The following is a 72,089-nucleotide window of genomic DNA, read 5'->3' on the forward strand; positions in this document are numbered from 1 at the left end:
TTCTCCCTTCCTTACAATTCCGCAATACATCTTTAAATTCGTCATCATGCATATATTGAACTTTGATGGTCTCCAAACCAAATATTTTAAATTCAATTTGTGAAAGCATAGTATAACGACGAGACAAAGAATCAGCAATAACATTTTCTTTACACTTCTTGTGTTTAATGACATAAGGGAAAGTCTGAATGAATTCAACCCATTTAGCATGTCTACCATTCAGTTTTGCTTGACTTTTAATGTGTTTCAAAGATTCATGATCAGAATGTATAACAAATTCCTTGGGCCATAAATAATGTTGCCATGTTTCTAAGGTCCGAACAAGAGCATATAATTCTTTATCATAAGTAGAATAGTTCAGACTAGGCCCACTTAATTTTTTAGAAAAGTATGCAACAGGTTTACCATCTTGTAATAACACACCTCCTAATCCAATTCCACTAGCATCACATTCAAGCTCAAAAGTCTTATTGAAATTAGGAAGTTGGAGTAAAGGAGCATGTGTCAACTTATCTTTCAATACCATGAAAGCTTATTCCTATGCGGTACCCCAAACAAAAGGCACACCTTCTTTGTAAGCTCATTGAGAGGTGCAGCAATGGTGCTGAAATCTCTCACAAAACGCCTATAGAAACCAGCGAGGCCAAGGAAACTCCTCACTTGTGTGACCGTTTTGGGCTGCGGCCAATTCTCAATAGCTTCTATCTTGGCTTTATCAACTTCAATTCCCTCTGGAGTAACAACATAGCCAAGAAATTATACTCGGTCGGTGCAAAAGGTACACTTTCCAAGGTTACCAAACGAACGTGCATCACGTAGAGCAATAAAAACAGCACGTAAATGTTCCAAATGTTCCTCCAAAGATTTACTATAAATCAGTATATCATCAAAATATACTACCAAAAATCGTCCAATGAAAGCACATAAAACTTCGTTCATTAACCTCATGAAAGTACTAGGTGCATTAGTTAACCCAAAAGGCATGACTAACCACTCATATAATCCAAACTTAGTTTTAAATATTGTTTTCCATTCATCTCCCAATTTCATAATAATTTGATGGTATCCACTACGCAAATCAACTTTGGAGAATCTTGTAGAGCCACTCAATTCATCAAGCATGTCGTCTAGCCTAGGAATAGGATGACGACAACGAATATTAATATTATTAATGCCTCTACAATCAACACACATAGGCGACATACCATCCTTTTTCGGCACTAAAATGATAAGAACAACACAAGAACTAAGGGATTCACGTATATAACCTTTGTCGAGCAGCTCCTGTACTTGACACATAATCTCCTTCGTCTCCTCTGGATTGGTACGGTATGGTGCACGGTTGGGTAATGATGCACCGGGAATTAAGTCAATTTGATGCTCAATCCCTCGAATAGGTGGTAATCCCGGTGGCACATCTTGTGGAAAGACGTCAGCAAACTCCTGCAAAATGTTAGTGACAGCAGGAGGCAAAGAGGAAGGCACGTCCTCGAATGAAAATAATGCCTCTTTGCACACAAAAGCATAGCAAACATATTTGCTCAAATCTAGATCATCAATATCAGATTTGGTGGCAAGTAAACATGCACTTTTCAATTTAATTTCAGAAGCAACACTAGATGGTTTATTATTAGGCTTCATTTGTTTCTCAAATTCTTTCGCCGCAATCTTATTTTCACTCTTATGTTTATCCTCTTTTGCTTTATTAGCTCTATTAATATCATCTTTCAAAATGGAATCAGGAGTCATAGGAAGCAAAGTAATATTTTTATCTTTGTGAACAAGAGTATACTGATTGTTTCTACCATGGTGTATAGAATTTTTATCAAATTGCCATGGTCTACCAAGTAATAAGGAACATGCTTGCATAGGTACCACAACACAATCAACATAATCAGCATATGTAGAGATACTAAAATGCACACGAACAGTACGTGTTACCTTAACCTTGCCGCTCTTGTTGAACCATTGGATGTAGTAAGGATGTGGATGTGGTCCTGTGGTGAGAGATAGCTTCTCCACCATCTCCATGCTAGCCAAGTTATTGCAGCTCCCTCCATCTATTATGACGTGAACATAACGTTCCTTCACAACTCCCTTTGTATGGAACAAATTATGCCTCTGATTTTGCTCAGCTTGTGTAACCTGCACACTCAAAACACGTTGAGCAACTAAACATTCATACCTGTCAGCATCTTCAGCATCCATGTATTGCGTCTCATGATCAGAATCCTCTCCACCGTGTTCTTCATGTGTAATAAGAGCCAAAGTCTCCTCATCATAGTCACTAGCGGACTCATACCTAGCATTATCAGTAGCAATCATCACACGCTGAGATTGGCATTCTCTCGCAAAATGTCCTCTTCCCTTACAACGACGACAAATAATATCACTTTGTGTGCCTTGTTGATGCCATGGAAGAAGAAGTGCTCTACGCAGGTCCGGCAGGTGTGCTCTTGGCAGATAGTGGTGGTTGTGCCTGCTTTCTTGTATCACGGCTGGAGGTGGCACCTGATGGAGGTGCTGGTGGAGTGGAAGTAGAGGATGCACGTGGTGTCCATGATGAAGATCGACCTGCAGAAAAGTTAGTTCGCGCCAATGCCTATCGATCCTGCACTTCACGTTCAGCTTTACAAGCAAGATGGAATAAACGAGTGATATTAGTATACTCCTTATACTCTAGAATGGTCTGAATCTCTCTATTTAATCCACGCATAAAACGTGCAAGCATAGCTTCATTCTCCTCAACAATACCACATCTAATCATGCTAGTTTGTAATTCCTGATAATATTCTTCTACAGAATTTTTTCCTTGTCTTAAACGCTGCAATTTTTGAAGTAATTCACGTTGATAATATGGTGGAACCCAAAGACTACGCATAGCAGTTTTCAAAGCAGCCCAAGTAGCTGGAATAGGATATAATCTACAATGCTCAGACCACCAAACACATGCAAAACTAGTGAAAGCACAAATAGCAGCAGGAACACGTCTCTCCTCGGGATATTGTAAACATGTAAATTGTCGTTCAGTTTCTAACTCCCAAGTAAGATATATATCAGGAACATATCGACCCTCAAATGGTGGAATATTCAATTTCAGTTTAGGGAGATGGTCATGATCTCGTACCTGAGGGTGAGCCCTACCATTGCCATTATTTGCATGTGGATGACCTGGTGGTTGCGCTGCTGGTGGTTGCACATAGTTTTGAGTTTGATCAACCTCATCCTCGTAATCTCCCGCAAAATCACCCTCCTCCGCATCAGCAGAAGGAGCCACAGAAGTATCAACAGCAGCACGAACAATTTGGCCAGGTGCAAGAGGGAGACGGCTCTATAACGCCCTCGATGCGGCTATATCTCCCACGTGTCGAAGCAGGACTTAGAGGCATAACCGCATTGAAAGCAATGTCGCAAGTGAGGTAATCTTCACACAACCCATTTAATACATAAGGGAAAAGATACATAGTTGGCATACAATCGCCACTTCACACAATTACATGAATAAGACATTACATTCATCCAGATACACTCAAGGTCCGACTACGAAACCAAAATAAAAGAAGACTACCCCAAATGCTACACAGATCCCCGATCGACCCCAACTGGGCTCCACTACTGATCAACTGCAAACGAAAACGACATAACGAACATGATCTTCATTGTGCTCCTCCTTGAGCTCGGTTGCATCATTTGCACGGTTCAACGTCACCTGCAAGCTGGTTTTGGAAGTATCTGTGGGTCACGGGGACTCAGCAATCTCACACCCTTGCGATCAAGACTATTTAAGCTTATAGGTAGGGTAAAAGGTATGAAGTGGAGCTGCAGTAAGCGACTAGCATATTAGGTGGCTAACATACGCAAATGAGAGCAAGAAGAGAAGGCAAAAGCACGGTCGAACAAACTATGATCAAGAAATGATCCTAGAACAACCTATGCCAAACATAACTCCAACACCGTGCTCACTTCCCGGACCCTGCCGAGAAGAGACCGTCATGATAACACACGCGGTTGATGTATTTTAATTAAGATCAACTTGAGGTTTTCTACAACCGGACATTAACAAATTCCCATCTGCCCATAACCGCGGGCACGGCTTTCGAAAGTTCAAACCCTGCAGGGGTGTCGCAACTTAGCCCATCACAAGCTCTCACGGTCAACGAAGGATATTCCTTCTCCCAAGACAATCCGATCTGACTCGGCATCCCGGTTACAAGACATCCTCGACAATGGTAAAACAAGTCCAGCAACACAGCCCGAATGTGCCGACAAATCCCGATAGGAGCTGCACATATCTCGTTCTCAGGGCACACTCAGATGAGACATGCTACGAGTAAAACCAACCCTCAAGTTGCCTCGAGGTGGCCCCGCAGTCTACTCGGTCGGACCAACACTCAGAGGAGCACTGGCCCAGGGGGGTTTAAATAAAGATGACCCTTGAGTCTAGGTGGCGAATGGTAAAACCAATGTTGGGCATTGCTGGAGGACTTTTATTCAAGGCGAACTGTCAAGGGGTTCCCATTATAACCCAATCGTGTAAGGAACACAAAATCCGGGAACATAACACCGATTTGACGGAAACTAGGGCGGCAAGAGTGGAACAAAACACCAAGCATAAGGCCGAGCCTTCCACCCTTTACCAAGTATATAGATGCATTAATTAAATAAGAGATATTGTGATATCCCAACAAAATATCCATGTTCCAACAAGGAACAAACACCAAATCTTGTAACTCCGTTGTATACCATCACCAACAAGGAACAACAAGTATGATGCATGTCCAGTTTAAGTGGAGCTCAATATGCAACTCCATTGCATATTGACGAAACACCACATGACTTATTTAGTTCGATCTCGTTTATGTACTCAACAATATTAAATGTTGATTAACATGGCAAGAGGTGAGGCATAACAACACTACAACATCTAAACAATTTAAATGGGGCCGGATATAACAAACCACAAATCCGGTAAATCCCCATATGCATTAGCAATTTAAAGCAAACAACAATTTTAAACATTTTAGTTGTTGTTATCATGATGCGGATGACATGAGCAAGTTTTATGCAATATTTATGAAAATGTTGGCACGATAAGATACGGGGCATTTGTCATTGTGGCGGAAACGAAAGGGGTGCCATGGCAACGACAACGGAAATGGTGCTACGGCAACATTCCGGTTGCGTTAACTCGATTGAGATGCCGGTGCAAAAGGAAGTGTGACGGGGGCGTGTCATGCAAGATGATGGGGTGATCCCGGTTGCCGGGTTCCCACGGGTGGACGGCATGGCAACGAGGAGGAACATGCAAGCGACAATTTCAGACATGGTGCAAACGCGGGGTTCATCTCATTCAACACGCATGCATTCGGTCCACAGGCGGTCGTCTCGGGGTTATACCTTACAAGGGAGTATTCTCAGAGCGGTTCGAGTTTGTAGAGGAAGTAGTCGTTCACGGCCGTCATGGTAGTCGTGGTACATGTTCGGGAAGCGGTAGAGGTATGAGTCTTCGACAATGGTCGTCATACACGTTCCGAGGTCGTCGGTAGAGGTTCTCGCGATCCCGGCAATGGTAGTGGAAGTAGATGGTCACGACGACGGCGGTAGAAGTAGACGTCCTATCGTTCATCGGTGATCATCGGGATGGTAGTGGTACAAGGTCGTCGTGGGAAGTAGTCGTACTCGCGAACTTGTCGGATCCACGGCGACGGTAATTGACTTCACGAATCCGTGGTCTCCGGGCGTAATGGTACTTGAAGAAACCCGAAACGTCCTTGATGATTCAACATGGCACAAATGATATGTACATCCAAGGAGTCTTCCGACTTGGGTTCCGGGTACCGGATTTGACGAGCTCGGGGAGACGATGGAGAAAGAAAGCAGCGGAGCATCAATAGACACGAAGACCACGGACATGACTTGGGGCTCCCCGAACCCATGGAAACGGCCGGCAGCAGGAGGCTGCTAGTGGAGGCAGGGCCACGCCGAGGTCGATGGTGGCCGGGTGAGCTCGACGGAGGTCATCCGCTGTCATACGAAGCAGGAGCAGCAAGGCACAGCAGCGCACTCGAAGCTACAGGCTAGCACGATGGCATCCATGGCCGGCGTCCATGCAGGTCGCGCGAGGCAAGGCGGGCGAGCAAAATAGCGGTGGAGTGCCATGGTTGAGGGAGTAGAGGGGAAGGATTGGGTGCTGGGGGGAGTAGCAAGACGCGCCATGGTGGTGGCTGCGAGCTCCTGTGCAGGGGGAAGGAGAGGGCAGCCTGGTGGTGGTGCTGGAGGAACACGGCGCCGGCTTTGGGAGCTCCCTCGGGCGCGGCTGGAGGACGGAGATACCAGAGACGCATCCAGGGAGGCGGGTGCTGCACGGAGGCTCGACGAGGGCCGGATCGATGCTCGGGGATGGGCACGTCCCTGGGCGGCGTCCTGCTAGTGGTCGGCGGCGTGGCGCCATGGCCGAGGCCGAGGTCAGGGCCGCGGGAATCGGGCGTCGCCCCTGTAGGCGCTGGGTCGATCAGGCACGGGAGCGAGAGGTAGGGGTATCGAGCAGTGAGATGGGGATCAGGAAAGCGGCGGCAGAAGTGAACGAGGAGGAGGGGCTCGCTATGTTTACGGGGGGTGTGACTAGGCCTTGGGCCACTGGTGGGACGAGGCTGCTGGAGGCCCAACTGCCCGACTGGGATGCACTGGGGTTCTCCTCTCTCCCTCATTCTCTCGTACCATAGAAAGAAAAAAAGGAAAGAAAGAAAGGAAAGGAAAATAAAAAGGGAAGAGAAGGGACTTAGGCAAAGGGTATTTTCTCAGACTCACAAAACTGAGCTTGATCTAGGAAAATGAAAGTGGCATGATTGAAAGATCTAAATTCAAATACATTTGAATTTAATTCAAATGGTTTGAAAAAACTCAAGGTTTTTTAAGAGTCCAAAAATGTTGCGAAATCAGGAAGAGTCTCGATAAAAGGGAAAAGAATTGTTGGCAAAGTTTGGAGGTGAAACTTGAAGCATAAGAGACTTGAGAGTTTAAATTGCAAGTGTGTCTGCGGTTAATTCCAAACTAATGGAATATTTATAGTAGGTCCCTAAATGCTGGGATGATATGTTATAAAGAGAACTCACCATGTGAATTCCCTCAGTTTAAATGGATCGAAGATCCATACGGTTTATTTGGTTGAATTTTTAAAACGGGTTGCATGATGACATGATGCAATGCACATGATGCAAACATGAATGCAACAAGCAAAAATAGAACACACGACGAATCCCGGAAAACAAGGAAGGCATCTGAAGCTCTGGTCTTGGGGTGTCACAACACTCCACCACTACAAGAGGATCTCGTCCCGAGATCTAGGATGGCACCGGAGAGAAACGGAAGAGGAAGATAAGAGGTAATACTAAGTTGCTTCTTTGAAAAAAACGCGTGAAACCAAAGAACCTTGAAAGGTTAAACAACTTGAAAGAAAAAATACAACAAAGATGAACAAAGTTGAAAACACCCCGTTAGGAAAGAGGAACAAGGAAGAACAAATTCGGACAGCACTCCGGTTGAAAAGAGATGCAAGACTTGATGAGGCGAAAAGATGTTGAGGAAAGGGCACAACACTCCGGTTAAAAACAAGATAGAGAGGGAAAAGAATGGTATAATTTGGGAAATACTCCGACTGAAAATGGAAGGAACTGAACATGATCTTCACAAACAAGATGATGGGTTGAAAAGAGCAACATCACAATGCCTCCGGAACAAAAGTAAGAATGGAATCAAAAGAACGGAGTAGAAAAACAACATCTTCTACCTCAAAAGAGCTTGAAAAACATCTTTAGGAGAAGGGTCGAACGGAGTTGTTGGAAAACCAACAACAAAAAGAATAATCTTCATGTGGGCTTAAGGAAAACATCTCAAAACTGAGGTGAAATTCTGCCACTAACGAAAACAAAAGATTGGATTGATATGAACAAGGATACGAGAAACTTAATTCACTAGGAGGGTAACTGAAGAACTTGGGTCATTTATGAGCACCATAAATAGCAAAATCCTTAGGGAAAGCTTTAGGTGAAATATAACCCAAGATAACTCCAAAGAAGAGGTTGATTGGTTGGAAAGATGACTTGAGCGAAGAGAAAATGATGGATTTAAATACCTCACTCTTGAAAACATGTGAAACATGAAACACGAAGGGAAATTTTCAAGAGTGACATAACACCACCTCAAAATATAAGAAAGAAAGAATCACACTTTGGAATGCAAGATGAAGAATGCTTGAGCTGCTCTGAAAAGAATGTTGATGAACCCTTCGAGAAGGAATTAAATCCTTGATGAACCATCATGTAGACCCTCCATGAAGAACTCCGGTAACAAAATGATTGATCAAACGAAAGGAAAGAGAAGTTGAAAACACAAGGTGAATCCTTGTAACGATTTCGATGAATCTCCGTGGTGATATAACTGAAAGAGGTTGGAACTCTGGGAAAAAGAGAAGATGAGCAAATGACAACGAGAATTAGTCATTGTGAACAAACTCCGGAATAAAGGAATAACATATGGATGAAACAAGAATAAGAATTACATTATACCTATCCTTCACCAATTAAATTGATGACAAACAATGGATTGCATGCACTTATTCTTGTAGAAAGGATTAAGATAGATATAGTGCCAACTTGAGAAAGGTCTTCAACTAACCACCAGTAGAATTTGAAAGAACGAAAGAATTGATATGATACCAAGGAAGAGAGATCTTGAACGAACCACCGTAAGAATTGAAAATGAACGAAGAAAAGATAAAGAAACACCAGGAAGAATTAGCAAATGAACGAAGAAGCTTGAGGGGATTTAGATACATGAGAACGAAGAGATCAAGAACTGATTAGAGGATATTTGATCAATGCACCGGTAAGGTTTGGAGAACGAGAGCTGAAAGCTAGAATGAATAAATCTTCTGAAATGATGGGCTTCGTAGAAAACAAACTGAAATACTCTTGAAATGCTCCGGATGGGTGAAAATAATTCTCACAATCGAAACAATAATGAGAGGATAGCATTAAGCTAGAACCACGAATCTTCGAGAGAATGGACAAGTTTTGAGGAAAAACTCTTCTTCGGTCTTCAAAAATATGAGAATGACGATGAGAAACACCACCAAATTGTTGAGATACTCCGGGATGAAAAAATGGAAAGGTTGAGCCAACGATGAAAAGAATTTGAAAGATCTTGGAGAAACACATATGACCGATGATGAATCATTCTTATGTCAAAACTTCAAAAAGAAATTTGAGGATAGCTCCGGGAAAATAAGAGGAGTCAGGTAAGATCCTGGAAAAAGACCTGTGGGTTAGGGCCCACTGAAAAGATACACCATTGAACGATTTTAAAGGGAGATTGCACCGGTTGATTTAAAAGGCTTGAATGAGATAACATCCTTGAAAGAGTTTGAACAAAAGGAGAGTGGAAACACGAATCATCGAGATATCTTGAGCACTCCAGAACGTATGATTAGCGGGAAATGGATGATTGAGAGGTGCACTGGCAAGAGAAAGTATGGAAACAAGGAAAAGATATGATTGACAAGGCTTGACTAGAATCCACCGGAGAAGGAAAATAATGAAGAATGATGAACTTGTAGAGCATCTTCATGAGAATCACCGGGTAAGAATATTGACCGCACAGAATGGGGAGACTTCATGTCCATAAGATGGATGCTTGATTAAGACATCTGAGTCCTTGAGGAAAAAGGGTGGGCGGGCGGGAAAAAACAAAGGCAGCTTCGGATGGATGGAACGAACACCGTTGAGAAAGCTGAGATTGAATCTTGTGGATGTTGAGAATGAACGGATCCGCTTGAAGAGAAACACACCGGTTGAAAAGGATTGACATGACAATCTCGATTATCATGAAGGATTTGTATTCACATAGGAATATGAGAACACCGTTTGGGGAAGGTATGGAATCAACATTTGACTTCGAAGCAACCCGAATACCACAACTCAAAACAAAACAAAGGATTGGCTTGCAGAATAAGCCGGAACAAACATATGATAGAGATTTCGTCCGAAGTTTTCGTGGTGGGGCCTACACGGGCTCAATCGTACAGCACCATCATGTACAAGGCAGTGCACATGACATACGAAGCGTCCCCGAGTCAGCATAGCCAAGGACTCTTTAAGTCACAATGAGACCACTGTAAAAACCAACCGTGAATAGGCGGACCACTAGACGTCGAACCCCAATTTCATATCATACATCTGTCAGAAAGATATCCTAAGAGCTACTTGAATTCCCACTTATAAACTCCCCAAACTTTTCGGTTATGCAATCAGGTGTTGGGGATACAGGGAAAGCATAATATCTCACCCAAAACTAATAAATCCTACATCCAGTTATATCCATCCTTTAACACATAACCAAGAAACCTTCAGAAATCATTCACCTCAACCTTTGAAAAAAACATCCGTTATACGAGTTATGGCAATACTCCCGAACTCCCGCCCCAGTACTAGGTGGCGTCGAGGTTATCTCACCAACAACTGCATAAAAGAGATTTTTGATGTCGGCGAAACTCAGGTATTCCAGAACTGCAACGATAAAATTGTGACGACAACACCTCGGAGCTCAACTCCTCGGGACACTGCCACAACCCCTAAATGTCAGGAGGCACCAAGAACAATGTTCTCATCACAAAACCATTGGAACGATTCCAAGATACCCGCGTGATCCTAAATTTTTTTTAGTGAAATTTGTGAAGAGAAGAGTCAAAACTCTACGTCAGGATGCCTCACTAGAGCGACGAAGGGACTGAGGAGTAAAAAGAAATCCTACTCTCCCATATATATAATCTTAAATGACTCAAAACATTTTTCTAGACTCAACAACGCCAGCGATTCGATCAAGCAGGGGGCTCCTAAGTCGGGGAAGGCTCTGAATACCAACTTGTAACGCCCTCGATGCGGCTATATCTCCCACATGTCGAAGCACGACTTAGAGGCATAACCGCATTGAAAGCAATGTCGCAAGTGAGATAATCTTCACACAACCCATGTAATACATAAGGGAAAAGATACATAGTTGGCTTACAATCGCCACTTCACACAATTACATGAATAAGACATTACATTCATCAAAATACACTCAAGGTCCGACTACGGAACCAAAATAAAATAAGACTACCCAAATGCTACACAGATCAACGATCTACCCCAACTGGGCTCCACTACTGATCAATTGGAAACGGAAACGACATAACGAACACGATCTTCATTGAGTTCCTCCTTGAGCTCGGTTGCGTCATCTGCACGGTTCAGCGGCACCTGCAAGCTGGTTTTGGAAGTATCTGTGAGTCACGGGGACTCAGCAATCTCACACCCTCGCGATCAAGTCTATTTAAGCTTATAAGTAGGGTAAAAGGTATGAAGTGGAGCTGCAGCAAGCGACTAGCATATTAGGTGGCTAACATACGCAAATGAGAGCGAGAAGAGAAGGCAAAAGCACGGTCGAACAAACTATGATCAAGAAGTGATCCTAGAACAACCTACGCCAAACATAACTCCAACACCATGTTCACTTCCCGGACCCCGCCGAGAAGAGACCGTCACGGTAACACACACGGTTGATGTGTTTTAATTAAGATCAACTTCAGGTTTTCTACAACCGAACATTAACAAATTCACATTTGCCCATAACCGCGGGCACGGCTTTCGATAGTTCAAACCCTGCAGGGGTGTCCCAACTTAGCCCATCACAACCTCTCACGGTCAACGAGGGATATTCCTTCTCCCAAGGCAATCCGATCATACTCGGCATCCCGGTTACAAGACATCCTCGACAATGGTAAAACAAGTCCAGCAACACCGCCCGAATGTGCCGACAAATCCCGATAGGAGCTGCACATATCTCGTTCTCAGGGCACACTCAGATGAGACATCCTACGAATAAAACCAACCCTCAAGTTGCCCCGAGGTGGCCCCACAGTCTACTCGGTCGGACCGACACTTAGAGGAGCACTGGCCCAAGGGGGTTTAAATAAAGATGACTCTTGAGTCCGTGGAACCCAAGGGAAAAAGAGGCTAGATGGCGAATGGTAAAACCAATGTTGGTCATTGGTGGAGGAGTTTTATTCAAGGCGAACTGTCAAGGGGTTCCCATTATAACCAACCATGTAAGGAACGCAAAATGTTGGAACATAACACCGATATGACGGAAACTAGGGCGGTAAGAGTGGAACAAAACACCAGGCATAAGGCCGAGCCTTCCACCCTTTACCAAGTATATAGATGCATTAATTAAATAAGAGATATTGTGATATCCCAACAAAATATCCATGTTCCAACAAGGAACAAACTCCAAATCTTCACCTGCAACTATCAACGCTATAAGAGGAGCTGAGCAAAGCGGTAACATAGCCAAACAACGGTTTGCTAGGACAAGGTGGGTTAGAGGCTTGGCTTAACAATATGGGAGGCATGATAAGCAAGTGGTAGGTATCGCAGCATAGGCATAGCAAAAGAGCGAGCAACTAGCAAGCAAAGATAGAAGTGATTTCGAGGGTATGGTCAGCTTGCCTGAAATCCCGCAAGGAAGAAGAACGAGTCCATGAAAAAGACAAACGGACGTAGATGAACGGAGCCTCACAACTCTGGAATGAAACCGAAGCTAACGCGAGAGGTAACCCGGAAAGAAGCAAACAACATAGTAAACAACCATCACATAAACATGGCATGATGCACAACAAGTATGATGCATGTCCGGTTTAATGAGGCATGGCAAAGTGCACAAACAATCCTACAAATTAAGTGGAGCTCAATATGCAACTCCGTTGCATATTGACGAAACACCACATGACTTATTTAGTTCGATCTCGTTTATGTACTCAACAATATTAAATGTTGATTAACATGGCAAGAGGTGAGGCATAACAACACTACAACATCTAAACAATTTAAATGGTGCCGGATATAACAAACAACTAATCCGATAAATCCCCATATGCATTAGCAATTTAAAGCAAACAACAATTTTAAACATTTTAGTTGTTGTTATCATGATGCAGATGACATGAGCAAGTTTTATGCAATATTTATGAAAATGTTGGCACGATAAGATAAGAGGCATTTTTCATCGTGGCGGAAACGAAATGGGTGCCACGTCAAAGACAATGGAAATGGTGCCACGGCAACATTCCGGTTTCGGTAACTCGATTGAGATGCCGGTGCAAAAGGAAGTGTGACGGGAGCGTGTCATGCAAGATGATGGGGTGATCCCGGTTGCCGGGTTCCCACGGGTGGACGGCATGGCAACGAGGAGGAACATGCAAGCGACAATTTCAGACACGGTGCAAACGCGGGGTTCATCTCATTCAACACGCATGCATTCGGTCCACGGGCGGTCGTCTCTGGGTTATACCTTACAAGGGAGCATTCTCAGAGCAGTTCGAGTTCGTAGAGGAAGTAGTCATTCATGGCCGTCATGGTAGTCATGGTACATATTCGGGAAGCGGTAGAGGTACGAGTCTTCGACAACGGTCATCGTACACGTTCTGAGGTCGTCGGTAGAGGTTCTTGCGACCCCGGCGACGGTAGTGGAAGTAGATGTTCACGGCAACGGCGGTAGAAGTAGTCGTCCTATCGTTCATTGGCGATCATCGGGATGGTAGTGGTACAAGGTCGTCATGGGAAGTAGTCGTACTCGCGAACTTGTCAGATCCACGGAGACGGTAGTGGAACTTAACGAATCCGTGGTCTCCGGGCGTAATTGTACTTGAAGAAACCGGAAACGTCCTTGATGATCCAAATTGGCACAAATGAGATGTACATCCACGGAGTCTTCCGACATGGGCTCCGGGTACAGGAGTTGACGAGCTCGGGGAGACGATGGAGAAGGAAAACAACGGAGCATCAATAGACACGAAGACTACGGACATGACTTAGGGCTCCCCAAACCCATGGAAACGGCCGACAGCAGGAGGCTGCTAGTGGAGGCAGGGCCACGCCGAGGTCGAAGGTGGTCGGGCAAGCTTGACGGAGGTCATCCGCTGTCGTACGAAGCAGGAGCAGTAAGGCAGAGTAGCGCACTCGAAGCTGCAGGACAGCACGATGGCATCCATGGCTGGCGGCCATGCAGGTCGCGCGAGGCAAGGCGGGCGAGCAAAAGAGCGACGGAGTGCCATGGCTGAGGGAGTAGAGGGGAAGGATTGGGTGCTGGGGGAGTAGCAAGATGCACCATGGTGGTGGTTGCGAGCTCCTACGCAGGGGGAAGGAGAGGGTAGCCTGGTGGTGGTGCTGGAGGAACACGGCGCCGGCTTCAGGGAGCTCCCTCGGGCGTGGCTGGAGGACGGAGATACCAGAGACGCATCCAGGGAGGCGGGTGCTGCATGGAGGCTCGACAAGGGCCGGATCGATGCTCAGGGACGGGCGCGTCCCTGGGCGGCGTCCTGCTGGTGGTTGGCGGTGCGGCGCCATGGCCGAGGCTGAGGTCAGGGCCGCAGGAATCGGGCGTTGCCCTTGGAGGCGCTGGGTCGATCAGGCACGGGAGCGAGAGGTAGGGGTATCGAGCAGTGAGATGGGGATCTGGAAAGCGGCGGCGGAAGGGAACGAGGAGGAGGGGCTCGCTTGGTTTACGGGGGGCGTGACTGGACCTTGGGCCACTGGTGGGACGAGGCTGCTGGAGGCCCAACTGACCGACTGGGCTGCACTGGGGTTCTCCTCTCTCCCTCATTCTCTCGTACCAGAGAAAGAAAAAAAGGAAAGAAAGAAAGGAAATGAAAATATAAAGGGAACAGAAGGGACTTAGGCAAAGGGTATTTTCTCAGACTCACAAAACTGAGCTCGATCTAGGAAAATGAAAGTGGCATGATTGAAAGTTCTAAATTCAAATACATTTGAATTTAATTCAAATGGTTTGAATAAACTCAAGGTTTTTTAAGTGTCCAAAAATGTTGGGAATTTAGGAAGAGTCTCGATAGAAGGGAAAATAATTGTTGGCAATGTTTGGAGGTGAAACTTGAAGCAGAAGAGACTTGAGAGTTTAAATTGCAAGTGTGTTTGCGGTTAATTCCAAACTAATGGAATATTTATAGTAGGTCCCTAAATAATGGGATCATATGTTATAAAGAGAAATCACCATGTGAATTCCCTCGGTTTAAATGGATCGAAGATCCATATGGTTTATTTGGTTGAGTTTTTAAAACGGGTTGCATGATGACATGATGCAATGCACATGATGCAAACATGAATGCAACAAGCAAAAACAAAACACACGACGAATCCCAAAAAACAAGGAAGGCATCTGAAGCTCCGGTCTTGGGGCGTCACAGGCTTTCTCGGCGGAGGGCTGTTTCACGACGTGGAGTTAGGCATTGTTGTTGTTGTTGTTGTTGTTGTTGTAGAGGTGCGTTAGGTGCAGCCGGTGGTGGTGGTGGAAGACGTGCGAGCAATTCATTAAACCTGTTATCAAGCTTTGTTTCAAACGTCTTCTCCATGCCATCTATCTTCTCCATGGCCTCTTCAAATCTGTTTAGCACATCTTGCACCTGTCCACTCATCATTTGCTGAAATTTATCATGCAACTCCTTATTCGTCATGTTCTCCCAGTCAGTCTCGTCGGCTTCTGATCCTGCCATGGTTAGCAACAATAGAAACACACAAGAATATGATCCTACAGACTACTAACAAGAGGTGGTGGTGGGCGTCACAAATCCATCAAGCAAATCTCAAATTCTTACCAGTTCTTACCCAGCAGCAGGCGGTGATCGGCAACTGTCGTAGTCAAAACTCTCAAAGCTTGGATGGAGAGATTAACAGGGAGAGTCAAACGCATGACGGAGATGTATGTGGAGCTGGGAAGGCTTATAATATGGTAGCAAAAAGGGTCAACAATAATCAATTCAGAGATGCAAAGTTGAATAAACGCTCAACGACGGTACTGTGCTGGTCCTAGGCTAGACCGTGCTAGAGACGCGAGCCTAGAACACTAACAAAGTCACGACGCTGCACGTAAACAAGGGAGGAGCACCTCTGAATTTTTTTTCTTTTTTTTCACTTTTTTTGCACTTTGTTTCCTCTTTTTTTTTGCTCCGCAACATTTTTTTCGAAAAAGTCTACAAATGGTCCAAAAACTGCCGAGCCAGAATTTTCCAGACTTAGTTTTTTTTTGAGTTTGGAACCATTTTTCTTCTACGGGTAGCACGAAAGTTCAGGAGTCCTGCTCTATCACGACTCGGAGTATCGCGTGATCTGGAAATCCAAAACAGAAAATACTAGACTCGGACTGGTGGCAGAGATGAATCTGGTGGAACTCGGACTGGTGGCGGCGATGAATCTGGTGGAACTCGGACTGGTGGCGGATATATGTTGCAAGTATACTCGGATTAGCGTGATGGCGGTGGATATGTGGTATATGGCAGCGGCGATGATGATGGTGGTATATGGCAGCGGTGATGACGATGGTGGTATATGGCAGCGGTGACGATGATGGTGGTATATGGCAGCGGTGATGACGATGGTGGTATATGGCAGCGGTGACGATGATGGTGGTATATGGCAGCGGTGATGATGATGATGCGGCGGCGGCGTGACTACTTGTGAACAGAACTCGAAACTCTAAAGGACTAGACACTAAGACCAGTAACTAGACACGATGATGCAACCGCAAACTCAACAATGCAAAACCCTAAAAAGATTATGCAATGGCTCAGATTGGTTCGGATATGATGAACTAACCCTAATTTTTTGGTGGCTTTTTCGTGGACTATAGGTATGAAGAACAGACTCGATCTAAACTACGAAAAACTATAAAATCTCACCGAGCAACCGGAAAATCTGATACCACATGATAGAGGCGAGGGGCCCGATCTTTCGATGAGATGGTGGCTATCGTTTTGGTAGAAGTCGACTTTGACGATCCAACTACGAACGTGCGAGGACGTCGCGCCTTAGCAATTGCTAAACCAACTTTGAGAGGTTATTGACCACGCCGGAGCACGATCAACCTGACCAAGAGGGTTTATTTCCTGCAAGCAACGAAGAACAAGCAAGAAATTTAAATTGCAATCTAGATATTGCGAATATAAGAGGAAAGCTTTATTGATGAAGGTCGGGTTCTGTGACGTCTTGGTCTGGTCGTTGGACACAAATGAAGTACGCGAAGTTGCAGCTATGACAAACTTTTGATCTAAACAAAACCCAAAGTCTAAACGATGCCCTAAGGCCTCTATATATGGAGGAGAGAGGGGGGATTTCGTGGCCCTTGGTGGAGGGGTCCGAAACAAACCCTAACTCTTGTTTCCCCACACATATGAACTCTAAAAACAGCCTATACTTAAGTATTTCGAAAATACATGGGCCTGGCCCAATAATAAGGTGGCGTAGCACCTAGAATAGCCTCTGGACGAAATTTATGAAGTGGCATCGTGTATATTTCGTCCAAGGCTTCGTGCACTCATTATGGTGGCTTCAAAGTCCTGGAATCATCACTTTTAACTCCGTTCTTGTTCCCCTTGCGCATGCCATCATCTCCATGTTTGAACTTGCTCCAAGGTTCATCTTTCTTGTCCAAGCTAGGCCCTTCATTTGTAAGCAAAACAAATGTATCGAATTTAGGCAGCATCATATTCTCGTGAACATTAGAATCGTTACCAAGAAATCAAAGTACCTAATAATTCAATTGGCGTGCGCGAGCACTAGTAATTGGTCCAGTATGTATAACAACAGGGGCTGTGGGTGTAACAATGGTATTGATGTCCTCATCATTGTCGCTAGCAACAAACGAAGTACGCAAAGTTGCAGCTATGGCGAACTTTTAATCTAAACAAAACCCAAAGTCTAAATGACGCCCTAAGGGCTGTATATATGGAGGAAGAGGGGGGAATTTCGTGGCCCTTGGAGGAGGGGTCCGAAAACAACCCTAACTCTTGTTTCCCCATACATACGGACTCTGAAAACAGCCTATACTAAAGTATTTCGAAAATACATGGACCTGGCCCAATAATAAGGTGACGCAGCACCTAAAATAGCGTCTGGACGAAATTTATGAAGTGGCATCTTGTATATTTCGTCCAAGGTTCATGCACTCCTTATGGTGGTTTCAAAGTCCTGAAATCATCACTTGTAACTCCGTTCTTGATCCCCTTGCGCATGCCATCATGCACCTATTGATTTGTTGCCTCTTCCATCTTCGGAGAAGGTTAATTTTGATGCTAAAGAACGTGCTGATTTGACTTTAAAAATGCATGAGTTAACAAAGGAAATCATTGAGCGTATGAATGCTAAATATAAGCTTGCTGGAGATAAGGGTAGAAAACATGTTGTGTTTGCGCCTGGAGATCTTGTTTGGTTACATTTGCGTAACATAGATCTCCTAATTTGCGCAAATCAAAGCTAATGCCACGTGCTGATGGTCCTTTTAAGGTGTTAGAGAAAATAAATGATAATGCATATAAATTGAGCTGCCTGGAGATTTTGGGGTTAGTCCCACTTTTAGCATTGCAGATTTGAAGCCTTATTTGGGTGAGGATGATGAACTTTCGTCGAGGACGACTTCATTTCAAGAACGGGAGGATGATGAGGACATCAATACCATTGTTACACCCACAGCCCCTGCTGCTATACATACTGGACCAATTACTAGAGCTCGCACACGCCAATTTGAATTATTAGGTACTTCCGTTTCTTGGTAACGATTCTAATGTTCATGAGAATATGATGCTGCCTAAATTGGATACATTTGTTTTGCTTACAAATGAAGGGCCTAGCTTGGACAAGAAAGATGAACCTTGGAACAAGTTCAAGCATGGAGATGATGGCATGCGCAAGGGATAAAGAACGGAGTTACAAGTGATGATTTCAGGACTTTGAAGCCACCATAAGGAGTGCATGAATCCTTGGACGAAATATACAAGATGCCACTTCATAAATTTCGTTTAGAGGCTATTTTACGTGCCGCGTCACCTTATTATTGGGCCAGGCCCATGTATTTTCGAAATACTAAAGTATAGGCTGTTTTTAGAGTCTGTATGTGTGGGGAAACAAGAGTTTAGGGTTGGTTTCAGACCCCTCCTCCAAGGGCCACGAAATCCCCCCTCTTCCTCCATATATACAGCCCTTAGGGTGTCATTTAGACTTTAGATTTGTTTAGATTAAAAGTTCGCCATAGTTGCAACTTTGCGTACTTCGTTTGTGTCCAACGACCAGACCAAGACGTCACAGAACCCCACCTTGATCAATAAAGCTTTCATCTTATATTCACAATATCCAGATTGCAATCTCAGTTTCTTGCTTGTTATTCGTTAGCTTGCAGGAAATAGGCCCTCGTGGTCAGGTTGATCATGGTCCAGCGTGGTCAATAACCCATCGGAGTTGGTTTAGCGATTGCAAAGGCGCGGCGTCCTCGCACGTTCGTAGTCAGATCCTCAAAGTCAACTTCCTCTAAAACGATAGCCACCATCTCATTGAAAGACGGGTCACCATTTCCTCTATCATATAAAGTGTGCCATTTTCGAGAACCTATCCACGACAACAAATATGCTATCCCTCCCTTTCTTTGTTTGAGGTAAACCTAAAACAAAGTCCATAGATATATCCTCCCAAGGAACACTAGGTACAGGCAAAGGCATATATAAACCATGAGGATTGAGTCATGACTTAGCTTTTTGACATGTAGTGCAGCGAGCAACAAAACGCTCAACATCCCGTCTCATCTTTGGCCAAAAGAAATGTGTAGCAAGTATATCCTCCGTCTTCTTGACGCCAATGTGTCCCATTAATCCTCCTCCATGCGCCTCCTGCAACAACAAAAGAAGAACGGAGCTAGCTGGAATGCATAGCTTGTTAGCACAAAACACAAATCCATCATTAAGAACGAACTTGTTCCAAGTTCTCCCTTCCTTACAATTCTGGAATACATCTTCAAATTCAGCATCATGCACATACTGATCTTTGATGGTCTCCAAACCGAATATTTTAAAGTTAAGTTGTGAAAGCATAGTATAACGACGAGACAGTGCATCAGCAATAACATTTTCTTTACCCTTCTTGTGTTTAATGACATAAGGGAAAGTCTCAATGAATTCAACCCATTTAGCATGTTTACGGTTTAGTTTTGCTTGACTTTTAATGTGTTTCAAAGATTCATGATCAGAATGTATAACTAATTCCTTGGGCCATAAATAATGTTGCCATGTTTCTAAGGTCCGAAAAAGAGCATATAATTCTTTATCATAAGTAGAATAGTTCAGACTAGGCCCACTCAATTTTCCAGAAAAGTATGCAACAGGTTTGCCATCTTGTAATAACACACCTCCTAATCCAATTCCACTAGCATCACATTCAAGCTCAAAAGTCTTATTGAAATTGGGAAGTTGGAGTAAAGGAGCATGTGTCAACTTATCTTTCAATACCATGAAAGCTTATTCCTGTGCGGTACCCCAAACAAAAGGCACACCATCTTTGTAAGCTCGTTGAGAGGTGTAGCAATGGTGCTGAAATCTCTCACAAAACGCCTATAGAATCCAGCGAGGCCGAGGAAACTCCTCACTTGTGTGACCGTTTTGGGCTGCGGCCAACTCTCAATAGCTTCAATCTTGGTTTTATCAACTTCAATTCCCTCTGGAGTAACAACATAGCCAAGAGAAGATACTCGGTAGGTGCAAAAGTTGCACTTTCCAAGGTTACCAAACAAACGTGCATCACGTAGAGCAATCAAAACAACACGTAAATGTTCCAAATGTTCCTCCAAAGATTTGCTATAAATCAATATGTCATCAAAGTAAACTACCACAAATCTCCCAATGAAAGCATGTAAAACTTCGTTCATTAATCTCATGAAATTACTAGGTGCATTAGTTAACCCAAAAGGCATGACTAACCACTCATATAATCCAAACTTAGTTTTAAATGCTGTTTTCCATTCATCTCCCAATTTCATACGAATTGGATGGTATCCACTACGCAAATCTACTTTGGAGAATATTGTAGAGCCACTCAATTCATCAAGCATATCATCTAGCCTAGGAATAGGATGACGATAACAAATAGTAATATTATTAATTCTTCTACAATCAATGCACATACGCGACGTACCATCCTTTTTCGGCACTAAAATGATAGGAACAACACAAGGACTATGGGATTCGCGTATATAACCTTTGTCCAGCAGTTCTTGTACTTGACGCATAATCTCCTTCGTCTCCTCTGGATTGGTACGGTATGGTGCACGGTTGGGTAATGATGCACCTGGAATTAAGTGAATTTGATGCTCAATCCCTCTAATAGGTGGTAACCCCGGTGGCACGTCTTGTGGAAAGACGTCAGTGAACTCCTTCAAAATGTTAGTGACAGTAGGAGTCAAAGAGGAAGGCACGTCCTCGAATGAAAATAATGCCTCTTTGCACACAAAATCATAGCAAACAAATTTGCTAAAATCTAGATCATCAATATCAGATTTGGTGGCAAGTAAACATGCACTTTTCAATTTAATTTCAGAAGCAACACTAGATGGTTTATTATTAGGCTTCATTTGTTGCTTAAATTCTTTTGCCACAATCTGATTTTCACTCTTATTTTTCTCCTGTTTTGCTTTATTAGCTCTATTAATATCATCTTTCAAAATGGAATCAGGAGTCATAGGAAGAAAAGTAATATTTTTATCCTTATGAACAAGAGTATACTGATTGTTTCTACCATGGTGTACAGAATTTTTATCAAATTGCCATGGTTTACCAAGTAATAAGGAACATGCTTGCATAGGTACCACATCACAATCAACATAATCAGCATATGTAGAGGTACTAAAATGCACACGAATAGTACGTGCTACCTTAATTGATGCGGCGCATCCCAAAGTCATCCCCATGGACCTGCCTACATCTCCCACGACACCACTTGGACCAATGACAAGAGCCCGTGCGAGAGCCATTGAGAACGAGGTTAACTCTCTCCTTGTTGAACTTCCCTTTTACCCACTTGAGACATGGCTACTACCTCAAACAGAGATGCTTTCTGTGCTTAGGTACCATGTAAGCAACCAAGGAGAAGTCACGATGCAAGAAGGACATCAAGAGCATGAAGAACATCATCCTAGCTAAGAAGTCCCAGAACAACCGCCCATGCACTGCCCAACTTCCACCTGGGCGGTACAATCGGTCAACTACCGGTCAAGCTCCTGACATCAAGCGGTGCAAGGCCGGTGCAGCACCGGTTTATCCCTACAACAGCCACCAGACCGGTACAACCGCCCCAGGCACCGGTGCAACCACTGAGCGCATCCGGGAACGCCTCCAGGAACTAGTACCTGAGCTCACACCAGTACAACCGCCCCCATGACTGGTACAACCGCCCAGCCTACGCGCAGCGAGAAGGGTTTCACCCCATGTATCCCCCAACTTACCCCCCTTGGACTATATCTACTTGTCCCTTAGCTCCGTACTAGGGTAAGCAAAGGATTAGCTCATATTTTGTGTGAGAGATTTGCTCATCCACTTGGTTACCTTCTCCTCGGAGATTCGAGCCTCCATCGGAGAAGATCCCCCAAGCGGATTCAAGACCATGGCAATATGATAGAGATGTCCACCACAATGGGAGAGCCAACACATATCATTTAAATAGGCGTGGCAAGGAGGTTACTTTGAGGCCTATGACACCGCAACAAATTGTAAATGAATCTCGTCAAAAAATTGAAGTGAACCTTGAAAAAGAGAGTGAGAGATTAGATAGGCGAGAGACTACACTTCCGGTGAGTGAGAGCCACAAGCCAAATCTGAGTGGTCAAAATAAAAGTGAGGGAGTGAATTCCTTAGTTATTGTAGCGACCCGACCCGAATGGGTCAAGTCTCTGTGCTTAAGTGTCATCCCTGGATCGGTATGCTGACACACACAGTACTCGAGGATTTATAACAGAGGTAAATCACATGTAAAAGTAACGTAAATACTATTACCTCAAATCCAAAATAGCGGAAGTAACAAGGTTGTGGATTCCCATCAACACCAACGGCAAAGTTGAGTGTAGAAATCGTAACCCTAATGTATGACTTACTCGTCGTAAGATAATCCTGCAACATGAGACGTTGCAGCCATAGAGGGTCAGTACATTGAATGTACTGGCAAATTCACACCATAGAGAATGATGAATAAAGACTATCACTACATGCATATTTGGCTGGTGGAAAAGCCCTATGGTTATCAGGTTTTTGCGTAAAGCCAATTTTTCCCTACTGCAAAGGAATAAATTTTATTTAACTATCATGGTGGTTGTTGAACATTGAGAATGGTTGACAACATTCTCAATCCCAATTAAGTAACATCATTAAACCCAACAATATTCATTTAAAGTAACGTGATGAGATCAACAGGATAATCCAAGAACTAGATACTCAAGATGTCCATAACCGGGGACACGGCTAATCATGATTAGTTTATACACTCTGCAGAGGTTTGCACACTTTTCCCCACAAGACTCGATCGCCTCCGTTTGTTTTCTCGCACTACATGGTGTTTGAGAAGACGGATGACCGAGACATAGTCTTTCAGAAGCGTTTGCACCTTACGATGGGTAGACCGTACCACCTACAACCCCTACATCTGCTAGTCTACCACTGTAAGAGTTCACACGGCTTAATCAACTATGATAGAGCCCATAATAGCTTGTGGCTGCACACGGAAGTTTCTAGTATGAATAATCTCATGATCCCTTTGAGCCTGGGTGGCGGTCCAAAAGAAAACAGGCAAGTCCTGGATTACCCAGGTGCCTAGACAGGCAATCCTAGAATAACCAGGTGCCTCAATCCACCCAGATGTGTGTTTAAGTTGCCACCTTAAGTAAACCATTAATTAACAATCTCACATCTGTCATGGATACTCTCAAAACCCAATCCACGTCTACGAGCATAGCATGGCCATGTAAGCATAACGTAAAAGTAACTCCCAAGGTTTGAATGTAGGGCAATAGGTTCCTACCTCATCAACTACTTCCCAATACCCACATGTTATCAATCCTACTCATGCAATGTTTGAGGGTGAAGCTAATGCATAAAAACTGGGTATGGAAGGGGATATGATCAAAGTGTGAACTTGCCTGCAATGTTGATGAAGATGATTCGCACTCAAAACTCTTGATAGCTCTACTCGTCACACTCCGGTCAATCTATCGTAAGCAAGCAATAGTAACCACACATAAGCAATCACTCAAAAGATCAGAAGGAACGAAGAGGACGATTTGGAAACATCAAAACCAAGCAAATAACTCCAGCAACATAAAACAATTTCTAACAGTACCAAAATTATATGAATTTGGCCTTATTAGAATGTTTAGGTCAAGAGCTTCGATTTGCAAAAAGAATCAACTCAAACGGAGCTACGAAACTCAAGTTATGATCAAACGAAGTTTGAATTCAAATCTGATCTAATTCAAATTTTAAACTTTTCAAAAACATGTTTAAGTTGTTTATCCGGATAGAGGAGATCATAACGAAGACGTGGGCGTTGGTTTCGTTGAATTTGGACTAACGAGCAAAAAGTTATAGTCGTTTGAAACCGAGGGACTAAACTGTAAGAAAACTATCACAAATAGGTCCCTGGCCGAAAATAACAGAAAAAGAAGAAACTAAAGGGCGAACGTTCGTTTTCTATACCTAACCAGCGGACGTTCTCTAAATAATAAACCTAACAAAAACCGGTTTTAAAAGAAAACCAGAGAAAACCTATAAAATATAAAATAAACCGGAGCGGGGGCGGTTTATACCGGTTCGGGGCGGTTCGGGGTGAAAAACCAGCGGCGGCGGTGTTCTCCGGCGAGCGAGGCGAGGCAGCTCCGGCGAGCGCGGCGATGCAGGGTGGCGCGGGGCGGCGGTGGCGAGCAGCAGAGGCGGGGCGGCGTGCGGCGAGGCAGCAGAGGCGGCAGCGAGGCGAGGCGGCGCGCGGCGAGGCAGCAGAGGGGCGCGGCGCGGGCGGCTCCGGCGTCCGGCGATGGCGGCGGTTGTGGCGGCGAGAGGCGGGGAGGAGAGGGAGGCGGGGTCCGGGGCCGTCCTTATAAAGGCACGAGGCCGAGGCCTTCCTTGGGCGAGGGGGCACGAGGAGGACGCGGAGTCCGGCCGGACTACGACGGCAGCGCTCCCGTGTGGGAGTCGGTCTCCCGCGGGAGATCGGGGACGGGGCGACGGCGAGCTGGGCTGGGCCGCGGCCTGGCAGGAGCTGGGCCGGCCCAGTCGGGGGAATTTTTTTTAAACATTTCCAGACAAATAAAAATAATAAAACAAATTAAATGGAAATATTATATAGGCATATAATATATCAAAATTTTCAGAAAAAGATTTTCTACGACATGAGCATTTTTATAACTTCAAATAAAATCCACACAAATTCAGATAAAACAAAGAGTGCTACTGGTCTATTAAAATCCAACAGTAATCATTTTAAAAATACCAAAATGATTTCAAATTAATTTTTCTCCAATTTTCTATTGTAGGGAATCATGTTACCCTAATTTCCATATATTTTATTTTTGGAGAAAAATAATTTGATTAAAACTCAAATAACTCCAAATTGAAAATAAATTCAAAAGAACTTTGAATTTAATTCTTTGAAACTCCCAACTCATATTTCATATAATTTGAAGAAGTCATTTTATCTTCTCTCGTGAAAATCATTGAGTTGCTTAAAGTTTCTGAATTGGAAATATTTTCCAAATGAAATTCAATTATTTTCAAATACCCTTTCATTTAATTTAAATGGAAGAAGTCATATCATCTTCGCTCAAGGGTTTTGTATTTGAAAATAATTTGAATTCATGGAGATCAGAAAGCAAATATGAAAGTTTTGGAAAGTCCTTTTATTCCCTCTCATTTAACTTTCAAAAGTTTCGAATTCCACTCAATTTCACACAATCAATCAAACAATCAATCAAATCTATCTATTTATTATAACATTCCAAAATTTAGAATTTTGGGATGTTACAGTTATGTTAGCCACCAAATCTGATTTGAGAGAGTTTCGTAAGGATCCCACTGATGTACCACTTGTGCTATTGTGCAAGGGTCAAATTTTGGTTTCTAATGACATGACCCGTCTCTCTATTGGTGTTCCTAATGTATTGCAGGAATTTAGCGATGTGTTTCCGGAGGAGGTACCCGCTGGTTTACCACCATTGTGAGGTATAGAGCATCAAATTGATTTGATACCAGGAGCATCACTGCCCAATAGAGCACCGTACCGCACCAACCCTGAGGAAACAATGGAAATTCAGAAACACGTACAAGAGCTTCTAGACAAAGGTTATATTCGCGTGAGCTTAAGTCCTTGTGTTGTTCCTGTAATTTTGGTTCCTAAGAAAGATGGTACATGGCGCATGTGCGTAGATTGTAGAGCTATAAATAACATCACTATTCGATATCGTCATCCTATTCCACGTATAGAAGATATGTTAGATGAATTGAGTGGTGCTGCTATTTTCTCTGGAACACATAGTTTGTTAGCTCTAAACAAAATCGTCCGTGTGTTTGCTATTGTTGCAGGAATCACATGTCGGCGGTTTGATGGGTCATTTTGGACGTGAGAAGACTTTGCTTATGCTCGCTGATCACTTTTATTGGCCTAAGATGAGGCGTGATGTGGACAGATTTGTGAAGCATTGCATTACTTGTAATAAGGCAAAGTCTAATATGAAACCTCACGGTTTGTATACTCCTCTCCCTGCTCCTACTACACCATGGGAGGACATAAGCATGGACTTTGTGTTAGGATTGCCTAGGACCAGGAGAGGACATGATTCAACTTTTGTGGTAGTTGATCGTTTTTCTAAGATGGCACATTTTATTGCCTGCCACAAAAGCGACGATGTGTTGCACATTGCTACTCTGTTTTTCAGGGATATTGTGCGCTTACATGGAGTACCAAAGATGATTGTTTCTGATCGTGACGTGAAGTTTAGGAGCTATTTCTGGAAGACACTTTGGGGAAAGCTGGGGACAAAGTTAGTATTCAGCACTACTTGTCATCCCCAAACAGATGGGCAAACAGAGGTGGTCAATCACACACTATCCACGTTGTTGCGATCCATGATAAAGAAGAACCTGCGTGAATGGGAGGAGTGTTTACCGCATGTGGAGTTTGCATATAACAGGGTGGTACATTCCACAACTCAGTTCTGTCCATTTGAGGTGGTCTATGGGTTTAAGCCAATTACACCACTTGATTTGCTGCCCCTTCCAATTCAAGAGAGAGTGAACATGGATGCATCCAAGAGGGCAGATTTTGTGAGGAAGATACACGAGAAGACCAAAGAAGCCATCGAAAAGAAGGGCAAGTACATGGCTGATCGTGTTAATAAGAAGAGAAAGGAGGTGTTGTTTCAGCCGGGCGACATGGTGTGGGTACACTTGCGTAAAGATAGATTTCCTGAACGGTGCAAGTCCAAGTTGAAACCAAGAGGTGATGGACCATATAAAGTGCTTGCCAAGATTAATAATAATGCATACAAAATTGATCTTCCAACTGAAGAGTTTGATGTGAGTAATACGTTCGACGTCGCTGATTTGACGCCATATACTGGAGAAGACCTTGGTGCGTCGCAGTCGACGCCTTTTCAAGGGGGGAGGAGGATGATGAGGACATCCCTACTCGTTTACCATCATTTTCAAATAAAGATGATATTGCACCAGACAAGTCTAATGAAATCAGAATTGGACCAATTACAAGAGCACGTGCAAAACTACTTGAACAACAAGTGAATTCACTCTTAGCTGAATCTGACATTTGTGTTAATCAGAATTTTATACTGCCTAAGTCTTTGCATATTTGTATGATCAGATTTGAAGGGAAGGCAAGCTTGGCATGTGGAGATGAAGAATTGCAGCACAAAGAACTTCTACTGATGTCTAATATCAACAAGTGCACGAGGGAGGAGAGGGAGGCAGGTGCACAACATAAACAGAAGGAAAATCAGAACCGAACTCGGATTGACAGCCAGGAGGCCCGCAATTGATATACGTGCAGAATCCGTTTCCGTGCTCCAAATAAGGAGTTTAAATACAATTTGCAAAGCTTGACTCGTGTGCTTTCCAAATTGTATACTCGCAGCCCGCGATTCGCGGTGACCGAGTCGTAGTCACCAAAACAATATGGCGGTTGTTTCTGCAAGTATTTCCAGATAGATTCGTTTAAGTTAGGAAATTTAGAGATAAGTTGGATTTCGACCGAAACACTATGTTGGACGTCCAGGGGTCTTTATATACCCTTGTAAGTCGTGGCTTTTAGGGTTAGACCATGTTTTGATTAAACTCATATCAGACTGAATTGCTTTAAGCATTCCTCTGGACTCATATTCCTCTTTGCATCGATCAGGAATATTTACCTACACCAAATTTGTTTCGATAGGGTGTATTTGCTACTGAAAGTCAAGTGCTATCTGTCGTTCCACTGGGAATTGGGAGATTGTAGAACAGCTTCATGGTCGGCGGCTACGTACGCAAGTGTGTGGTGTTGCGAATATCCATAGGTTGAAGATCTGTTGCATTGGCAACGGGGGAACAGCCGGAGAGTTCGAGAGATCTCACAAGTTATCCTGCAAGTTCAACATCGACATCCTCCGCTCACTGAGAAGATCGGGCCACCCCTTATCAGTTTATATGCATTATCATTTATTTTCTCTAACACCTTAAAAGGACCATCAGCACGTGGCATTAGCTTTGATTTGCGCAAATTAGGAAATCTATCCTTACGCAAATGTAACCAAAAAAGATCTACAGGTGCAAACACAACATGTTTTCTACCCTTATCTCCAGCAAGTTTATATTTATCATTCATACGCACAATGTTTTCCTTAGTTAACTCATGCATTTTTAAAATCAATTCAGCACGTTCTTTAGCATCAAAATTAACCTTCTCCAAAGATGGAAGAGGTAACAAATCAATAGGTGCACGAGGTAGGAAACCATACACAGTTTCAAAAGGGCACATCTTATTAGTAGAATGCAATGAACGATTATAAGCAAATTCAATATGAGGCAAGCATTCTTCCCACCTTTTCTTGTTATTCTTCAAAACATCCCTAAGCATAGTAGACAATGTTCTATTGACTACTTCAGTTTGTCCATCGGTTTGGGGGTGACAAGTTGTACTAAAAAGTAGTTTAGTCCGCAACTTAGCCCATAAACATCTCCAAAAGTGGCTTAGAAATTTAGTATCACGATCTGAAACAATAGTATTTGGCACACCATGCAAGAGAATAATTTCACGAAAGAACAAATCAGCAACATTAACAACGTCATTGCTTTTATGACATGGTATAAAGTGTGCCATTTTCGAGAACCTATCCATGACAACAAATATGCTATCCCTCCCCTTTTTTTGTTCAAGGTAAAACTAAAACAAAGTCCATAGATATATCCTCCTAAGGAACACTAGGTACAGGCAAAGGCATATATAAACCATGAGGATTGAGTCGTGACTTAGCTTTTTGACATGTAGTGCAGCGAGCAATAAAATGCTCAACATCCCGTCTCATCTTTGGCCAAAAGAAATGTGTAGCAAGTATATCCTAGGTCTTCTTGACACCAAAGTGCCCCATTAATCCTCCTCTATGCGCCTCCTGCAACAACAAAAGACGAACAAAGCTAGCTGGAATGCATAGCTTGTTAGCATGAAACACAAATCCATCGTTAAGAATGAACTTGTTCCAAGTTCTCCCTTCCTTAAAATTCTGCAATACATCTTTAAATTCAACATCATGCACATATTGATCTTCTATGGTCTCCAAACCAAATATTTTAAAGTCAAGTTGTGAAAGCATAGTATAACGATGAGACAATGCATCAACAATAACATTTTCTTTACCCTTCTTGTGTTTAATGACATAAGGGAAAGTCTCAATGAATTCAACCCATTTAGCATGTCTACGGTTCAGTTTTGCTTGACTTTTAATGTGTTTCAAAGATTCATGATCAGAATCTATAACAAATTCCTTTGGCCATAAATAATGTTGCCATGTTTCTCTGGTCCGAACAAGAGCATATAATTCTTTATCATAAGCAGAATAGTTCAGACTAGGCCCAGTCAATTTTCAGAAAAGTATGAAACAGGTTTGCCATCTTGTAATAACACACCTCCTAATCCAATTCCACTAGCATCACATTGAAGCTCAAAAGACTTATTAAAATCAGGAAGTTGGAGTAAAGGAGCATGTGTCAACTTATCTTTCAATACTGTGAAGGCTTCTTCCTATGCGGTACCCCAAACAAAAGGCACATCCTTCTTTGTAAGCTCGTTGAGAGGTGCAGCAATGGTGCTGAAATCTCCCACAAAACTCCTATAGAAACCAGCAAGGCCAAGAAAACTCCTCACTTGTGTGACCGTTTTGTGCTGCGGCGAACTCTCTATAGCTTCAATCTTGGCTTTATTAACTTCAATTCCCTGTGGAGAAACAACATAGCGAAGAAAAGATACTTGGTCGGTGCAAAAGGTGCACTTTCCAAGGTTACCAAACAAACGTGCATCACGTAGAGCAATAAAAACAGCACGCAAATGTTCCAAATGTTCCTCCAAAGATTTGCTATAAATCAATATGTCATCAAAGTAAACTACCACAAATCGTCCAATGAAAGCACGTAAAACTTCGTTCATTAACCTCATGAAAGTACTAGGTGCATTAGTTAACCCAAAAGGCATGACTAACCACTCATATAATCCAAACTTAGTTTTAAATGCTGTTTTCCATTCATCTTCCAATTTCATACGAATTTGATGGTATCCACTACGCAAATCAACATTGGAGAATATTGTAGAGCCACTCAATTCATCAAGCATATCATCTAGCCTAGGAATAGGATGACGATAACGAATAGTAATATTATTAATGCCTCTACAATCAACGCACATACGCGACGTACCATCCTTTTTCGGCACTAAAATGATAGGAACAACATAAGGACTAAGGGATTCGCATATATAACCTTTGTCGAGCAGTTCTTGTACTTGATGCCCCTGTTCAAGAATTCATCCGATGAACCAGTTAACTTGCCGATTAATCCCTACTCATAGGGTCACCGAGTAGCCGATAAACCAAAAAATCGTCTGATTAATTGATTAAATGGCCGATTAACTTGCCGATTAGCCGATTAATCCCCTACTCACTAGCCAACCGAGCAGCTACTAGTTAACGATTTCCTCAACAATGCTTGACGCATAATCTCCTTCGTGTACTCTGGATTGGTACGGTATGGTGCACGGTTGGGTAATGATGCATCGCGAATTAAGTCAATTTGATACTCAATCCCTCGCATAGATGGTAATCCCGGTGGCACGTCTTGTGGAAAGACGTCAGCGAACTCTTGCAAAATGTTAGTGACAGCAGGAGGCAAAGAGGAAGGCACGTCCTCGAATGAAAATAATGCCTCTTTGCACACAAAAGCATAGCAAACAGATTTGCTAAAATCTAAATCATCAATATCAGATTTGGTGGCAAGTAAGCATGCACTTCTCAATTTAATTTCAGAAGCAACACTAGATGGTTTATTATTAGGCTGCATTTGTTGCTCAAATTGTTTTGCCATAATCTGATTTTCACTTTTATTTTTCTCCTGTTTTGCTTTATTAGCTCTATTAATATCATCTTTCAAAATGGAATCATGAGTCATAGGAAGCAAAGTAATATTTTAATCCTTATGAACAAGAGTATACTGATTGTTTCTACCATGGTGTACAGAATTTTTATCAAATTGCATGGTTTACCAAGTAGTAAAGAATATGCCTGCATAGGTACCACATCACAATCAACATAATCAGCATATGTAGAGATACTAAAATGCACACGAACAGTACGTGTTACCTTAACCTTGCCGATGTTGTTGAACCATTGGATGTAGTAAGGATGTGGATGTGGTCTTGTGGTGAGAGATAGCTTCTCCACCATCTCCATGCTAGCCAAGTTATTGCAGCTCCCTCCATCTATGATGATGCGAACAGAACGTTCCTTCACAACTCCCTTTGTATGGAACAAATTATGCCTCTGATTTTGCTCAGCTTGTGTAACCTGCACACTCAAAACACGTTGTGCAACTAAACATTCATACCTGTCAGCATCTTCAGTAGCCATGTATTGCGTCTCATGATCAGAATCCTCTCCATCGTGTTCTTCATGTGTAATAAGAGACAAAGTCTCCTCATCATAGTCACTAGCAGACTCATACCCACCATCCTCAGTAGCAATCATCAAACGCTGAGATTGGCATTCTCTAGCAAAATGTCCTCTTCCCTTACAACGATGACAAATAATATCACTTGTGTGCCCCATTGATGCCATGGAAGAAGAAGAGCTCTGCACAGGTCCGGCAGGTGTGCTCTTGGCAGATAGTGGTGGTTGTGCCTGCTTTCTTGTATCACGGCTGGAGGTGGCACCTGATGGAGGTGCTGGTGGAGTGGAAGTAGAGGATGCACGTGGTGTCCATGATGAAGATCGACCTGCAGAAAAGTTAGTTCACGCCAATGCCTGTCGACCTGCACTTCACGTTCAGCTTTACAAGCAAGATGGAATAAACGAGTGATATTAGTATACTCCTTATACTCTAGAATGGTCTGAATCTCTCTATTTAATCCACCCATAAAACATGCAAGCATAACTTCATTCTCCTCGACAATACCACATCTAATCATGCCGTTTGTAATACCTGATAATATTCTTCTATAGAATTTTTTCCTTGTCTTAAACGCTGCAATTTTTGAAGTAATTCACATTGATAATATGGTGGAACCCAATGAGTACGCATAGTAGTTTTCAAAGCAGCCCAAGTAGCGGGAATAGGATATAATCTACAATGTTCAGACCACCAAACACATGCAAAGCTAGTGAAAGCACAAACAGCCGCAGGAACACGTCTCTCCTCAAGATATTGTAAACATATAAATCGTTGTTCAGATTCTAACTCCCAAGTAAGATATATATCAGGAACATATCTACCCTCAAATGGTGAAACATTCAATTTTAGTTTAGGAAGATGGTCATGTCCCTCAGGTGGTGGTGCAGCCCTACCGTTGCGATGATATGCATGAGGACGACCTGGTGGTGGTGGTGCTGGTGGTTGCACGTAGTTTTGATTTTTGTCAACCTCATCCTCGTAATGGTCCTCCACCTCTGTAGTAGCAGCAGGAGCGACAGAAGCATCAACAGCGGCACCAAAATTTTTCCCAGGGTCAATGGGAACGCGCTGTGCTCGTCCCACTTGATTTGGAAAGCGAGTTGTTGTTGTTGTTGTTGTTGTAGAGGTGCGTTAGTGGCAGTCGGTGGTGGTGGTGGAAGATGCGCAAGCAATTCATTAAACTTGTTATCGAGCTTTGTTTCGAACGTCTTCTCCATGCCATCTATCTTCTCCATGTTCTCTTCAAATCTGTTTAGCACATCTTGCACATGTCCACTCATCATTTGCTGAAATTTATCATGCAACTTGATGTAGGGTAGAACCCTAATCGGCCGATCTTTCACGAAAGGAGCGGATCCCGTGAAGAACACAAGGAACACGAGGGTGAGAAGAGGGAAAACACAAGGGGAATCACAAGAGGAAACAGTAAACCAACACGAATAAGTCACAAAGGCGCTAGATCCTCGAGTACATAAGGAAATATACATGATCCACGGACAACTAAGGACGATACAAGGGTAGACGGTCTTTTCCGTGAGGAGGTCTTGATGTTCTTCCCTAAAGAGGGGTCTTGAATCCGCTTGAAGGATCTTCTCCGGTGGAGGCTCGAATCTCCGTGGAGAAGGTATCCAAGTGGATGAGCATAGATCTGTCTCTCAAATGAGCTAAACCAACGCTAACCCTATAATGGTGGGGGTGGAGGAGTATATATAGTCTAGGGCCAAGAAGGCTAAGTGTGGGGCGAAATAGGTACATGGGCCTCGGCCTAGAGACTCCGCACGCAGGCAGGGATGGAAGGTCCTGGCTCCGGAAGTTCCGGGTGGTTTCCGGTGTAAGCCGAGAGTTGGCACGGAGCGAGCGGTGCTGGAGTCCGGGGGCCGGAAGGTCCGAGGACCGGAAGGTCTGGGCAAGGTTCCGGGCTGATCAGAAAGTTGGCACGCCCGGGCATCTTCTGGAGTGGTGAGGGCCGGAGGTTCCGGGCTGGCCGGAAGGTCCGGGCTGTGGCCGGAAGGTCTAGGCCTGGCAGAAACTCTGCACAAGTCTTGATGCTTCCTGTTCCTTCTCCTTGCGTCCTTGGTTCCTGAGCACATGTTGTGTCTTTGCATTAGGTAGCAACCATGTTGATGTAGGGTAGAACCCTAGTGGCCCGATCTTTCATGAAAGGAGCAGATCCAACGATGAACACGAGGGGGAAAACAAGGGGAAAATCACGAGGGGAACACAAGAGAACACTCAAACCAACAAGAATGATCACACATGCGCTAGATCCATGAACACAAAGGAAGATACAAGATCCAAAGTCAACAACGGACGATACAAGAGGTAACCGGTTCTTCTCCGTGAGGAGGTCTTGAATCCACAAAGGGATCTTCCCGTGAGGGGTCTTGAATCCAAGGTGGATCTTCTCCATAGAGGGGCCGTGGTCTCTCTCGTGGAGTAGACCTGATATGGATGAGCGAAGCTCTATCTCTCAAATGAGCTATCACAACGCTAACCCTAGAAAGTTGGACGAGGTGGAGTATATATAGTCTAGAGGGAGAAGGGATACACGGGCCTTGGCCCTTCACTGTGCGCAGACAGGGACGGCCGGATGTCCGGGCGTCGGGCTGGATGTCCGGGGCTTCACAGGGAGCCGGATGTCCGGGCTGGCAGGCCGGATCTTCGGGCTGACGGAGCTGGTCATGGTGCTCTCTGGAATGGCTTGTCCGGATTTATGGGGATGAGGCCGGATGTCCGGATGTTGGCAAGGCGCCGGATGTCCGGGGCCTGTAGCACTTCGGCTGCAGGTCTGCTGCTGTTGTCGACATCTTTAGGGGCCGGATATCCGGGCCAGGGCGGGATGTCCGGGTCCTGGGAGCTGTCTCTGTCTTCTTCCGTTGTCGCTTCCATGCTTCCCTTGCGTATGGTGTAGTTCTTCCTTGGCACTTGCACTCCTGCTCGTCGTCTGTAGTGTTCCGACAAGACCTATGCATGCACATGAGAGGGGTGTCAAGTAGTATACCATCCTGGAAGGGGTCAAGTGAGCACGTGTAAAGGAGATGATTCACCTTTGTGTATGTGAAGTAGAGGTCGCAGGTGTCACTTGCCAAACGGACTCTTGACATGGTGATGTCCATGGGATGCTCCGCATCATCTCCCCTCCCTTGGGAAAGATCCGACCTCGGATCGAAAACCAAATCACCATGGGAAAGAGATGGCTTCGCCGGGTAGAAGTGGGTGTTCACCAAGTACTTGTCATCTTGAAGCTCGAAATGGGCACTCTCCAATGTTGCACCATCTTGGGATTCCTTCAAAAGGAGTAAGGACAACAAACACTTGGAAAAACAAATGTGGTTAGCATTAGTGCAAAACCAAGCATTCAAGAGGTTATTCACCAAACAAGTGTCATCATCATACAAGCAAAGAAATCATGGGGACAAGCATGTAAATGTGAGGTAGTGATGCAAATATGTGTGTCAAGAGAATAAGCATCTACCTCAAGATCATAGAAAACTTCTACAAATTGCTCAATGAAAGGTATATGGTAGGCATATGTGTCATTCACAACACCAAAGAAGATGAGATGTCTAAACACATGGATCAAAGGCAAGACAATCCAAGCAATACATGCATAGGGTGTAGTGAAGATAGTGTGGCACTCAACACAACCAAAAGAGCAATTGTTCATCATGTGTGAGGCAATCAAGGGAAGCATGTAGCAATCAATGGGACATGGCATATGTGAAGTGATGACATTGTTGCAACCAAACATATGAGAGGAGCAAGTAATCCAAGAATTGGATGCAACACACAAGGCATATATATCATGATGCATGGAATGGTCAAAATGACAGGTCGAAGCAAGATCACTAACAAGTGTGCAATCAAGTAGTCCAAGATGTACAATAAGGCTCATGGTGCAAGCAACACAAGTAGTATGATCCGTCATATCCATGCTCAAGAAAGATGTCACCTTGAAGGCGTGTCCTTGTGCATCCTTCACAATGCCGAAGTACAAGCAAGCGCGATGTAGAATCATCGTGGTAGGAGGTGGTTCGCTCTCAAGATATCGGATTGTCAACTCACGTGGCGTGGAAGTTGCCACGAAGTCCAAGTATCCTACACATGCACACAACAAAAGAAAGAACATATGCGCATGGTAGATAAACACATCATCCATCATGATGGTTCTCTTCTCTTGCACATAACCATTAGAAGCACAAGTGCGTGAATAATATGATGCAACAATGGCAATATTCATGGCACTAGGTATATGGTGCAAAGAGGTAAGACAAGCATGATTCATAAGGAATATGTCAAAATCTCCGAATATATGTGAGAATGCTATGGGGGCAAACTCATTATCAAGACTAAAGGCGTTGTTGCACTCAATACATGTCAAATCATCTAGCATGAGGGAGGCAACATATGGAGAGATATGACAAGACGCAATAACAATCATGTGCAAAGCATGTAGATGGTTGTCATCAACTGCATGAAGTGAGCAATTATGAATCATCGGTGATGCAACAAGGAGAGCAATCATAAGAATCAAGTCGTGCAAGCTAGTAGTGCGAAGATGCAACATACTAGAGGAAATCATGTCAATCATGTCATGTGAGCAAATAATAAGCATAGGCAATGCACATGACATATCGCAAGCACGAACACAAAGCAAGATGAAAGTATCATCATAGGTATGGGGCACAAAGCAAACATGGCAATAACAAGCAATATCTCCACCAAGCTTGCAAATACACATACAAGTATGAGAATCAATCATCATGTGTAATGCAAAGCATGGGTCACAAATGCATGGAAAAGGCATAGGAATGAACATATCATGCAAAGGGAACATGGAAAGATGGGCATATAATATGTAATGGACAATAACCCATAACCATGTGAGGACCATGTAGAAGAAATGCGCGAAGTCTTTGCGCGAAGAGAGTTGTGGGAAGGATAATCCATGGGATCCCAAGTCATCATTGCTCTCTACAGCTCGTTTTGTCAACTCGTGGGATTGCGAGGTCGACAAGTATTCATGGGTATCTACACAAAAGAAACACAAACAAAAAAATTGTGTGTGTGTGTGGTAAATGTACACATCATCCATCATGATGCGTATGTGCATGTGTGAGTTAGCACATGATAAACATCGCTCAAAGAAATTTGATGCATGGTATAAGAACATGTCATCCATCATGAAAGAATAGTTGTTATGTATAACACGATGGGTGTAACATCCCAAAATTCTAAATTTTGGAATGTTATAATAATTAGATAGATTTGATTGATTGTTTGATTGATTGACTGAAAGTGAGTGAAATTCGAAACTTTTGAAAGTTAAATGAGAGGGAATAAAATGACTTTCCCAAACTTTCATTTTGCATTTTGGTTGATCCTAGAAATTCTACGCAACTCAATGACCCACGGAGAGAGTTGGAGATTTCGTTATTTTCATATTTGAGTTCCCTCAAATTTTGAGAATAGGATCATTTGATTTTATTTATTTTATCATCAATTATTTCTATTACAAAAATATGAGAGAGGGAATAAAATGACTTTCCCAAAATAAAGAAATATTGAGGATTTAGTAATAAAATCAAATAAGATTTTATTTCGGAGTTTTTCGGTGTTTTATTTGAATATAGGAAAAATTTGCGTTTTTCAAAATTGCATTTAGGGCCCAAATAAATGTTCACCTTGTGCGGCTTGATTTTAGAAGCCCGTGAAAATTTATTTCGGAATTTTAGGAGTCCGTTTAGTATTTCTTTTTATTTTTCTTCCGAGCAGAATAATTAAAAAAATGAACCGACTTCGGGCCGTACTCGAGCGGGACACCGCCCGAGGGCAACCTTTAAATAGTGCCGCCCCGAGCCATCCCAGCCCATCAGCCCCCGCCTCAATCCGCGCGCGCCACCGGAGCCGCCGCCGACGATTCCGCCGCCCGAGGTTCGTCGCGCCTCGTTTTCCGTGCCGAAACAAAGAGAGAAAAAAAATCGGCGTTCGTCGTTTTTCTTTTTCTCGGATTAAATCCACGATTTTTCTGATCACGATTCCAGATCCGATTTTTGTTTTAGTTTAACTTTTCGCTCGTTTATCGGAATCAGGAAGCGCCTAGAGTTTCGTCTCGAAACCCTCTACCCGTTTAACCAACTTAAACAAGATTTTGCTACTGTAAAATTGCCCTAGATCCAGATTACTAGAACAAAGTTGTTTTCTTTCGCCGTTCGTCTTTCGTTGCTTCTTTCGATTTGATTCTTTTGCAAACTGGAGTTCTTAAGTTGAACCTTCTGGTTAGATCTCTTATTTGAGTTTTATCTATGCGTTAGATGAGTACTTATTGTATGCTTGTTTGTTTGTCTGCGATAGAATACCCGGAGTGCGCCGCCTGTTACTTCGAATCGTTAGGTTTCATGGATCATCAGCAAGGCAAGTTCACACTTTGATCATACCTTTTTCATACCCAGTTTTTATGCATTAGTCTCAACCCTCAAACATTGCATGGATAGGAATTGATAACTTGTGGGTATTGGGAAGTAGTTGATGAGGTAGGAACCTATTACCTGTTACTATCAAACCCTTGGGAGTTACTATTACGTTATGCTTACATTGCAATGCCATGCTCGTAGACGTGGTTTGGGTATGAGTGAAATCCATGACAGATGTGAGATTGTTATTTAATGGTTCAACTTAAGGTGGCAACTTAAATACACATCTGGGTGGATTGCTAGGGGCACCCTGGGGATATACCAATGGACTTGCCCGGACACCTGGGGATATACCAGTGTTGTCCTAGGAGATCCCGAGGATATACCGTGTGATCATCCTACGGACCGCCACCCAGGCTCAAAGGGATCATGAGACTATTCATACTAGAAACTTCCGTGTGCAACCACAAGCTATTATGGGCTCTAGCATAGTTTATTAAGTCCTGTGAACTCTTATAGTGGTAGAATAGCAGATGTAGGTGTTGTAGGTGGTACGGTCTACACATCGTAAGGTGCAAACGCTTTTGAAAGACTATGTCTCGGTCATTCGTTTCTCAAACACCATGTAGTGCGAGAAATCCAACGGAGGAGATCGAGTCTTGTGGGGAAAAGTGCGCAAACCTCTGCAGAGTGTATAAACTAATCATGATTAGCCGTGTCCCTGGTTATGGACACTTTGAGTATCCAGTTCTTGGATTATCCTGTTGATCTCATCACGTTACTTTAAATGAATATTGTTGGGTTTAATGATGTTACTTAATTGGGATTGAGAATGTTGTCAACCATTCTCAGTGTTCAACAACCACCATGATAGTTAAATAAAATTTAGTCCTTTGCAGTAGGGAAAAATTGGCTTTTCGCAAAAACCTTATAACCATAGAGCTTTTCCACCAGCCAAATATGCATGTAGTGATAGCCTTTATTCATCATTCTCTATGGTGTGAATTTGCCAGTACATTCAATGTACTAACCCTCTGTGGCTGCAACGTCTCATGTTGCAGGATTATCTTACGACGAGTAAGTGTTACGTTTGGGTTACGATTTCTACACTCAACTTTGCCGTTGGTGTTGATGGGAATCCACAACCTTGTTGCTTCCGCTATATGGATTGAGGTAATAGTATTTACGTTACTTTTACATGTGATTTACCTCTGTTATAAATCCTCGAGTACTGTGTGTGTCAGCATACCGATCCAGGGATGATACTTAAGCACAGAGACTTGATCCATTCGGGTCGGGTTGCTACAAGATGGTATCAGAGCACATGTTGACTGTCGGACGTGACCCCTAGAAACTGGCAAGCCCATAGCAAAGATTTTTCTCTACAACTTTGCCTTTCAAAAAAAGATCTTTTACCTCTCTTCTCTTCTGAGCTTATTCAAAAAATTCCTTTTAGTGAGACCATACCCCTATCCCCTTTTGACCACACGAAGATTCGACGGATAAGACCACTCGAAGAAGTACAAGATATTGGACAACTAAGACCGCTTTGGAATTAAGAGGATTTTACTGTGCATCTGAATGATGGAAACTACAACGTTTGAAGACTCCAAAGATTAGGGGAGTCTGAAGGCTCTGAAGAATTCCCAGATTTGTATGACCAAGGAAGGCTACCCTTATGGAACTTGGCAGACTATGGAAGTTGTCAATACCCGAGATCAAGGTGTATCGGAGAAAGACTGAAACAAGGAGCATGAGAACTCGAAGTTCTAAAAACCCTAAGGCAGGAGATATCAACTATGGAATGATAGCTCATGGGAATGACAAGGGCAGAAACATGGTTATCCGTGATGTCATCGCTGCTGATGCTATTGTCACCGTGCTGAGTTAAGGATGCATTTCTTCAGAATGGATTTGATGGAAGAAGACTGATGGAACACCTATTAGTAAGATGGAGATTTAACATTAGCCAGTGTATCACCAGGATCTGGAGTAGTACATCAAGAAGTTTAAGATGGACCTACAAGAAGCAGTATTTTGACAAGTATTTCATGAGGAACTCAGGAACCAAAAGATGAAAGTAGCCAAGCTGGAGGAGCTACAACCTCGAGATACTGGAGATTTGTCTGGAACTGAAGGACAGTATGACCATGGTTCATGTGAAGGATGTTGAAACCAGAAGTTTGGAACACAACTCCAGAATATTAAAGGACGTCACGAGAGACTTCGCATCAACAGAGTTGATCTGGCAAAAGAACTTGAGAAGGACAAGCATGATGGGAAGAAGCCATCAGAAACATAAACAAGACTTGAAGAGTTGACGATTTTGAAGATTTATTGACCCTTAGAAGACCAAACCCCTGTTTTATACCTATGTTAGATGCGACGATTGTGAGCTGTCATTTGTTTGATGTTTTTCTGACGGCCACAAATAAAATCTGTCTTTTCAAAATTGTTGTTTGCATTGTGTGTATCCCTCTCCCTCTCTCTCATCTCACCCCAAAACCCTTGGACCCAATAGAGGATGAATGGAGATGAGCTTGTATTTTCTAGACCGATGAGTCAATTGGAGACAGACCAATGGATTCAGAACATGGAGGATCGCATGGAGAATAACCCTATAGTTGGAAATGATATGACCCAGCATACTCTTCAGTGCTTTGAAAGAGGTGCTGCTACTTGGTGAAGGATGTACCAAACCATCAATGGATGGCAAGGAGTAACCACTTGGAAAGAATTTAAGTTGACAATGCCAAAGTCTCGGTTTGTGTCCCAGGAGTTGAAGCCTTATGGAAAGGATACGAAGAAACCTTGTGCATGCAAGATTTGTGGAGAAATAGGGCACACCCATAAACAACACAAGGATGAATTTCCTAATTGTGAAGGAAGTCACCCAGTTGAAGAATGCCCAATTAGGCAGGTTACTTGTTTCTTGTGTGAAGGGACTACCCACTATCCTGCTCAGTGTCACATTTACCCCATGGTACAACGAACTATCCAGCAGAAGAAAGAAGTAATGAAAGGAGCCCTCATGGAAATTTTAGAAGAAGTTGTGATGAAGGAAGAGATGGAGGACACACCTAAGGAATACCCGAGTAAACCCTTCACTAAGTCTTGCTATTCATGTGGAGAAGAAGGACACATCTCCCAAAATTATTTGAAGGGGGATCTGGTAGAATTCCCGACGGAGGAAGTAGAGTATGACCCACAGGAAATAGAAGACCTGATTGAAATGGAAATGTCCAAGAAGAGAAGCAGATTTGATTCCAGGAAGGACCTGAGTCATATCACCTGTTACAGGTGCAAGGAGTCAGGGCACTACCTCAATCATTGCCCAAAAAGGAAACCTCGATACTTGTCAGAAGTAATATGTTTTAGTTGTAATGGAGCAGGGCACTTTGCCAGAGAATGCCCCAAGGAGAAGGAAACTTCTGCTAAATAGTTGAGTTTGCAACAAAAGAAATGGAGTAGTAGAAGTGAGAGCATTTTCTTTATATCCAAGTGTTGAGTTGAGACATGTAATGGAAAAGCGAGAGATTGTAATCATTTGAGAAGGAATAAAGTTAGCATCGTTGGTGCTGATATGGATTTTATGAGTTGTTACTCTATGAAGAAGAATTTTGGCCATTTTGAGGATATGAGAAATATGGTCTGTGGAAGATTTGTGCATTTTAAGGGTGGTAGTACCCTGTAAGAACCCTTGACCCCTGGAAAAGATAAGGATACTCCACAGAGTGGATTATGGACAAAATGAATACGAGTTTTGTCTCGATATGTGTGATACCCCAAGAGTATGGAATAAAGTGGAGACCGTTAGTTGTTGGACCAAATGTGATCCAGGAGTCAGAATAGAATGTTAAGTTGATTCGAGATAGACTAAAGGTAGCTCAGTTCAGGCAGAAGAGTTATGTAGACTCAAAAACTCAAGGAGGTAGTCTATGAAATTGGAGACAGAGCATTTCTTCGTGTGCCCCCTCTACGAGGAGTTAAACGGATTGGAGTTAAGGGACAATTAGCCCCGAGATTTGTAGGACCATACCGAGTTTTGGAGCGTATGGGAGAAGTGGCCAACAAGTTGGAGTCACCCGAAGGACTGTCAGGAGTTCATGATGTGTTTCACGTTTTCCAGTTGAAGAAGTGCCATGCAGAGATGCCCAATATTCCCCTGTAAGGACGCTTGACCCTGGAAAGGATAATGAAGTTCCACGAAGTGGAATATGGACTTCATAAGTATAAGATTTTATCTCGGTATGAGAGATATCCCACGAGGATGAAGAGATGAATTACTATTGGATATAAAGGAGGTATGATGTCGGAAATATGGATCAATGGAAACTCCATGATGAGTCTGAGTAATCATGTCCTAGTTTGGTGCCAATAGAAGGAAGGAAGACAGTACAATTGGATGGATTTAAGAATACTAGGAAGTTGGAAGTTGGAATAATGATCAGTTGCCCGATGATAAGTTCAAGGACTACAAGTGATGAGATGGGCCATAACCCACAGGCCCCAAGACCTGCCAAGAAGCAAGCACATTCTTGTTGAAGGAAGAACCCTAGAAGAAGTTGCGATTTTATAGGAGTAACGCAAAACCTGAGAGTTGTGAACGAACGATAGATGTTTGTTTGGCTTACAGAATCCATGGATTTATCCGAACCCAGTTCGTCGACAAGAGAAATTTTGCAATGCTTGCGAGGATGACCGAGTGTTAGAATGCGAGATTCGCTAAACCGTATACAAGGTAATGATTTGCGTGCAGGATGGATTGATCACCATACCGACTTACTCTTATTATTCGCCCTGCTATATGGGATGGTAAATCTGAGTGACTTACCTATAGTAGAGAGACAACGATCAAAACCTTGTTTAAGCCTTAGAATGGTATAGGTATTTTTTTCCCTTGTACAAGGCAGCCTTGCCAACCGTAGGTTATACGGTGAGGATCAACCCAGACCCATTTCCTGCAGGAGAAACCATAAATGGTTGACCACCATGAGATATCGATAGTTGATTAGTATTGGCGCTAGACCCGTCAGCTATGAAGACCCAGTCTCGGAATAACCTTACCAAGAAGAAAGGATACAAAAGAATTAAGGAAAAGGTTATGCCACTACCGGAAGAGCCCAAAGAAGGAATTATCCTTACGATCTGAGAAGACCGACACTGTCAAGAATAAGGATGGAGTATATGAGTTTTGATGGAACCGTAACAATGATTTTAAGGGTGGTAGCACCCAGACCCCCTGTGATGATTGATGGATTTTGAGGAGACCCCAAACCTAACCTATTTCTTTCTAGCCTCTCCGAATCTCGAGGACGAGATTCACTTTAAGGGTGGTAGGTTTGTAACATCCCAAAATTCTAAATTTTGGAATGTTATAATAATTAGATAGATTTGATTGATTGTTTGATTGATTGACTGAAAGTGAGTGAAATTCGAAACTTTTGGAAGTTAAGTGCGAGGGAATAAAAGGACTTTCCCAAACTTTGATTTTGCATTCTGGTTGATCCTAGAAATTCTACGCAACTCAATGACCCACGGAGAGAGTTGGAGATTTCGTTATTTTCATATTTGAGTTTCCTCAAATTTTGAGAATAGGATCATTTGATTTTATTTATTTTATCATCAATTATTTCTATTACAAAAATATGAGAGAGGGAATAAAATGACTTTCCCAAAATAAAGAAATATTAAGGATTTAATAATAAAATCAAATAAGATTTTATTTCGGAGTTTTTCGGTGTTTTATTTGAATTTAGGAAAAATGTGCGTTTTTCAAAATTGCATTTAGGCCCCAAATAAATGTTCACCTTGTGCGGCTTGATTTTAGAAGCCCGTGAAAATTTATTTCGGAATTTTTGGTGTCCGTTTAGTATTTCTTTTTATTTTTCTTCCGAGCGGAATAATTAAAAAAAACCAACCGACTTCGGGCCATACCCGAGCGGGACACCGCCCGGGGGCAACCTTTAAATAGCGCCGCCCCAGCCCATCAGCCCTGCGTCGACCCGCGCGCGCCGCCGGAGCCGCCACCGCCGACGACGATTCTGCCGGCCGAGGTTCGTCGCTTTTCTTTTTCTCGGATTAAATCCGCGAAAAAAAATTCGGCGTTCGTCGTTTTTCTTTTTCTCGGATTAAATCCGCGATTTTTCTGATCGCGATTCCTGATCCGATTTTCGTTATAGTTTAACTTTTCGCTCGTTTATCGGAATCAGGCGATTCAAGCGCCTAGAGTTTCGTCTCGAAACCCTCTACCCGTTTAACCAACTTAAACAAGATTTTGCTACTATAAAATTTTCCCTAGATCCAGATTACTAGAACGAAGTTGTTTTCTTTCGCCGTTCATCTTTCATTGCTTCTTTCGATTTGATTCTTTTGCAAACCGGAGTTCTTAAGTTGAACCTTCTGGTTAGATCTCTTATTTGAGTTTTACCTGTGCATTAGATGAGTACTTATTGTATGCTTGTTTGTTTGTCTGCGATAGAATACCCGGAGTGCGCCGCCTGTTACTTCGAATTGTTAGGTTTCACGGATCATCAGCAAGGCAAGTTCACACTTTGATCATACCTTTTTCATACCCAGTTTTTATGCATTAGTCTCAACCCTCAAACATTGCATGTATAGGAATTGATAACATGTGGGTATTGGGAAGTAGTTGATGAGGTAGGAACCTATTACCTGTTACTATCAAACCCTTGGGAGTTACTATTACGTTATGCTTACATTGCCATGCTATGCTCGTAGACGTGGTTTGGGTATGAGTGAAATCCATGACAGATGTGAGATTATTATTTAATGGTTCAACTTAAGGTGGCAACTTAAATACACATCTGGGTGGATTGCTAGGGGCACCCTGGGGATATACCAGTGGACTTGCCCGGACACCTGGGGATATACCAGTGTTGTCCTAGGAGATCCCGGGGATATACCGTGTGATCATCCTACGGACCGCCACCCAGGCTCAAAGGGATCATGAGACTATTCATACTAGAAACTTTCGTGTGCAGCCACAAGCTATTATGGGCTCTAGCATAGTTGATTAAGTCCTGTGAACTCTTACAGTGGTAGACTAGCAGATGTAGGGGTTGTAGGTGGTACGGTCTACCCATCGTAAGGTGCAAACGCTTCTGAAAGACTATGTCTCGGTCATCCGTTTCTCAAACACCATGTAGTGCGAGAAATCCAACAGAGGAGATCGAGTCTTGTGGGGAAAAGTGCGCAAACCTCTGCAGAGTGTATAAACTAATCATGATTAGCCGTGTCCCCGGTTATGGACACTTTGAGTATCTAGTTCTTGGATTATCCTGTTGATCTCATCACGTTACTTTAAATGAATATTGTTGGGTTTAATGATGTTACTTAATTGGGATTGAGAATGCTGTCAACCATTCTCAGTGTTCAACAACCACCATGATAGTTAAATAAAATTTATTCCTCTGCAGTAGGGAAAAATTGGCTTTTCGCAAAAACCTTATAACCATAGAGCTTTTCCACCAGCCAAATATGCATGCATTCTCTATGGTGTGAATTTGCCAGTACATTCAATGTACTGACCCTCTGTGGCTGCAACGTCTCATGTTGCAGGATTATCTTACGACGAGTAAGTGTTATGTTAGGGTTACGATTTCTACACTCAACTTTGCCGTTGGTGTTGATGGGAATCCACAACCTTGTTGCTTCCGCTATATGGATTGAGGTAATAGTATTTACGTTACTTTTACATGTGATTTACCTCTGTTATAAATCCTCGAGTACTGTGTGTGTCAGCATACCGATCCAGGGATAACACTTAAGCACAGAGACTTGATCCATTCGGGTCGGGTCACTACAATGGGGACGCAAATTGAGCATACAAGTATAGCAAGTGTGTGGCACAACAATAGCATTTTTATTCTTGGGGAGCATATGGTGCACACAAGTATTGGGATCATGCAATGAATGGGATGAATCAAAATCTCCTAAAATGTATGAGGAAACTATGGGGGTCTCCTCATGAGCAATATTGGAAACATCATATGGAGAAAATGGACAACATCCGAAACAATGCATATCCGAAGCTAGGTGGTCATGGCATGGCATATGTGATAAACGATGCAAAGGGAGCATATCTATACCATCACAAGAAAAACAAATGCCAATAAGCATGGGCTTGTCATCTATGCCATATGTGCAAATTGGGTTTATTTGAATGGCATATGCATAGTCACTAAGATGAGATTGCAAATATGACATATGATTGATCTGATGCATAGCATATGACAAGTCAAGCGGATTTGTTAAACATGATGTGACCGAGAGAATTAGCAAAAGAAATCCTATGTAACATGGCATCACAACTAAGACACTCCACATGGCAATCATCATACTCATCATAAATGGGTAAATCATTTCATGGGGAAGTCACACTAGCATGAAGCATGGAAATAGGTTGATCAACATCATGCAAGCAATCAGTGTCAAGAATGTCCACTAGTGGGACTAGAGCATCACCTTCACCTATGTTACCTTTGTCGTTCCACTCATGTTGTGTAGGTGAGGTGGGAAAGACCAAATGGTGGTCATCGTCATATTGATGGAACCATGTGGGGGGGTGCATCACATTCCACCATGGCCATCGTCTTGTACAAAGGTAGGACGAGGTTGTTGAGAATCGGCACGTCATCATATAAGGGACCTAGCACCAAATGAGAAGACACAATAGAGGTAGAGGTCAAGTCGTTAGTGTTGAAAGTGGCCTCACATGACCTGTCAACTATCTCACTCTCTCTATGTGGTGGTTCACTCACTCCCTCAAAATAGGTGCACTCAAACTCACATATGGTGGAGTCACTCATCTCACTCAAGTGGTGGAGGTTGTGGCTCTCCTCACATGTGAATTATGGCAACACATATATGGGGCTAGTGGTGAAGTCACTCTCACTCTCAATATGGTGGCACAAGTCTCTCAAGTCATCATACGTCGCCGTGGTCGAAGGGAAAATCCCATGCTCAACCATCTCATTGTTGTCGCCGTGGATGAAGGCCGAAGATGGCACATCATCACTCTCGCCTCCTAAGATGGAAGCATCATCCTTGCTCGCCACCTTGTCGCTCGCCTCCAAAGCTTGGTCCTTGAGGTTCTCTGTAGTCGTACTTGTCACCGCACCATCTTGAAAAAGAGTCGAACTAGACTCGGCATCATCAATGCCACAAAGAGGGATGGCGGTGAAGTCGAACTTGGGAGCATCGTCTTGGAGCTCGTCGGGCTTGCACATCTTGGTGGTACTACCCTCATGCTCATTCTCATGGAGCTTGGTCATCACGAAGTGAGCTTGGGGTGGAGAAGCTTTGGCCTTCATGAGTTCTTGTTCCGCCTTGAGAGCACCAATGTAGTTGTCATCGAGGGACTTGTAGTTCTCGAGGAAGATTGTCTTGGAGATATCGTTGTGTAATCCCATCATGAAGTGGAACCTCATCGAAATGGGGTTGTCCATGCCGGCTCATCGCAAGGCAATCTTCATCTCCTTGAAGTACTCGTCGATGGACTTGGATCGTTGGATGGTGGTCTCCAATTGGTGTTGAAGTTGTTCCATGTAGGTTGGGGGCACGAACTCATGTCGCAAAGCTCTCTTCATCTTGGGCCAACTCATGTCGTAGGTCTCCGAAGGTGCGTGAAGCCACCATGTGGACGCGTAGTCGTGGAAGTTCCTTGTGGCGCACTACACTTGATCTTCGGGAGGAACTTGATGTAGCTTGAGGTAGTCATCCATCAAACGCTCCCACTCGAGATACTCCTTAGGTTCTAGAGTCCCATAGAGAGGAATCTCATGGTCGATGTCGAGGTCGTAGTAGCTCGTGGAAGTCACGGACTTGAGCTTGGGGAGCTTCTCTTGAAGTGCTTGTGGGCGAAGATGCCGTATGTCCGTAGGTGAAGATGCCTTGAAGTTGCTTGAGGAAGATGCCAAGGGCGATCGTGAAGTCGTTGAGCGGTTGTTGGTGTTGAGCTCTTGACCTTCACATTCATGGTGGTGATGGTGTCGATGCCGATGTGACCTTGCCGGAGATGGTAGCTCGGAGGCATGTGCTCTTGAGCGTCTTCTCGAAGATGAGGAAGACCGCTTGTAGGACTTGATGAGGGATTTGATCTCCTCCATTTGAGCTTGCATCTTGGCATCGGTGGAGTATTGCATGGCATCGAACTCTTCATTGTTGTTGTAGACCGAGGATGAAATGCCTTGCCTATCCATCACAAGACTCGAGCAAATATGAGTGGGAGCAAGAGAAGAACAAATACCAAATGTACCTTTACCGAAGTTGAAAGTGGATCAATGATCACTCCAATGTAGACAAGGAAATAGCACAATTGGTACCAATTCTTGTTAGTTTCTCACACCTACACAAATAAGGATTATGGTGGAGCTCGGTGAGGATAGTGGCACAAACAATTTGATGCAAAATGTTAGCAAGAGTCAATAATGTTGAAAGAGATTCACAAATTTGCAAGTGAAGCAAGTAGACCAATAGCAATATGTGGCACACGGAAACACACACACGGATAGATAAAATGGGGTCGTGCAACCGAGGATGAGCACAAAATGTGGAATCCACGGAAAACGCTCGTGTTGCACAACTCAAGAGAGACGCTAGCATGATTGCTCTATAGGCTGATACGACACTTGTGCACAACCTATGATATGCAAAATGTATTGACTTTCTATCCCAAGTATGCTATGGATATGATGTTTCGGTTGTATGATCCAAGATGATCGGATATGAAAATCTTATATGCAATGTGGTATGGTCATATGGCACTTGCTTACAAGCTCTTTGTTCACTCTTTTTCTTTGCTTAAAAGCTTATTCTTTCTTTGTTTTTTTTGTATGGCCACTTTTGCACAATGCACAAACCAAGATAGCAATTGTGTATATGCGGGAACAAACTTGAGGCACAAGAGATGATATGATGATACCAATATGATATGGTATGTATGCAATGTATGGTGTAGATCACTAATGTGCACAAGTAACATTGAAGGCAATACTCAAATGGCTAGTATCGATAGGCAAGTGACACAAAATGGGCTAGGGGTTATCAATGCAATGGCAAGGGAATATACAATGGAGGGATACCACGATACCAAGATGATGGAGACTCGTCCCTAAGTAGCCGAAACACCTTAGGAAACAGAAAAACCGTGGACTCAAAATCTCAAATGTCAAATGGTGGTAGCGGGAATGCGGTGGTGGTTGCGTAAGCTCAAAGGGATTGCGGAAATGCAATTATGGGTTGTGGAGTACGCAATGCAGAAATGGAGGGTAAGGTGGTGGGATATACACGGTGTCGGAGTTGGAAGCATGGTCCCTAAGTAGCCGAAACACCTTTGGAGACACAACTCACAACACAAACAAAATTGGGTTAAGTTGCGGTGGCGGAATCGTATTGTGGGTAAGCCTATGCGTAAGTTATGGTGGTCGTGGTGGTTGATGAAGAAGCAACCGTCCCTAAGTAGCCTAGACACCTTAGGAGACTCAAATTACTCCTCAAGCAACCACTAATGCGATGGGGAACAAAATTGGTTAGGTTGCGGAAGTCGGTGGTGGAGTAGCAGAGGATGTGGTGGAAGCCCTAGGCGAAGATGCCAAAGTTCCAAAAAATTTATGGAGTCAAATGGTTTTGGTAGTATTTTTGTGGGAAGGGGGATTTCAAGAGCTTTTCAACGAGTTGAAGAACGCGAAAATTAGACTCTGGATGAATTAGTTATGGAAAAAATGGTGAAACAGGGAAGGCTGAAGTTACAGGGGCCGGACATCCGGGCTTGGGGGCCGCATGTCCGGGGGCTGATGTCCAGAACCGTGCGAAATTTGTGCTCCAGGAGCCGGATGTCCGGCTTGGGGCCCGGATGTCCGCCAGGTGGCCCGGATGTCCGGCCGGAGGCTCGGATGTCCAGCCCGACGATTCCAGATCGGGATTTGGACTTTGAAACTCGATTTGGGGCGGAAATTGATGATTTGGGGGGCAAAATTGGATGGATTTCGTGGATGAAAGGTGGGGAAACTTGGGGAGAATCTAGATCTACTCAAGACACAACGAATCCATTGATCAAAATCAACAAAACATCATCAAATGAACAAATCACAAAAAAATTTGGGGGCTATTTTTGGTGAGGATTTTCGAATTTGGGGAAGAACACAACAAAATTAGGCTAGAAAACTAAGAGGGGAGGCTCTGAAATCGTGATCAACGTGGCTCATGATACCAAGATGATGGTATCAAGAGACAAGCTGGCTCTGATCCAAGATGATGTAGAGTAGAACCCTAGTGGCCCGATCTTTCACGAAAGGAGCGGATGCAGCGATGAACACGAAGAACACGAGGGGGAAAACAAGGGGAAAATCACGTTGGGAAACACAAGAGAACACTCAAACCAACAAGAATGATCACACATGCGCTAGATCCATGAACACAAAGGAAGATACAAGTTCCAAAGTTAACAACAGACGATAGAAGAGGTAACCGGTTCTTCTCCGTGAGGAGGTCTTGAAATCACAAAGGGATCTTCCCGTGAGGGGTCTTGAATCCAAGGTGGATCTTCTCCGTAGAGGGGTCGCGTTCTCTCTCGTGGAGTAGATTCGATATGGATGAGCGAAGCTCTATCTCTCAAATGAGCTATCACAACGCTAACCCTAGAAAGTTGGACAAGGTGGAGTATATATATTCTAGGGGGAGAAGGGATACACGGGCCTCGGCCGGATGTCTGGGCGTCGGGCCGGATGTCCGGGGCTTCACGAGGAGCCGGATGTCCGGTCTGGCAGGCCTGATGTCCGGGATGACGGAGCTGGTCATGGTGCTCTCTGGAATGGCTTGTCCGGATTTCCGGGGATGAGGCCGGATGTCCGGGTGTTGGCAAGGCACCAGATGTCCGGGGCTGACACCGGATGTCCGGGGCTTGTAGCACTTCGGCTGCAGGTCTGCTGCTATTGTTGACATCTTTAGGGGGCAGATGTCCAGGTCCTGGGAGCTGTCTCCGTCTTCTTCCGTCGTCGCTTCCATGCTTCCCTTGCGGATGGTGTAGTTCTTCCTTGGCGCTTGCACTCCTCCTCGTCGTCTGTAGTGTTCCGACAAGACCTATGCATGCACATGAGAGGGGTGTCAAGTAGTATACCATCTTCAAAGGGGTCAAGTGAGCACGTGTAAAGGAGATGATTCACCTTTGTGTATGTGAAGTAGAGGTCGCACGTGTCACTTGCCAAACGGATTCCTGACATGATGATGTCCATGGGATGCTCCACATCACATGTCTCAGAAGAATGGAAAGGGACAAGACTTAGGAATGAGTTCGCCTTGTGTCCAATGGTGTATGCTCGAGGTCGAGGTCTCGTCATAGTGTAGATGGGGATGATAGTAGGATGCTCCGCATCATCTCCCCTCCCTTGGGAAAGATCCGACCTCGGATCATGATCCTCATCACCATGGAAACGGTTGTTGTGGATGGACTTGTAGTTGGACGGAGTTGAAGACATTGCGCAATCCAAGTACTCCAAGGTGTCGCCGGAGTGGTATACATGCAAAAATAGCAAACACAAACAACACTCGGAAATACAATTGTTAGCGCACACAAAGTGTCCATCATGTAAGAAAGAGTCCGTGCGGCAAGATTGTTTGTGACAAAGTGCATGAAGCTTATCAAGATTATCTATAAAGATATGCAAAGCATTCATGGGCAGAAATTCAATCATTGTGCACACATATGTGTTGCAAATATGATCAATGCAACCATGGTGCAAAATGATGTCATAGTGAGACAGTTTTATCAATAGCATGAATATGGCAATGGATGCTCAATATGAATGAGTTATCATGAAATTTATGGTAGGCAATATGATCATGATGTATGAATATGCCATCAAGAAAGATCACAACAAATTTGCTAAGGAAATGCACTAGCTCATATATCATGGATGACATGGAAATAGATGCAACAAGGCAATCATAATGTGAGTCAATCCATGCATAAGATGCAAATTTGTTATGGGTGGTGTTGTACCATAGCTCAATGTTGTGGTAGAAGTGGTGGTCCGATGGTGAATCCACTAAGTCCAAGCACTCCTCAACTTGAAGGTCCATAGAGCCAATCTCCCATGTCGCTCCTCCGTTCACGAGATGTATCATGTAAACAACAAGGAGACAACAATGAAAGAGTGACACATCCAATATGCGTAATTGAGGATGGCTCAAAGGGAAGGAGTTCACCTTTAGGAGATTCTCGCAAATGTTGGTGTTGCACATCGTGTATGCCTTCACATGACCAAATTGTCTCATGACGGTATCGCCTTGTGAATCCTTCAAAATGAAAGAACATGACAAACACTCGGAAAAACAAATGAGGTTAGCGGAGATGCAAAACCTATCATTCATGTGGCAAGATACCCAACAAGTGTATGAATTGTGCTCATCATAAGAAAGTACAAGGGAGCATTTCATAGTATGGAGGCATATGACGCGAGAACAACCAAATACAATAGGCTCAATCAAACAAGCATGCATCACAAGTAATATGTCCAAGTCTCCATGATCAATAAGCATAGCAAGTTGGCACTCAATACAAGGGGATATGAGAGACGCAACTAATGGAGACAAGAGACAATGATCAAGATATATCATGTGAGAGGCATGAACGTATATGTCATCAACCCAAGAAAACGAGTAATAGTGGAACATGGGTGATGCAACATAGCAAGCAATCATAGCGATCAAGTGAAGCAAGCTAGTAGTGCGAAGATGCAACATACTAGAGGGAATCATGGCAATCATGTCATGTGTGCAAATAATGGGCATGACTAATTCACATGACATAGCACAAACATGAAAGCAATATATGAGGACAATAGCATGAATGTATTGGTGAGAGGCCATATGTAGGTAGCAACGGGGCATCATGACTCTCCCAACACAACAAGCATCAATAGCATGGGGCACAAATAAATCATGGCAATAGCTACTAGTATCTCCACCAAGCATGCAAATACACATAGAATTATCATAATGGTGAATCATGGGTAGATGCAAGCAAGGGTCACAATTGCATGGCAAAGGCATAGGAGCAAAAATAACATGCAAAGTGAACACGGGAAAATGAGCATAAGGTGACAAGTGGTAAATAGCCCATATCCGTGCAAGAGACAAGTAAAAGAGATTCGCATAGTCCTTGCGCGAGGGGAATGGTGGGAATGATAATCCTCGGGATCCCAAATCATCGTTGCTCTCAAGAGCTCGTTTCGTCAACTCTTGGGATTGAGAGGTTGACGAGTATATGTGAGTACCTACACAAAACAAAGACAAAGGGAAAATTGTGTGTGCGTGATAGATGTGCGCATCATCCATCATGATTCATACGTGCTTGTGTTGGATAGCACTAAATAGCCAATGCTCAAATAAATGAGAAGTGTGATATAGAAACATGTCATCCATCATTTGAGGTTTGTTATTATGTATAGCATAATGGAGACTCAAATTATGTAATGCATCATGGGAAATATGTAGAGCATTGTTATTCATGTAGTGCATATGGTGCACGCAATTATGGGAATCATGAAAATTATGGAATGCATCAAAATCTCCTAATATGTATGAGGAAACTATGGGGGTCTCCTCATGAGCATTGGTAGAAACATCACACGGAGAATATTGACAACATCCAAAACAAAGCATATTTGGAACAATGTGATCATGGCATGGCATAGTAGATGGATGCGCAAATCATTTAAGGGAAGCATAGCAATACCATCACATGAAAAACAAAATCCAATGATCATCATCTCGTCATCTATGCCATAAGTGCAAATGGGATTTATTTTAATGGGGCATGCATAGTTACTCTGTTGAGATTGTAATGATGCAATATGGGAGATCTCACTCATAGCATATGACAAGTTCAATGGATTGTCAAACATGATGTGACCAATAGAATTTTCACATGATATCCTATGGAGCGTAGCATCACAACTAGGAAATTCAACATGCTCATCATCATATTCATCATAAATAGGTAAGTCATGGCATGAAGAAGTCGCACTAGCATGAAGCTTGGGAATAGGTGTGTCAACATCATGCAAGCAATCATTGGTGGGATAGTCTGCTAGTGGGACAAGAGAAGTACCATCACCTATGTTACCTTTGGAAGGTCGCTCATGTGTTGTAGGTGAGGTGTTGAAGACCAAGTCGTGGTCAACTTCATCTTGATGGAACCATGTGGGGGGTGCATCATCTTCCACCATGGCCATCGGTGTCACCATTGGAGGTATGGACTCGTCGTGGGTAGGCATGTCATCATGTAGGAGACCTAGCACCAAAGAAGAAAACACACTAGGAGTAGAGGGTAAGTCGTTAGAACTCATAGTGGCCTCACATGCCGTCTCAACTACCTCACTCACTACGTGTTGTGGCGCACTCACTCCCTCAAGAATGCACTTAATCATATGGTTGGTGGAGTCACTCAAATGGCTCTCAACCTCACATAGGATGTGTGGAATGCTCTCAAGTATGGGGCTAGTGGTGGTCACACTCATCCTCTCATAGGAAATGCACTCAATGTCATATATGGTGGAGTCACTCATCTCACTCATGGGGTAGTGGCTCTCCTTACATGACAATTGGGGCATCTCGTCATATGTGGGTGTCGAAGAGATGTAGGTGCAAATGTCTCCATGCTCAATCATGTCATGGTCGTAGCCGTGGATGAAGGCCGAAGATGGCACATCATCACTCTCCTCTAAGACCAAAGATAAGGTCTCATGTGCGGTCTCGTAGCTTGACTCGGAGTATGAGTCCAATATGGGCGCCTTTGTCGAAGGGGCTGGGCCTGGCTCGACCATCTTGTCACCGTCTTGTTGTCGGAGGCCCATATGATGTGGCACCTCGTAGCTTGTCTCCATGACCGAAGGGAATGTCCCATGCTCGGCCATCTTCCTTGGAGCGCATCCGAAGATGGAAGTGTCGCCCTCGCTCATAGGCGGTCGCCTCGTTGGTGAAGATGTTGGTGTAGGCGAACTCATGGGAAGTAGGCGAAGATGTCGTACGTCTGAAGGCGAAGATGCCTTGATGGCACTTAGCGAAGATGCCAAACTGGTAGATGTAGTCGTAGCTCCGTCTTGGTGGTGCTTGTCTCGTGGTCTTCTCTTATGCTCATGAAGCTTGGACTTGGCGTGAAGTAGGGCTTGTTGGGACTTGTGCATTTGCGCTTGTTGAGCATCTTCATGTTGATGATGTCGTTGTTGTGCTTGAGCTCATAGTAGATGTCGTTCATCGTCGTTGTGCACATGATGCTTGCAGGTGTCTTGCCCTTCATGACGGTGTTGGCGATGGTCGCCATGGAGATGTGGATGTGGACGACTTGCGCTTGCATCTTGTTTGCGCTCCGATGATGATCGACTTGCTCGCCGCCGCCTTGAGGATGATGAAGGGGAAGAAGACTTGTAGTCGGCCACCATGTCTCGTAGTTGATCCTTTAGTTCGCCCAACTTGGTGTCGATGTAGTCCCTTTTCCTTGCTTCGGAGTGGTGTATGTTGATGGCGATGTTGTCGAGGCGCTCTCGCAAGGTAGATTGTGTGCCTTGCATTTGTCGTTGTAGATCGAAGATGGACGCTTTGGAGATGTAGTTGTTCGCACCGTCGTTGTTGTCGATGACCGGAGATGAAATGCCTTGCCTATCCATCACTCCAAGAGAAAAATGTGAGTGATAGAAAGAGAAGAATGAATACCAAATGTACCTTGACCGAAGTTGAAAGTGGATCAATGATCACTCCAATGTAGACAAGGAAATAGCACAATTGGTACCAATTCTTGTCGGTTTCTCACACCTACACAAATAAAGCTTATGGTGGAGCCCGGTGAGGATAGTGGCACAATTTTTTTTATGAAAAATGTTAGCAAGAGTCAATAATGTTGAAAGAGATTCACAAATTCGCAAGTGAAACAAGTAGACCAATAGAAATGAATGGCACATGGAAACACACACACGGATAGATAAATGGGGTCGTGCAACCAAGGATGAGCACAAAATGTGGAAACCACGAAAAACGCTCGTTTTGCACAACTCAAGAGAGATGCTAGCACGATTGCTCTATAGGCGGATACGACACTTGTGCACAACCTATGTTATGCAATATGTATCAGGTTTCTATCCCAAGTATCCTATGTGTAAGATGTTCCGATGTTATGATCCAAGATGATCAGATATGACAATCTTATGTGCAATGTGGTATGATGCTATGGCACTTGCTTACAAGCTCTTTTGTTTCTCTCTCTTTTGCTTAAAAGCTTATTCTTTTTTTTGTATATGGCCACTATGCGAAATGCACAAACCAAGATAGCAATTGGGTATATACGGGAACAATCTTGTGAAACAAGGGATGATATGATACCAATATGATATGGTATGTATGCAATGTATGGTGTAGATCACTAATGTGCACAAGTAACATTGCCAGCAATACTCAAATGGCTAATCTCGATAGGCAAGTAACGCAAAATGGGCTAGGAGTTAACAATGCAATTGCGAGGGAATATACAATGGAGGGATACCACGATACCAAGATGATATGGAGGTTACCGTCGAAGGTTTCTCGTTTGTAAGCCATGGACGGATGATGGTGAAGTGGTAAATGTCGATGACAACCTCGTGGCGAGGATGAGTGGCGGTGATCTTGATGGAGATACCAAGATGATGGAGACTCGTCCCTAAGTAGCCGAAACACCTTAGGAAACTGAAAAACTATGAACTCAAAATCTCAAATGTCAAATGGTGATATCGCGATGTGGTGATGGTTTAGTGGAACCTCAATGGAATTGTGGAATGGCAATTATGGGTTGTGGAGTACGCAATGCGGAAATGGAGGGTAAGGTGGTGGAATATACACGGTGTCGGAGTTGGAAGCACGGTCCCTAAGTAGCCGAAACACCTTAGGAGACACAACTCACAACACAAACAAAATTGGGTTAGGTTGGGGTGGCGGAAGTGTAAGATGGGTAAGCCTATGTGGAAGTGGTGGTGGTGGTTGATGAGGAAGCAACCGTCCCTAAGTAGCCGAAACACCTTAGGAGACTCAAGTCACAACTCAAACAACCGCTAATGCTATGGGGAACAAAATTAGTTCGGCTGCGGAAGTCGGTGGTGGTGTATCGGATGATGTGGTGGAAGCCCTAGGAAAAATGCCAAAGTTCCAAAAATTTAATGGGGTCAAAAGGTGGTGAAACCAAGGTGAGGTCCTCGGCCACGTCGATAGCTTCAAAACGAGCCAAAGAACACTCAAATCGGAGTTCAGAGCGAATAGTTGTGATGAAAACGGTGAAGGAGGGTGATGCTGAAATTTCGATGAAAGTTTCTGGTTAGGCCGGAAGTTCCGGGCCTAGGGCCGGAAGTTCCGGGGGGACGGAAGTTCCGGGGGTCGCGGAAAAAGTGCGGGGAGTCTGGGGAGTTTTGGGGTAAACTTTCTGTGTAGCCCGGAAGTTCCGGGGCTAGGACGAAAGTTCAGGGGGACGGATGTTTCGGGGGCCGTGGAATTTCTTCCGGGACGAACCCTAAATTCCAGATCTGAGAACGGGGGCGGAAAATCTCGATTTTCAGGGTTAAAATTGGGAAGATTTCATGGATAGAAATGGGGAAAAAGATGGGGAAGGCTAGATCCACTCGTAACAAAGCAAATTCGTGGATCAAATCCAACAAAACTTCGTCAAACCAACAAATCACAAAAAAAATTGGAGCTATTTTTGGTGGGGATTTTCGAAATTGGGGAAGAACACAACAAAATTAGGCTAGAAAACAAAGAGGGGAGGCTCCGAAATCGTGATCAAGATGGCTCATGATACCAAGATGATGTAGGGTAGAACCCTAATCGGCCGATCATTCACGAAAGGAGCAGATCTCGCGAAGAACACGAGGAACACCGACAGAGGCAAAGGTGTCCCATCTTTCGATGAGATGGTGGCTATCGTTTTGGAGGAAATCGACTTTGACGATCCGAGTACAAACGTGCGAGGACGTTGCGCCTTAGCAATCGCTAAACCAACTCCGAGAGGTTATTGACCATGCCGGAGGACGATCAACCTGACCACGAAGGTCTGTTTCCTACAGGCAAACGAAGAACTGGCAAGAAACTAAGATTGCAATCTGGATATTGCGAATATAAGATGAAAGCTTTATTGATGAAGGTGGGGTTCTATGACGCCTTTGTCTGGTCGTTGAACACAAACGAAGTACGCAAAGTTGCAGCTATGGCGAACTTTAATCTAAACAAAACCCAAAGTCTAAACGACACCCTAAGGGCTGTATATATGGAGGAAGATGGGGGAATTTCGTAGCCCTTGGAGGAGGGGTCCGAAATCAACCCTAACTCTTGTTTCCCCGCACATACGGACTCTAAAAACAGACTATACTTAAGTATTTCGAAAATACATGGGCCTGGCCCAATAATAAGGTGACGCAGCACCTAGAATAGCCTCTTGACGAAATTTATGAAGTGACATCTTGTATATTTCGTCCAAGGCTTCATGCACTCCTTATGGTGGCTTCAAAGTCCTGAAATCATCACTTGTAACTCCGTTCTTGATCCCCTTGCGCATGCCATCATCTCCATGCTTGGTCTTGCTCCAGTGTTCATCCCTCTTATCCGTGCCAGACCCTTCATTTGTAAGCAAAACAAATGTATCCAATTTAGGCAGCATCATATTCTCATGAACATTGCAATCATTACCAAGAAATGGAAGTACCTGATAATTTAATTTGCGTGCGCGAGCTCTAGTAATTGGTCCAGTATGTATAGCAGCAGGGACTGTGGGTGTAACAATGGTATTGATGTCCTCATCAAACACGAGGGTGAAAAGAGGCAAAACACAAGGGGAATCACAAGAGGAAACACTAAACCAACACGAATAAGTAACACCTGCGCTAGATCCTCGAGTACATAAGGAAAGATACATGATCCACAAACAACTAAGGACGATACAAGAGTAGCCGGTCTTCTCCGTGAGGAGGTCTTGATGTTCTTCCCTAAAGAGGGGTCTTGAATCCGCTTGAAGGATCTTCTGCGGTGGAGGCTCGAATCTCCATGGAGAAGATATCCAAGTCGATGAGCGTAGCTCTATCTCTCAAATGAGCTAAACCAATTCTAACCCTAAAATGGTGGGGTGGGGAGTATATATAGTCTAGGGCCATGAAGGGGTAAGTGAGGGGCGAAACAGGTCCATGGGCCTCGGCCCAGAGACTCTGCGCGCAGGAAGGCCGGAAGTTCTGGGCAGGGACGGAACGTCCGGGCTCCGGAAGTTCCGGGCAGGGACGGAAGGTCCGGGCTCCGAAAGTTCCGGGCGGGTTCCGGTGTAAGCCGAGAGTTGGCACGGCGCGAGCGGTGCTGGAGTCCGGGGGCCGGAAGGTCCAGGTCAGCCGGAAGGTCCGAGGACTGGAAGGTCCGAGGACCGGAAGGCCCGGGCAAGGTTCCGGGCTGATCAGAGAGTTGGCACGCCCGGGCATCGTCTAGAGTGGCGAGGGCAAGAGGTTCTGGGATGATAGAGGCGAACGTGTCCCGATGTTTCGATGAGATGGATATCATTTTTTGTGGGAGTCGACTTTGACGATCCGACTACGAACGTGCAAAGACGTCGCGCCTTAGCAATCGCTAAACCAGGTTCCGACGGTTATTGACCATGCCGGAGCACGATCAACCTGACCACGAGGGTCTATTTCTTGCGAGCAAATGAAGAACAAGCAAGAAACTGAGATTGCAATCTAGATATTCCGAATAAAAGAGGTGTTGGAAATATGCCCTAGAGGCAATTATAAAATGATTATTATTATATTTCCTTGTTCATGATAATTATCTATTATTCATGCTATAATTGTGTTATCCGGAAATTATAATACATGTGTGAATACATAGACCATAACATGTCCCTAGTGAGCCTCTAATTAACTAGCTCGTTGATCAATAGATAGTCATAGTTTCCTGACTATGGACATTGGATGTCATTGATAACGGGATCACATCATTAGGAGAATGATGTGATGGACAAGACCCAATCCTAAGCATAGCACAAGATCGTGTACTTCGTTTGCTAGAGCTTTTCCAATGTCAAGTATCATTTCCTTAGAACATGAGATCGTGTAACTCCCGGATGCCGTAGGAGTGCTTTGGGTGTACCAAACGTCACAACGTAACTGGGTGACTATAAAGGTATACTACAGGTATCCTCGAAAGTATCTGTTGGGTTGACACAGATCGAGACTGGGATTTGTCACTCCGTATGACGGAGAGGTATCTCTGGATCCACTCGGTAATGCATCATCATAATGAGCTGAATGTGACCAAGTGTTTGGTCAGAGGATCATGCATTACGGTACGAGTAAAGTGACTTGCCGGGAACGAGATTGAACGAGGTATTGGGATACCGACGATCGAATCTCGGGCAAGTAACGTACTGATTGACAAAGGGAATTGAATACGGGATTGATTGAATCCTCGACATCGTGGTCCATCCGACGAGATCATCGTGGAACATGTGGGAGCCAACATGGATATCCAGATCCCGCTATTGATTATTGACCAGAGAGTCGTCTCGGTCATGTCTGCGTGTCTCCCAAACCCATAGGGTCTACACACTTAAGGTTCAGTGACGCTAGGGTTGTAGAGATATTAGTATGCGGTATCCCGAAAGTTCTTCGGAGTCCCGGATGAGATCCTGGACATCACGAGGAGTTCCGGAATGGTCCGGAGGTGAAGATTTATACATACGAAGTCTAGTTTCTGCCATCGGGAAAGTTTCGGGGGTAATCGGTATTGTACCGGGACCACCGGAAGGGTCCCGGGGGTCCACCGGGTGGGGCCACCTATCCCGGAGGGCCCCATGGACTGAAGTGGGAGGGGAACCAGCCCTTGATGGGCTGGTGCACCCCCCATGGGTCTCCCCCTGCGCCTAGGGTTGGAAACCCTAGGGGTGGGGGGCGCCCCACCTGACTTGGGGGGCAAGTCCACCCCTTGGCCGCCCCCCCTTGGAGATTGGATCTCCTAGGGCCGGCGCCCCCCTAGGGGCCCTATATATAGTGGGGGGAGGGAGGGCAGCCGGACCCCCAAGTCCCTGGCGCCTCCCTCTCCCCTCGTAACACCTCTCCCTCTGGTTGGAGCTTGGCGAAGCCCTGCCGAGATCACCGCTGCTTCCACCACCATGCCGTCGTACTGCTGGATCTCCATCAACCTCTCCTTCCCATTGCTGGATCAAGAAGGAGGAGACGTCTTCCCCAACCGTACGTGTGTTGAATGCAGAGGTGCCGTCCGTTCGGCGCTTGGTCATCGGTGATTTGGATCACGACGAGTACGACTCCATCAACCCCGTTCTCTTGAACGCTTCCGCTCGCGATCCACAAGGGTATGTAGATGCACTGCTCTCTCGTTGCTAGACGACTCCATAGATTGATCTTGGTGAAGTGAGTAAATTTTTATTTTCTGCAACGTTCCCCAACAGTGGCATCATGAGCTAGGTCTATGCGTAGTTTCTATGCACGAGTAGAACACAAGTTGTTGTGGGTGTCGGTATCAAAACCAGCGGATCTTGGGTAGGGGGTCCCGAACTGTGCGTCTAGGCCGGGTGGTAACAGGAGGCAGGGGACACGATGTTTTACCCAGGTTCGGGCCCTCTTGATGGAGGTAAAACCCTACGTCCTGCTTGATTGATATTGATGATATGGGTAGTACAAGAGTAGATCTACCACGAGATCAGAGAGGCTAAACCCTAGAAGCTAGCCTATGGTATGATTGTATGTTATGGTTGTTGTTCTACGGACTAAAACCCTTCGGTTTATATAGACACCGGAGAGGGTTAGGGTTACACAAGGTCGGTTACAAAGGAGGAGATATCCATATCCGTATTGCCTAGCTTGCCTTCCACGCCAAGTAGAGTCCCATCCGGACATGAGACGAAGTCTTCAATCTTGTATCTTCATAGTCTAACAGTCCGGCCAATGGAGATAGTCCGGCTGTCCGGAGACCCCCTAATCCTGGACTCCCTCAGTAGCCCCTGAAGCAGGCTTAAATGACGATGAGTCCGGCGCGCAGTATTGTCTTCGGCATTGCAAGGCGGGTTACTCCTCCGAATACATCACAGAAGAATTTGAATATGAGGATAGTGTCCGACCCTGCAAAATAAGTTCCACATACCGCCATAGAGAGAATAATATTTTCGCAACTCCAATTTGCTGACTCGTTTTGGCAGCATGACGTTGTGTCATGGCCCGGATATTATTCGAACCGTTTTTCTTCAACCAGCTCCACACATAACGCGAGGCGGTTTCTTGACATGTGTTATCGAAGCAGAGATCGTGTCCCCTTATTACGGGATTCTCATCAACACGGGCGTGGGTAACCCAACCACGCCATCAATTGCGGGGCTTGGGGGATAAGCGAGTTTTAGCAGGCAAGTGGGGACGCTTAGTTTCGTCCGCCCATATAAAGGGATAAGGATTCACCTTTCTATCCACGCCTTCTTCCTCCCTTACCCATCCGTTTTCGCACACTCGATCTCTAGCGCCCAAGTCCGCATTTCCCACCTCGACCTTCTCCAATCATGTCCGCAGCGGGAGGCAGGTGAATGGTATCCTCCGTCACGGAGGGAGACATCAAGAAACTGAGGAGAGCTGGATACCGGCCCGACGACATCGCGCACCGTCTCCCAGATGAGGGGCAGCCCATCCCCACCCCTAGGCCCCATGAGAGGGTAGTATTCCTCACCATTTCCTCCGTGGACTGGGATTCCCTCTCCACCCCTTCGTCCGGGGGCTCATGTTTTATTACGCCCTGGATTTCCACGATCTGGCCCCAAACTTCATCCTCAACATCTCGGCGTTTATCATCGTGTGCGAGGCCTTCCTCCACATCAAGCCCCACTTCGGCTTATGGCTGAAGACCTTCAATGTCAAGCCGAAGGTGGTGGGCGTCCGCCAGGTGGAGTGCAAAGGCGCCATGGTGGGCAAGATGCCCAACGTAACATGGCTCGACAGATCCTTTGTGGAAACCATAAAGGGGTGGAAATCGGGGTGGTTCTATATCACCGAGCCGCGCGACCCTGCATGGGCAGCGGCCCCTGAGTTCCGATCTAGCATCCCCACGCGGCTCACCTCCTGGAAGTAGAAGGGCCTGTCCTGGGGTAGTTCGAAAGAGCTGACCGGACTCCAAACATGTATTCAAAACATGGTGGATAAGAAGCTCAAGCTTGTCAACATAGTCCAAGTTATGCTGATCCGCCGGATACTCCCGTGCCAACAACGGGAGTTCAACTTGTGGGAGTTCAATCCTGCGCAGCACCGAACTCTGAACAGGCTCTTTGACACGACTCATGAAGACGCCTGGAGGGTGCTGTTCAAAAGTGTCGAGGTCCCCCCCCCCATTACTGAGGATCGTGGATTCAGCGCGAGGCGCGAAGCCAGTGCGGTAAGCTGCTTTACCTTTCACAGGATACTTATTTTTTATATAGATTGACTCTATGCGGGATCTAAACTCCCGTACCTTTGACAGGACTGGCAGAAGATGGCCGGACAGATCGACTGTCTGGCTCCTTTGCCCGAAAGCCCCGCAGACGCTCTTCTGGCGAAGATGTTGACTCTGGCCCCTTATACGGTGCCGGAGAAGGCCAAGGGAACCCAAAAGAGTTCCCGATGCCAGGTGTCGTCGGACTCACCGTCCGATGACTCTGCGGCGCACTCTTCCCCCGAAGACGAGGAAGAAGAAGAAGAAGAAGATGCTCCCCTACCGATTGGGGGAGACAAGAAAAGGAAGGCCGCCCCAACCGGGGAGGCCGGAGGGTCCAAGAAGGGAAGGACTCTCCTTCTGGACGGTTCCTTTGTCGCACTGCTTTCCCTAACGTCGAACGCAATTATGCAGGCCTCCACGAGCCAGTATCGATGTATCATCGGACGGCTCCTTGGGCTTGTCGGACATGGATAGCGATCCAGTCCCGACCGCCACCTCCCCTCATCCTGCCAACGATGCCGAGGTGATGTCTCAAGAGGCATGGGATCGAGGGGAGACAGTCCCGGAGGCACCTCAAGGCGACCTTCCAGACTCCGGGAGCCGAGGGGACGGGGCCCCTGAGAGCTCCGAGTTCGGCCCTCAGCCAAACACCGCACCGGATCCTCCAGCAGTTCCAGGCTCGGGCTGGCGGCCTCCTTCTAAGAGGGGCAAGACGCCTGTGCCGGTGACCTCTGTCCATCCAGAGGCGCCAGACAATCTGCTGGAAGCGCTTCGCAGCGCTTCCATCGACGAGGAGCACCACACTATCATGAGTGCGGTGATCCAGAAGGTTCAGTCCACCAAGAGCGGATTGACTGAAGCCTGTGCCAACCTTCTAACAGGCTTCGAGGTAAGTGTTTTAAAATGTAGTAGAAATATTACCGCATAGACAGTAGCCCCTGATGCTTTGTTCGGTATTCACAAAGAAAAGCCGAATAGAGGATCAAATAATATCGCATGAGTCTAATATAAGTATGTCAATATGCATATGCAGGCTTCGCTGCTGGCGTCCGCCGCACTAACTGCGGAGGTCGCCGTACTGAAGCAGGACCTCGAAGGGTCCAGGAAAGAGCTCGGCCTTGCCAAGAGGCAGCTCGAGGAGAACAAGGGTAAGTAATACCCTGTCTTATGTATATATATAAAAGAGGACGCGATTGCAAAATGACAGGATCATCGTATGTTTGCCAGGGGCCACGACTGAGGTGGTGACCGTGAAGCAAGCGCTAACCAAGGCTGACGATACAGCAGCCAAGGAGTGCACCGAGCGAGAGAAGCACGAGGCTCGGGTGGGAGAGGTGCAGCAAGAGCTCCAGGCTCTTGTGGCGAAGCATGAGGCGTTGGAGCTTGACTCCAAGACGTGGGAGTCTGAGCTTGCCGCGGCCCTCGAGAGTGTAAAAAGTGCCAAGGCCGAAGCCCAAAAGGCCCTCCAAGAGATCGACGTGATGAAGAAGATAGCGGCGGGTAAGGCTCTCCATATGCAAAGCAAGCATGTAAAAGTAAATTACCGATTACTTACCCGGATCCGGAGCTCTTCAGGAGCATTCGCAGATTTGCCCCGCAGTGTGTCCGATGCCGCACAATTTTACCAGGCCGAGGACGGAAGCTCAACGGAGAAGCTGTTCTGGTATCAGTATGCTGAGGCCGAACGTCTGGTGCCAATGAGCGACCAGCTGAAGCAGATGGTCGAGCTACATAAGGCAGCCGATCAGGCCATGAAGAGCTTTATAGTTCGGCTGTGGCGTGGCGACGCCCTTCCGAACAGCTTCTTCGGCCTGGTGAGGTTGTCAAGCGATCTGTCTGCATTGAAGGTGCACGTCGGGCTTTCGCCCGTGTGAAATTGCAGTGGGTCAAGCTAGACGCCATGAAGCTGATCAAGGAGGGGCTGCCAGAGGGCAAGGAGCACTGTCACCCCGAGATGTACTACGAGGGTGTTCTGCCGGGTGCCCGTCTCATCGCGGACGAGTGTTCAAAAGATGTAATATTTGAATGATACTTGCTCATTTTATCCTGTATGTATGAAAACTTGTTTCATATGCGCTATGCAACGCTTGTTGGAATTTAAAATATTACCTTCTGTTTGGCTGTTTATCCAATCTGAGAGGTGGCTAGTCCTCGGCTTCTGCCCCCATGCCACGAGTGCTGGGGTGTTCGGGATAAACCTGAGCACTCTTGTTCCCATGTTTGGGTCCTTCGAGGGAGGTGCTCAGCACAACGAACAAGGAAATCGGACTAATAATGCTTTATCACTCTCACATAGCCATAGAATTCTATAATTTTAAATTTTGGCGAAGCCCCTGGTATTCAGAAGGCCGAATTCGGGGCGCGATACACGCCTGTAAGCCGGACAGGCCGGCCCCTCGCCCTAAGCGGCATAAGTCTTTAGGGACTCGAAAAACCTCGCCGAACAGCGACCAGTCTCTCGCCTTATCATGACAGTCAGTTTTAGCTTTCTCTACTGAGGTGCTAAGCCCGGCAGAACCGGGCACAATCGCAGTAGTTCTCCTAGCACTACCTTAGCCGATAGAGCGGAACGTAAGGTACCAAAACATAGGAGCCGGGCAAACCCAACATTTGACCAAACACATGATTCGGAGCTGATGCATATAATGTTATAAGTTTGGGGTGCTGCACTTGTGGAAGTGTTCGGACTTTTCACACCGCATTGTGGGGTACGTAAGCCCCTGGTGTATTGGTCGTACCATAGTGTACGGTTGCAAGGCATCATTAGTGAACATATATATATATAACAAGAATGCAATAATAGTCGTAATGTCATGCATTGTTTATTAAAAAATTGCGTTAAAGCAGAGTGATACAGATAGTGCGATAAGCAAAGAGTAGGACTATGTCCCTTCCAAGGGCAAGCTGAGGCAAGATGTTAAACTGAATATTTCACTCGTTACTGTAATCAACCTGGGAATTCCGTGGTATAACATAGCTGTCTGCCTCCTTGGTTGCTGCATCATGTGTTCGGCAATAGTGCTGCCGGACAGTGTTTCCAGAGATTAAGGTCCCGAAAGAAAAAGAAAAATAACCAAACGGGAAGCCCCTAGTGCGGTTTAGGCCGCGTTTTGGGGCGTGCCGCAGTTGTGCCCCCCTCCCCACCTGTGCCCATGGTACTTTTAATGCATAATTGTGTACGCGCGGCACAAATATCGCCGTTGGGCTGGGATTGGGGTGGCCGCCGTATTGCTACGCGAGCTCAGATCGTGCCAGGCGGTCTATTTGCCGATTGCCCCGAGCACGCTTGAAGGTGTCCCGGCTTTGAAGCGCCGAACTGGTTGATTGCCTTGAGAGGCTGCTTTGCGCTTCTGCTGCGAGGGCCGCGGTGTGCTCCTCTGTTCGGAGAGAGCGCTCTGTGTTTCCATTGACTGTAATAACTCCACGAGGTCCTCGCATCTTGAGCTTGAGGTGTGCGTAATGCGGTACCGCATTGAATCTAGCGAATGCGGTTCGCCCGAGCAGCGTGTGATAACCACTGCGGGACGGGACTATATCGAAGATTAACTCTTCGCTTCGGAAATTATCCGGGGATCCGAAGACCACTTCCAGTGTAATTGAGCCTGTGCAATGGGCCTCTACACCTGAAATGACGCCCTTAAAGGTTGTTTTTGTGGGTTTGATCCTTGAGGGGTCTATACCCATTTTGCGCATTGTATCCTGATAAAGCAGGTTCAGGCTGCTGGCGCCGTCCATAAGGACTTGAGTGAGGTGAAATCCGTCAATGATTGGGTCTAGGACCAGTGCGGTGAATCTGCCATGATGGATACTAGTGGGGTGGTCCCTGCGATCGAAGGTGATCGGACAGGAGGACCAAGGGTTGAACTTTGGGGCGACTGGCTCCAACGCATATACGTCCCTGAGCGCACGCTTCCGCTCCCTCTTGGGGATGTGGGTTGTGTATATCAGGTTCACCGTCCGCACTTGTGGGGGAAACCTCTTCTGCCCTCCAGTGTGCGGCTGCCGGGGCTCCTCCTCGTCATCGCTATGCGGCCCCTTGTCCTTGTTTTCGGCAATTAACTTGCTGGCCTGCTTGAACACCCAACAATCCCTGTTGGTGTGATTGGCTGGCTTGTCTGGGGTGTCGTGTATTTGACACGAGCGATCGAGTATACGGTCCAAGCTGGACGGACCCGGCGTACTTTGTTTAAATGGCTTTTTCCGCTGACCGGGTTTAGAGCCTTTGAATCCGGCATTGACTGTCGCATCCTCAGTATTTTCATTGTTAATGCAGCGCTTATGCTTATTGCGACGTGACCTGCTATTGCCGTCCTTGGTATCTGAGATACCATGGTTCTTTGATATGTTATTACTGCGAGCCAGCCAGCTGTCTTCTCCCGCACAAAAGCGGGTCATGAGCGTCGTGAGAGCTGCCATAGATTTCGGCTTTTGCTGACCAAGGTGCCGGGCTAGCCACTCATCTGGGATGTTGTGCTTGAAAGCCGCTAAGGCCTCCACATCTGGATAGTCGACGATTTGATTTTTCTTTGTAAGGAACCGAGTCCAGAATTGCCTAGCCGACTCTTCTGGCTGCTGAATTATGTGGCTCAAGTCATCGGCGTCTGGTGGTCGCACATAAGTGCCCTGAAAGTTGTCGAGGAATGCAGCTTCCAGATCTTCCCAACAGCTAATGGAGTCCGCTAGCAAGCTGTTAAGCCAATGCCATGCTGGTCCTTTGAGCTTTAGTGGGAGGTATTTGATGGCGTGTAAGTCATCGCCGCGGGCCATGTGGATGTGGAGGAGGAAATCCTCAATCTATACTGCGGGATCTGTTGTGCCATCGTATGATTCAATATTTACAGGTTTGAAACCTTCTGGGAATTGATGTTCCATTACTTAGTCTGTTAAGCATAAGGGGTGTGCGGCGCCTCTGTATTGGGCTATATCGCGACGTAGCTCGAATGGGTCTTGCCCGCTGTGTTCGGCCCGGCCGGATTTGCTTTTACTATATCCAGCGTGATGTTTGTCGTCTCGCAGAGTGGTGCGCCCTCGTGATCCGTAGATCGATCTTGAATGCTTTGCCTTGTCCTCCAATATGTCACGCAGGTCTGGCGTATCTCCCCATGCCTTTTTATTTGAATGGCGTTGGGGTGGAGGCTGAGCTTTTGCTGGAATGCCTCTCTATCGCGGCCACGAGGTGGCCAATCCGCCATATCATATGCTTCTTCCTCCAGTCGGGGTAGTAACCTGCGCCTTGCGTAACTCTTGGAGGGGCACTCGAGTTTATATTCCTCGGCCGCAAGGACTTCAGTCCATTTGTCAGCTAGCAGATCTTGATCATCTTGAAGCTGCTGCTGCTTTTTCTTCAGGCTATTTGCCGTGGCCATTAGCCGGCGCTTGAAGCGCTCTTGTTCGACGGGATCCTCTAGTATGGCGAATTCATCGTCGCCGAGGCTTGCCTCGTCTTCGGAGGGGGGCATGTGATTGTCATCCTCCTCCTCTCCGTCTGCCGCTCTCTAAGGAGAGCTGGCTCCTCCATCCTCCTGCTCTAAATCTTGCTGGAGGGGTTTGTTGTTTTCTTCGGCACTATCCGGAGTGTTATTATCTCCTGTGCCGGTATCACCACTTTTGCTTTGGTGGGACTTAGAGCGGCGCCGCTGATGTTGGCGTTTGGGTTGCTTCTTGGAGGGGTCATCCTCCGCTATCCCGTCGCCATTGCCTTCTTTGGGTGTATCCACCATGTATATGTCACATGACGAGGTGGCTTTCCAGTGCCCTATAGGTGCTGGTTCATGTTCGTCTCCTACATCATCGTCCATACCATCGATGTCTTCGGAGTCAAAGTCGAGCATGTCGGTTAAATCATCGACAGTGGCTACGAAGTGGGTGGTGGGCGGGCGTCAAATTTCTTCGTCGTCCGCATCCCAATCCTGTTGGCCATAATCCGGCCAGGGCTCTCCTGACAAAGAGAGAGACCTTAGTGAATTCATAATGTCGCCGAAGGGCGAGTGCTGAAAGATATCCACGGCGGTGAATTCCATGATCGGCGCCCAATCACATTCGATTGACAGGGGCGCGGATGGTTCGGAGTCCGGAAAAGAGTCCGGCACCTTGGAGTCACGGGCTGCGCAGAGGGTGAGGCTGGTGTTCGGCTCGATCTCCATTGAGACTGCCCGTGAGGCGGTGTCTAACCTCCCGTCCTCGACTAGCGTAGTTGGCTCCGAGCTAAGGGTCGGAGCTGATGCGGGTGCAGTCACTGGGGTACTGTTCGGCGGTAGAGCTAGGTCATACCCATCGAGACAGTGCGGCGCGCCTGGCTGTGGCTTGAATCCGTCGAAGATCAAGTCTCCGTGGATGTCGGCCGTGTAGTTCAAACTTCCAAATCTGACCTGACGGCCAGGGGCGTAGCTTTCAATCTGCTCCAGATGGCCAAGCGAATTAGCCCGCAGTGCAAAGCCGCCGAATACGAAGATCTGTCCGGGGAGAAAAGTCTCACCCTGGACCGCATCGCTATCGATGATAGTAGGAGCCATCAAGCCTAACAGCGACGACACAGAGGAACTCTCAATGAAAGCACCAATGTCGGTGTCAAAACCGGTGGATCTCGGGTAGGGGGTCCCGAACTGTGCGTCTAGGCCAGATGGTAACAGGAGGCAGGGGACACGATGTTTTACCCAGGTTCGGGCCCTCTTGATTGAGGTAAAATCCTACATCCTGCTTGATTGATATTGATGATATGGCAAGTACAAGAGTAGATCTACCACGAGATGAGAGAGGCTAAACCCTAGAAGCTACCCTATGGTATGATTATATGTTATGGTTGTTGTCCTACGGACTAAAAGCCTTCGGTTTATATAGACACCGGAGAGGGTTAGGGTTACACAAGGTCGGTTATAAAGGAGGAGATATCCATATCCTTATTGCGTAGCTTGCCTTCCACGCTAAGTAGAGTCCCATCCGGACACGAGACGAAGTCTTCAATCTTGTATCTTCATAGTCTAACAGTCTGGCCAATGGAGATAGTCCGTCTGTCCGGAGACCCCCTAATCCAGGACTCCCTCAATGGGTGTCGATTTTGTCAATTTGCTTGCCATTACTTGTCTTATCTTGATTCGGTGGAATCGTGGGATGAAGCGGCCCGGACCGACCTTGCACATACGCTTACGTGTGACTGGTTCCACCGACTGACATGCACTAGTTGCATAAGATGGCTAGTGGGTGTCTGTCTCTCCCACTTTAGTCGGATCGGATTCGATGAAAAGGGTCCTTATGAAGGGTAAATAGAAATTGGCATATCACGTTGTGGGTTTGGCGTAGGAAAGAAACGTTCTTGCTAGAAACCTATAGCTGCCACATAAAAATTTTGCAACAACAATTAGAGGACGTCTAACTTGTTTTTGCAGCATGTGCCGTGTGATGTGATATGGCCAAAAGGATGTGATGAATGATATATGTGATGTATGAGATTGATCATGTTCTTGTAATAGGAATCACGACTTGCATGTAGATGAGTACGACAACCGGCAGGAGCCATAGAAGTTGTCTTAATTTATTTATGACCTGTGTGTCAACTTATATGTCATGTAATTACTTTACTTTATCGCTAACCGTTAGCCATAGTAGTAGAAGTAATAGCTGACGAGACAACTTCATGAAGACACGATGATGGAGATCATGATGATGGAGATCATGGTGTCATGCCGGTGACGACGATGATCATGGCGCCCCGAAGATGGAGATCAAAAGGAGCAAACTTATATTGGCCATATCATGTCACCATGTTTTACATCTTATTTTCTTCGAATGACGGTAGCATAAATAAGATGATCCCTCGCAATAATTTCAAGAAAGTGTTCCCCCTAACTGTGCACCGTTGCTAAGGTCCGTTGTTCCGAAGCACCACGTGATGATCGGGTGTGATAGGTTCTAACATTCGCATACAATGGGTGTAAGCCAGATTTACACACGCAATACACTTAGGTTGACTTGATGAGCCTAGCATGTACAGACATGGCCTCGGAACACGGAAGACCGAAAGGTCGAACATGAGTCATATGGAAGATACGATCAACATGGAGATGTTCACCGATGATGACTAGTCCGTCTCACGTGATGATCGG

This window comes from Triticum urartu, chromosome 2 (assembly GCF_003073215.2).
Source record: "Triticum urartu cultivar G1812 chromosome 2, Tu2.1, whole genome shotgun sequence".
In the NCBI taxonomy this organism is placed as follows: Eukaryota; Viridiplantae; Streptophyta; class Magnoliopsida; order Poales; family Poaceae; genus Triticum; species Triticum urartu.